Raw genomic sequence first — 71459 nt, 5'->3', positions numbered from 1 at the left:
TTACTGCAACTTGCGTCGTGATTTTGCACTTTTGCAGTCAATTCTTTTTTGAGCAATGATTTTTATGGCGTTGAGCTATCCAATAGGTGGGCTAATATGTACTGCATGCGCACTAATTTACGATTATACAAGGTTGCAGATGCTCAGTAATTCTGCTTTTGTGAACAACTGCATGATCCTTTTCAGGCACTGATACTGGAAGTGCTGCTGCAACATCTTCCAGCAATGATCCTGGAATTGCATTTCCTACGGTCTCAAACAGTACTTTACAGCACACACCCGGTGACGTCTTGTCGACCGTTGATACCAGTGCGATTATGATGCAGACTCCGTCCAGTTCTGTTCAGTCTTTTACAAGTATGTGCTGTTTCTGAAAGCTTCATTTCTGATTAGTTGTCTTTTTTTTCTTGCATTGCATGCTGCGCTTACACTACGTTTCATGTTTCTTAAGATTATAGCACGGTCTGCATTATTTGATAACTAATGAGTTTATTGACAGGTGATGCAGCATTCTGCAAATAATCATCGAGAAACACCTAGCAGATTTTGATAGATACTGGATTGGTTGGCATTCGGTAACCACGCCAGAAGCATGTTTTGGCTGCAACAAAATCTTGTTTTCAAAAGGTTAATGTAGATTTGTTGACACCTCAAGTGCTCGCTTCCAACTCAAAATACGGTATACCACAATATCTACTGCCAGTGCACGTATTTACGATTATACGACATTATGTTCCGCCCAGGACCGTAACCTCGTCAGTTTGGTCCCCATTGCAACAGTGCAACACATCCAATAATTGTCCAGTAAAGACTCGTGCAACGCTTCTATTGTTTCTTCATTGCTCAGAGGTGATCCTTTTCAGGCACTGATACTGGAAGTGCTGCTGCAACATCTTCCAGCAATGATCCTGGAATTGCACTTCCTACAGTCTCAAGTAGTAGTTCACAGCACACACCCGGTGACGTCTTGTCGACCGTTTATACCAGTGCGATTATGATGCAGACACCGTCCAGTTCTATTCAGTCTTTTACAAGTATGTGCTGTTTCTGAAACATTCATTTCTGATTAGTTGTTTTTTTCTTGCATTGCATAATGCACTATGTTTATTAATTTTTTAATAAAAACGTTGAAATAGTGATGTTTTCTACGTTGTAGCTTATATTCGATTCTCGTTGTGTTTATTAACAGATGATGCAGGATCAATTAAATTTCCACCGAAGATGATGAAACGTGGCAGGCCAAAAGGAGCTGGATTGACAGTCATTGGGTTACCACGCAAGAGACAAAAAAGAGCGGACCAATTCCATTCAGACTGAAGTCGTCTTTTCAGAAAGAAGCAGGTTTGTTGCATTTATGTTTGTGTGACTTCATTTTTGTTATAGCCTACGTTAGTTTAAAAAACTACACTTTGACTTCTGTGGGCCTGCCTAGCCGATAGGCTACGTCAAAGCGTACGTAGCCTACATCAAACAAAGTCACCCATGGTCATATTTTTCAGCAATACTCAGTTGGTTTGTCGATTCTGAGGTAGTAGAAGAGGTCTTGCGTCCATTCAGCGATCGACTGATCGAAGAAAATGAAATTGAAACATTGCCCGAAAGAATTCCAATGAAGTGTTTAGATGAAAACATTGCCATTGCTTCTGTGCGAAGACATTTTTCTTTTGACGGTTGGAAGTTGATGGAGAACCTACTGACCACTTTGCGAAATAAAGGCCGCTGGTTGTGCACCTCCTGTTTTTTAGATCTTGATGCAGGCGACAGCATCATGTGCGACTCGTGTCTGGATTGGCACCATCTGAGATGTCTTGGTAGAACAATGCCGCCAAAAACGAAGTCTTGGTTCTGCAGGAAATGCAACCTTATGGAGAAGTGACATTGAATGTTCAGGTGATACTGCAATCTCGGTTTGTCAATCAAACCAAGGATATGTAAACCGTGACCTACGAAAAGACTTATTGGCCTTGACGCGTTATGCTTGAAACTTGTAACATTTGATAAAAATCGTTTCTTCAATGGTCCTCACATAAAACGCTAACGATGTGTTCTTGAATGACTAATGAGTCCAATCCTGGCATTAAAAGTTCTGATTCATTTAGGACATTTAACATTCTTTGGGAGAGCTGGCTGAAAGTCATGGACTAGTACAGGTTTGTAATGTAGTTGCTGCAATATACTACGGTCCAACAAGACCTTCAACAGTTCACCAATATTCAACTATTTTACTGTTTCCAACTTCACACAATTAGTATATGTTGAACTCTTTCATAGCAAATGGTGGTACAGAACTTGAAAATAGCAAGTAAAAGGTAGCTCGAAGCTGCAGTTTTTTTTTTGACTGACTCATCAGGAGCTGTCATCAGAATAAAACAAACCTAAATGTGGTGAAATAGTCTATTTATAGTAGAAGGAAAGAAGAAAAACTGGAGCTTCAAACTATCAGCTACCTTATACTCGCTAAATCCAGATTTGTTGCATGTGTGTAGTATTTACATTTCTTCACTGTAATCTTAGGCTATGGCATAAATGCTTTGATTTCTTATGGCAAAAAATGGGTGATGAAGATCCATAAGTTTATAACAATAAAAAGTCAATTGTTTATTGTTGAAGTGGTTGGCTTCAGTTGAAGATGCCATGAGATCCATTGAAGAGTAGGGGAAGGTCGGGACCCATGATCATGGTGGGAGCCATAATCCACCCCTGTTTTTTTTAATATAAAGTACTCTTTTTGCATTTTTTGACGTCATTATATTTTTTATGCTTGGATAACTTTCCCACAATCCTTTGGTCAAAATTGTACTAAAAATGAAGGTGCAAAGAGGATTTATAGGTTTTGGGTTAAAAAAGTAAATTTTTTTGGCTGAATGTGTTTTAAAATAACTCATTTGTTATGCAAGAAATGTTGATGAACTTTTTAGTAATGGTAGGTGATGTATTTATGATGAGATTAAGCTGAAATTTTTTTAGATAGCAATGTTAGTTTTTTTTCAGCTGTTGTTTCATTTCTGAACGTTCAGGTAGGGAGCCTTGAGTCACCTTGTGTTGGGACCTACAAGCCATAACAAGTGCCTGTGATAGTAGATGTTAAAGTGTCATATGACATCATTTTTTTGTTTTCACACCTTTCCATTAGGATATATCACAATTCTGACTTTTGTTTCGTTTGCAAATATTAATTATGCTATTTCACGTGAAAATTCTGACAACTCATCCCAAGGAATCATTTGAAAATTCTCCATCGCTTATTTCAAAATTTAAAGCTTGGAAGCTGGCTTGAAGATTGATTTGACACATAAATAATACAACTATGTTTTAGAATTGTATTTTTGATATGGCGAAGTGATTTCTTTGCTAAAATACTACATTTTTTGGCTTATCGCAATTGTGGCTTATCGCTCCCCACATGTGGGGTGCGATAAGCCGCTTGGCGCGTGTTTATGTTTTTGAGCGTAAATTAAACATTCGATGAAATAATAACTTGTGCTTTTGCTGTAGAGTAGGTAGCAATACAAGGCATTGCAAAACCAATTTTTAGAGAAAAATATTGAGAAACGTAGAAGATATGCATCTAAAAGAAAAAAGTGGCTCGCAGGTCCCGACCTTCCCCTACGAAGCAAAAGCAGGAACGAAGCTTGTTGTTCAGAAACGAGCATACGGTGCCATGTTAATGTTGATTTTTAACATCCTGTCATTGTAATTCACTAGTGTAATAAGTGTTGATATTCATACTACAATAATAAGCCTTTTCTTTTTTGACAAAGATTCTGAAAAGGTTTCTGCAAAGCACAGTGTTTTCACCAAAGTGGAGGTTAGGCATCATAAAAGAGGAAACGGTTTACTAACTGCAAAAAATGCTATAAACATGTGTAAATGTGTTCTGTTTCATCAACTTTTCATCTCGTTTCTTAAAGACACGCAGTTTTCAGGTGTAAAAGCTTTGTTGATTCAAAGTGACCTAGCCTACTTCACTGACCTCTTTTGTATTTTTTCCATCTAGTTTGCCAAATCCATACGCCTATGTGGTGTTATTGATTGGACCAAGTGACATGTCCAGCGGTAACCAAAGGCAGGGTTTGGGTCACAACCAATGTTTGTTTTGAGACAATTTATTTTTTACCATATTCACGTAGTAGGCTTGGTGGTTTTCAATGTTACGTAGCCTACAGTACCGTATATTATTTCTGTAGGCTACTATCATAAGATGAAAATTTAGTTGATTGTAACTCATCTTAGATGAAGAGAATACGATTGTTGCATCGTTACGGCCAAGGCATTTGCCTCTTGGATGCAACTTACAAGACGTCCAAGTATTCCCTTCCTCTATTTTTTCTTTGCGTCAGAACGAATGTTGGTTACCAAGTTGTTGCTACGTTTATTATCCAAAATGAACAAGCTTCGGACATAGCAGAAGCACTTTCTGTTGTAAAAGGGTGGTCAGAAAACTGGAACCCTTGGTTTTTCAAGACCGATAAATGTGAGGCGGAAATCAAGGCCATCGAAAGCGTTTTTTCAAGTTAGTGAATTGCATTAACATTTTCGTTGCTTGTGTGCTGTCTCCATTGCTCATGCATTTGTGTCGTCACTGTTAAGTTGCTACTGTACTTTACCACTCAGTGCCCACGACTTCTTGTTCCGCAGATTGCTACGTGTTACTCTGTGCCTTTCATCGCGAACAAGCTTGGGAAAGGTGGATGAGGAAAAGTGACAATGGCGTTCGCGATGATAAAGCAATTGTGCTGACATACTGGACGCAATGAAGAAAGCAACTACATAGAACAGACTTGTTTGCAATCAAACCAGGCGGCAATGAGCGATTGGCAAACGCGATACCCCCCTATTCAGGGATAATATGCGTGTCTGTGACCGCAGGGGACCTGGAGCCGAGTTGTTTTGCACGTTGATAGCACCATGCAGTTGCAAGCAAAGTGGGGCGTGTTGTCACAGGGGCGTGTTGTCACAGCACGATTTCCATGTGATAACCTAAGCGTATAACCACGAGTTTTCAATGGAAGGCATAGTTTTCAGTTCTCTTTCGTACAAGCAGTGAAGGTTAATAAATTTGTCACCACAGCAGAAATTATGAGGAGTACCATTGAATTTTGGGCAAAATCAGGTTTTATAACTAAACTAAAAAATGGTCTGGCAAACTAAGGTATGATCATAACTGATCAGAAAAGGTACCATTCGTTAGCTTTAAGCCTGCTCTTTTCATCATACCAAACAGATAAGACATGCAAGTAGAGATGTACACATGGTTGTTGAAACCACCTGATTTCATACCACGGGGCGTGTTGTCACAGCTGTGACTACACGCCCCGTGGTGTGCATTTTTAATATTAAGAAACATAAAAAATTATTTATGCTTATACAACGAGGTAATATGCGTATTTGTTAAAATACAACGCTTTTTTAGGTAATAAAAATTAATATTAGATAATGATACACACATATATTCGATAGTGACAAATAATTCTCAAGATGACATTTTTATTGTTTTTGACAATGGGCATAAAATTTTTACCAATATGTTGAAATTAAATTTTTTTGCATTTCGTATATTTTTTTATTCGTTCAGCCTGTATTAAAACCATTTTTTGTTGGTTTCTGTCATATTTTAGTCATAAAGCATGTGCAGAAATTTTGTGACAACACGCCCCATGCTCTGTGACAACACGCCCCGGGGTGGGGCGTGTTGTCACAGCCCATTCACTTGCATTAAACATGCATTTATGTAAAAACGAAATAATCCAGAAAAACTTTAGCTGTAGCAAAAAGAAGTCGAATGATACCTCTCTCAATTGCACTATCTAGCATCTCGATACTATTGGTACAGAACGAGATATATGCTGATTTGTAAAAATTGTGACAACACGCCCCACTTTGCCCTAATAGGCTACTGAGCTCACATTTTGAACAATTCTGTGATCTTCACTCCAAGGTTTTTTTCAGTTTCTAACACGACCACAAATCGCAGCGCATATGCGTGCTTAGTGTTAAGTAACAGCCTTGTGGAAAGTGTTGTGGATTGAATTTGCTAGTTAAAATATATTGATTCCGGTACCCAAAGCCTCAAATGAATTCACGAATATCGCAATTGTTAACAATGGCATATAAATTAGGATGTTAGTGCACACAAAGTAGGGAAAGTATTGCTTGAAAAGTTGATTCCTGGGACAAAAATTGAACACTGTAGGCTATGTCGAGCAGAAACTGGTTTAGTGTTTTAAGGTGGTCAAAAATGTAAGCATGCGTCTATTTGCATCCAACAAATAACGAAACTCTAAACTTCTCAGTTTGGTCGGGAAACAAAAAGGGTTGCGAGGACAAATGGCAGGTCTCATCTAGGCAAGGAGAGGAGGGACACATGGGTGATGATCTGGCCTAACAATTACTGTGCTGTGCTCAAAATATGTACAGTTTTTGTTTAACATGTGCGGTATTCACTTTTTGTAAATAGTCAATGCACTATGGTACTTCCACTATTATAGTGGAAGTACCATAGTGCATTGGTTATTTAAGAGTCTGGCTTACCTTTATCTGGGTAGACGATAGCTTGTGCTTTCCAGCAATGGTTCAATTGTTAAAATCGAAGCAGAAACAAGCAACTTACAACTAATTTAATAAAGACATATAATGATCGCAGACCGGGGAGACTTGTATACTTGCTTCGATTCGGAAATGCAATGAGTCATCGGGCGCTATTTGCTTGTGTTTGAAGCCCGGTTGCTCGCTTTGTGAAAAAGCTATCAACCTCAACTTTTACTTGTCAATAGACAGAGATATGTTCTTTAGATTAGCGTTTATTAAATGCTGGTATCTTTAAAAGGTATTTTTGGAATAAATGGTTAAAATCGGTCAAGTTCAACTCTTTACCTAAGAAATATTTTTAACTTTTAGAGTCTGGCTTACCTTTATCTGGGTAGACGATAGCTTGTGCTTTCCAGCAACGGTTCAATTGTTAAAATCGAAGCAGAAACAAGCAACTTACAACTAATTTAATAAAGACATATAATGATTGCAGACCGGGGAGACTTGTATACTTGCTTCGATTCGGAAATGCAACGAGTCATCGGGCGCTATTTGCTTGTGTTTGAAGCCCGGTTGCTCGCTTTGTGAAAAAGCTATCAACCTCAACTTTTGCTTGTAAATAGACAGAGATATGTTCTTTAGATTAGCGTTTATTAAATGCTGGTATCTCTAAATGTATTTTTGGGATAAATGGTTAAAATCGGTCAAGTTTAACTCTTTACCTAGGAAATATTTTTAACTTTTAGAGTCTGGCTGACCTTCATTTGGATAAACGATAGCTTGTGCTTTCCAGCAATGGTTCAATTGTAAAAATCGAAGCAGAAACGACAGAGATATGTTCTTGATTAAATGCTGGTATCTTTAGAAGTATTCTTCGGATAAATAGTTAAACTTGGTCAAGTTTAACTCTCGGCAGCCGTGGCCGAGTGGTTAGCGCGTTGGGCTCGCAGTCGAGAGCCTGCATGTTCGACTCCAGCCACCCGCACTTGCTGTTGTTTCTCTGGGCAAGAAACTTAACGATAATTGCCTCTACCTAGTGATCGATTTCAAGTAATGGGTAGTACCAAATTTAAGTCATAAGTAAAGTAGACAACCGGAAAACAGACATTGCCGTCGGCTGCAGCGTGGGTCAGGTGTATGTCGGAAGGCGTACACCGATGCATAGCGCTCAAGTCCGCTTTCCCGCAATGCAGGATAAAGATAAACAAACAAACTTTCTAAGTAAAGGCGGACACCTGCATGCTTTTTTTTGTCATAGTTGACTGATTTCACCCCACTTTTACACCATTTTTTGGTGGATTCCTCCTCTGTGACGTCATCGCCTTTTTAACCAGGTTGGCGACTTGTATACCAGCTCCAGATCACGCATGAGCGCATATTGATGTCAAACGTAATGCTTGAGTGGTGCTTGTAAGAATAGCCTCTGAGCAAGGATGCCAGAGCTTGGTTTTTCCACCTAGATCTGGGTTTTTTTGACCACATCTGGGTTTTAAGTTTTTTTTTTTCAAATTTAGGTGAATCTAGGTTTTTTTTGTTTTTAACTTTGTACAGAGCTTGCACGGTATTAAGGCACTGGGGTCCTCGGTAAATGGTCCACACTGCAACACAAAAATGATTTTAAGGTAATGTTTTTTGCATCAATTACTGTAGTCAGTGAGGTACAGCTGGTATACAGTAGTCTAGCGAGTTGTTGTGAGCAGGTTTTAATTGATACATATATTTGTCATCATTTATTACGCTTCTCAGGGGTATTGGTATTAGGCTGCCTAAGCTATACCGGTAAGACTCAAATACGACTGTTAGTGTAGATCTAATGTTATAAACTTAACTGAACTCTTCTACAGTAACGGTATTCTTACAAAAACGAGTGATAAAAATAAAAAACCCAAAACGAAGCAAAAATTGTGGTATGGACAATCATTCGAAAAGGACTGGCTAAAAGTTCCTGAATTCAAAGATTGGTAGCAAATGAAAGAAGATGCTTCCAATAAAAACAACAGTTATTGTAAATATTGCAAAGCTATACTGAAAAATGCTAATAAATCAATGTTGTTAGCTCACAGCAAGACTGAAAAACACAAACAAAACTACAGTGCTGCTAAGTCTCATGTGAAAATCAATACGGTATATACCTTTTTAACACAAAATTTAGCCACCCAGTCAGATCAAATTGCTAAAGCAGAAGCATTGCTTGCAGGTTATTTTTCTGAGCATCATGTACCATTCACTCACATTAATCATCTTGTTGATGTTTATAGGAAAGCATTTCCTGATAGTGCGATTGCAAAAAATAGATATGAAATAATGAAACGCAAGTGGTGCTAAAAGCACATCAGGCTTTTTTAACCGCTTTACTACATATTTTCTGGACCTGGGTTTTTTTTACCTCATCTGGGTTTTTTTCAGCACACAATCTAAGTTTATTGGAAATCTGTCGCTGGCATCCCTGCCTCTGAGGCTATTTTTACAATATGTTGTAAGAATAGCCACAGCCAAAAAGAAAAGACTATGATGTAATCGACATTGAAAAAGTAGAGAATAGCGCTATCGAATAGCGATTTGAAACCGATACTTGCCACCCTGTTCTTAAGTATAATATAGGTACGGTACCATGCCGTACCGTACCAGATCACAAATTCAGGGATATCTAGAGAAGGGGATATGAAGGCTCGCAGCGATTGCCTTATTCTCGTGACACTACCAGGGCGGTATAGTTTGTAGTGCTGTAAACATGTGGTTCTTTTTAAAATCGTAGAAAGTTTTGTAGTGCAGCTGGTACAATGAGCTACAGTAAACAGTTAGCAAATGTTACGTATTAGTTACGTATTAGCATATTTAAAGAATACTTGTTTACAAAGACAGTTGAAAAGTTACCAGTAAATTTTTTTTTTTAACAAAGCCTTTGCAGTAGTAGGCTAGATGTAAAGCAAGTATATGGGTCGTTGAATTAACAAGCAATCATGAGCATGCTGTGAATATCCAGGCCTCATGCTAATAGCGCAATGCAAGTTATCATAAGATTTATTAAACTACTATCGGTGCCAATTGTCATTTTACGATAAACACAGATTATTTACGATAAACAAAAGCCCTTCTATTGTCAGACGTAATAAAAGCCTTCGTATCCCCTTCTTTAGATATCCCTGCACAAATTGTATGTACAATGTACGTAGGCTACTATGGTAGTTAGTACCATATATAGGCTATATACCAGCAGAGGTGGGCACCCGCTACTTTCAAAGTAGCGCGCTACCCGCTACCGCTACTTGGACCAAAATAGCGCGCGCTACCGGTACCCGCTACCAATTTACAAAAGTAGCACGCTACTCGAACCAAAGTAGCGCGCGCTACCGCTACTTCTTCCGCTACTTTTGTCTGAAATGACACTGAGTTAAGAAACACTCTTCAAGTCCCTAGTGACGTAAAGATGACCTTGAAAACAAATGTTATCATTGGTTTACAATGTCATTTTAACGTCGTTATAAAAGGAAACACATTCTAAAGGAAATTTATTGTTACGCATCTTTCAAAAACACGAGCATTTCAAAATGAGAGTCACTTAGTCCTGCCCGCTTTGGCTTAAGCACATCTTCTCCAACAGAGAAAAGTCTCTCCACCACAGCACTGGAAGGAATGGGGGTGTTGTATTTAATGAACAGATGTTTTATCTCGGTATTCGAAAAGCTCAAGGACTTGCTCCTGTCCGAAAAAAAGGCGTCCACAATTGCTGTTTCCTTCTGCACCGACGTTTCACGGGATGGCGGCAACACACCAAAAAATTCATCTTTGGAGTCGTAACTGGTGTTGGTGTCACTCTTCTCAGTATCAACCTGGCTTGATGTCTCCCGCAACAGTCGAATTACATCTGTCTTGACTTTTTCTTGCAGTGCGTCAGCATCATCGTGGAAACGTAGTGCAGAAATTGTAGCCACGACGTCTTGAAAGAGGGATGAAGACATGATGCTATAACGCATTTCATGTCGTTGAAGCACTTGTTGAATCGTTTTTTCACCCCTTGAAGGACTTTTACTCTCAACTCCTCACAGTTCACAAGATCACTGATCTCGGTCAACTACTTCGCTCAAATTGTAATGGCTGGAACTTGGAAGCAAGACTCCGTTATACGCCTTGGACTCGCCCCTGGAGAATGTCTAAAGCCTGGAAGATAGGCTTCATCACACGAAGATATTCGCCGAAGAAGTTGACGTCAGCTAGAAATAAATGAGCTGTTTAGAAATAAGACAAATTATGTTGTAACTTCAAAGTTGTAAGCAAACCAAATAACACAAAATTGCTGTGTAATGATTTCTTTTAACAAAAACTATCGTGTAAGAAAATTTTATCAGCAACAAATATCTTAGCTAACCATTTGTCAACAGTTTTACTTTAACCAATACGATAAAACCTTATTTTTGGACATCTTAGCATAAGTGATGACTGATGAGGCAATGCTCACTGCATGTAGTTTATATTCTATAAACCATATACAACTTTACTTTGTCTATTATTAAAATTAAAATGAACATTATCGATTTCATACCTTGATCGGAATGATCGCAGCTCCACACCAGAAAACGAGATTCCCAAAAGATCGAAACTTTGCAACCAAACCGATCATATAAGATTATAGGCTATATCAGGGCTACTCAACTGGCGGTCCGAATCCGGACCTTCTGGGTATTGAAGGTGGAGCTCGGGCTTCTGGAAGAATAATTTCATTGCCACATTTTAGGGCCTCTTTAAACAAATTTCCATTAGGAAAAAGCAATTTTTTGTGATTATCCAAAGAGCTGGGGGCTTCGCTCCCAGACCCCCCAACGCTTTGCCCTCTTCTCTGATGTATGATCCACACAGCTACACTACAAAGAAACACAATACATTTTTTATTTTTTTATTTCTTTGTTTGTGTCAGACAAAATCCAAGTGGTGTTACATACTACCTGAAAAGTGTTTCGGTGCTCCTAGGCTACTGGCTGTTTAACTTTCGTGGTTGCATATGAAATATTCACCGGACCGCAAAGATATTCAACTTGTCAAAATGGACCTTTGCTAACATTAGTTGAGTAGCCCTGGGCTATATAATATAACTGCTTGACCACGCCAGTGTTGCGAAAAAAACGAGTATTTTTTTTACTTTAAATTAAAAAGTAGCGGGAGTGTGACTGAAAAAAAGTAGCGCCTCTCCCGCTACCGCTACTTTGGAAAAAAATAGCGCCGCTACTCCAACTAAAAAGTAGCGCCGCTATCGCTACTTTTACTAAAATAGTAGCGCCGCTACAAAAGTAGCGCGCTATTGCCCACCTCTGTATACTAGTAGGCGGTAGGGTATGCGAAAGGTACGCTATACAGATTACTTCTGGGCTTTTAATAATATTTTTTTTATAAATATGAAGCATATACTTGTATACAGTAGCAGAACCAGGAAGAGCACTTAGTCACGTGCATTCCAAAAACAGAGAAACAACAGTAATTTTTGCAAATATTTTTTCGCTTGCTCAAACCAGAAATATCTAAAGAAGGGGATACGAAGGCTTTTATTACGTCTGACAATAGAAGGGGTTTTGTTTATCGTAAATAATCTGTGTTTATCGTAAAAGGACAATTGGCACCGATAGTAGTTTCATAAATCTTGTTATGATAACTTGCATTGCGTATTAGCATCAGGCCTGGATATTCACAGCATGCTCATGGTTGCTTGTTAATTCAACTACCCATATACTTGCTTTACATCTAGCCTACCGCAAAGGCTTTGTTAAAAAAAACAGCTTAAAGGTAACTTTTCAACTGTCTTTCCAAACAAGTATTCTTTAAATATGCTCTACGTAACATTTGCTAACTGTCTTCTGTAGCTCATTGTACCAGCTGCACTACAAAACTTTCTACAATTTAAAAAAGAACCACATGTTTAAAGCACTACAAACTACCGCCCTGGTAGTGTCATGAGAATAAGACAATCGCTGCGAGCCTTCATATCCCCTTCTCTAGATATCCCTGGCTCAAACATATTTCATCAACCTAACCAGTTGGATGAAGTCGTTGCGCTTTCAGCAGTGGAGTATAAGAGTTTTGGGAATGTCCCTCAATAACTCAGAAAATAATTGTTTTGAACGTTGCCGTAACTGCTACAAGGTTTCTTTGTTGGAAGTTGCTTTACACGTTAGCCTATCGCACCACCTCTTTTTTGGTCATACACGTTAAAACTTAAAAGTGATAGAAATCTTTCTATCATAACTTCAACTTCTACACAAATCTAGTTTAATTTCATGAATTATGTCTAATGCGAAATGTACGCCTGTATGGTAGGCTATGCATTAATAAAAAAGCATAGGTTACTGCGCCACAAAATATAATACTTAAAAAAGCCTTCAAAGCAAGATGAATGTATCAAGGTTGCCCCATACCTCATTCCAATGGGTTTGCTTTTTCAGGATTTCCACTTTTCACATTTTCGCTTAAAATCTTTGTCTTGATTAAACTCTCTTGTCCGCCAAAAACTGTTTTTTTTTTTTAATCTGCTGCTGTACTACTCGTATACCATATGTATTAACATTTGGGAATATTCAAAATCTATTTTTGACACTTAACCAATTTGAGATAACGTTTACGCTGTGGCTTTTTGTCTTTGATTAGTTGTAGATCATAACTCAAACTAATTTAATCATTTTTTTATAACTTAACGAGCCACATAATGCAAGTTTTCATTTATGTATTTTTAAGGGCAATTTGAAATTTGCATTTGTGAGGTATACAAAGTTTTGAAAATTATTAAAGGTACCGGTATACGGTACCATGAGAAAAAAGGTTGAAGAGCACTGTTCTAGTCTATCAATGTCCTCTAGATGTTTAGTATGTCAAACTGTTTATATTTGGAGGAAAATTTTGTCTTGTTTTCAATACATTCATTGTTTTGCAAGATGTTCAAAATTTTAAGTTTGGCTCAGCTGTGCCCCAGTCAAAGAGACTAATCCTTTATCTATATATTGATGTTATGTTTCCCTTGTTATATATTGTTTAATAGGGATATAATTTTCTTTCATTGGATTAAAGCTATTTAGTAATGTAATCTTAGTAACATTGAAATCTGTGTTAACCACCACGAAGCTCTAGCACAGAGATGGTGTATCACTTCAGAGATGGTGTACAATGTACAAGTCTCCACCCTGGTCTAAAATAAAATAACATTATACATTGAAATCGACCAAATATATGGGGTGAAACTAATTTATCTATGCTTTACTGTTCACACACTTCACCCTATATGTCTTGGTCGATTCCTGAAGTATTGACTCCTGAATTTTTGATGTATATTCCCATCATAGAATTTATGACTGTGGCGGAGACTTGCATAGCAGCATACCTGCTTCCAAACTTCTTATTGAATGTAGGATATATGATGTCAAAGTTTATTTTTTGTGGTTTGCAGGTATGATAAGTTGTTTGTTTAATACATAAACATGAGAACAGTCATTAAACTATTGTGTTGTCTAGTCTTCTGCAGCTATTTTATAACCACAGAAGGTCAGTGGAGCTTCTCACCAGAAGAGACCGAAGTTTTTGACTTAGTCGATGAAACAAAACAAAATTTTTATGAGTTTCTTGGTATAACTCAGGTAGGTCTACGTAACACCTGATTTCAAAAGCTTGTATTTTCATTTCTCTCAGTTTCTTCTAAATTTCAATCTAGGGCATATATTTGTTAAAATTGGCAATTACGCTGGCTGAATAACCAAGTGGTGTGAACATCTGCATGACATTCAAAAAGGTGGTTTAACAATGCTCCAGAGCATGTAACTATGTCTTGACAAGACATTTAATGGCATACCAAAATGTGAATAGCTGGCTTGATGACTATATATATAATAGGCTCAATTGCTCATTTGCTGCACTTCCAGTTTTCTGTACTATTGCATCTGTGATTGCAGTGTGGTGTTGTAATGTATAGGCTATTGTTGCAAGGGGTGCAAAAAACATGATTATTGCAATAAATTAGTTGATTCACTTGGACAGGGGTCGATCTTAACTTTTTTTTCACTAGCCCACCGGACTAGTTGCTCCTCGTTTTCACTAGCCGGCACGATTTTTCACTAGTCCGACCAGTTTACTGACTTCTCATTTGTCTGATGATGTATTAAGATAAGTGTTTTGGCTTAACTGAAACTAACTAAAGTAAATGCTTTCAGATTTCAGTATGCACAAGAGAGCAACAATACGCACAAAAACACCTTCTCGTACTACAGACGCAAACAATGCAATTTTAAGACATAAAAAATAAATGTGGCATGCGGTGTGTGCTTAATATTTATTTATGTTGTAATATTACATTGTGTGCATTTGTAGTACGAGATGACACGACACTCCAGAGTGATACAATACATAATATTCGTTCACTGTCAAAAGGAGTGGACTATTGGATGGATTGCGTTCGGTTAGGCCTCTACCGTCAGCGTCAGACCTGTCTGGCTTGTTGGGTCAGCATAACTCTTTAGGTCACGAAGGCACACGAGCTCTTCAACTACGACAAGGTAGCAATCCAAAAAAGAGGGAAAAAAAAACGAAATAAAAGTCAAATAAAATATTGTTTGTAAAAATGTTCAAGCTTGGGGACGTATTAATATTACACAATTACACAGTGACAACAAGCTCTTCTTTGCCGGCCAATATTTTCACTGGCCAACCGAACTGGGTCTGCTACTATTCGGTGAGTCCGATTCGGTGAGTCCGATTCGGTGAGTCTGGTTCGGTGAGTTTCTAACCTCTAACCCCTAACCCCAAACCCCTAACCCTAAAACGGCAATGATAATTAGGCTACGGTACCCGATAATTTAAAAAAAAAATTGAAAAAATCCCCCGTTAAGGGATCGGACTCACCGAATCGGACTCACCGAATCGGACTCACCGAATCGGACTCACCGAAACGGGCCATTCCGAACCGAACTAGTACTGCAACATTTCTACTAGTCCGCGCAAATGTTCACTAGCCATTGGCTAGCGGACTAGCGTTAAGATCGAACCCTGTTGGAGTATGCTATGTCCACAGTGCATATAGGAATACAAAGATTACAAATTATACAAAGATTAGACTGAGTTTTGATGGTGTTTTACAATGATCATTAATTGAATGCAGTGGCTACGATTACCATATATATATAGGAGCCATTTCTTGGTTGTTGAAGTGACAACTTAGTAACAGAAAATGATGAGTTACGTATGAGACTGCTAACTTTAACTTGTCATTTTCTGTGTCAACTTAAATGGCTTGTCCAATTGTCCATGTCTGTCTGTGTGCAAGATTTCATAGGATCATCGTTCGACATTGCATAGAAGCGCTTTTTAACTCAATTCAAATTTGAAGCAGCTCTTTGGATGATGATGCTTTTGTATTACCTTTAGCAGTTTTGCTACATTTTTTTAATTGATTTTCATACTGTCACAATAAACACCAACTAGAATCTTCATAATTTCATTCTACATTTTCTGAATGAGCATTTTTTGTTTATGCCCTTTCAATCGTACCGGTAAGTAATGAAAGTGCTATTGTCTAAGAATTGGAGAATTTTTTCAGATAAATTCCTCTTAAGAGGATATGGCCCATATTTGCTGAACGAAATTGCATGCGATCTTCGCCACATGCTGTAATTGTTTGCTGTGGATCACTCAGTCAAATTTTGTTTGTGTATTGATAGCCTAATAATAATAATCTGGGGTTTTTTTCGTTGAGACTTTTCGGTCATTTGTCCGAAATGTCTTGAAAAATTCGGTAATTTTTTCTGATGAAAATATTTCCTTTCAAGTGGCTGATACAAACCAAAATTGGCACTTCCTGACTAGCTACAATATTAAGTTTCGCTGAGAAACGTTTTTTTCGGACATTTTGTCCGAATTGACTATATATTTTTTCGGACATTTTGACCAAAATGACTATATTTTTTTCAGACATTTTGCTAAAAAATCGGTCAATGACCAAAAAAAAACCCAGGATAATAATCATGCTTTCATTTTCGCCCATTGCGATAATATACAGTACACTGCGATCACAGCTGCGATGCAACAGACACAGGAAGCAGCAAAGTGACATATAGTCTTCGGGTCAGCTGCTCCCCTTAGTTTGGCTTGCCATAAAGTGTCTTTGCCGAGACACAGCCGCGTGCTCTGGAGCGGTGTCGAATCCACGTCCTTTCGAACGTCGCGCCTATTTATTTATTAGATTAGGGTAGTTTAAGGAAATTGTATATATAGGCCTATTGTACATTTGTACTGTTCATGACAGTGGCGGCTGGTGATCATTTGTAATGGAAGAGCAAACCTATGCCATGCAAAATTTTATGTTTTTGTCTAATTAATTTAATCATCTGTCCAACCTCTTAGTATTTAGTATATAGTATATATCCATTCTATTATTCAATAATTAGACTAGAAGAAATTTAAAACATTTTACTGTGCTTGGTCCAGCTAAGAACCATTGTAATCTTTCAACAAGTCAACCTAATTTCAGTCCCCAAGAAATAATGAAATCGCAAGAAAGTTTTTTAAAGCTCCTAATAATCTCCAATGATGTTCATTGTTCAACCAAATTAAATGCAAAAAAAAAAGTAAATGCAATATTCTAACAAATGTGATTTCAATAAAAACCACACATTTTTAAATAGTAAAAGATTCAAAATGTTGTTAGAGTAAGCTAATTATTTAATATATATATATTATATGATAACTAGAATAATATTTAAACTGCTTTCCTTTACTGAAACAATTGATGGGCTGCAGTCCTTATGGACTAACTGCCACTGGATAACGAGTAGGTTTGGTGGCTGTACTAATTAATGATACTGATTTATAAAAAATAATTTTATCAATGTGTATTGTGTATTTTATTTGACGTTGTGGTTTTATGATTTTACCTTAAAATTATATTCCAATACCTTAATACCATTCTGAGAGCTTCCAGCTTATATCAATAGTAAAATAAAACTTTGTCAAATAATGCTGTAAAATAGTGTAAAATGATTACCAGTATTTAAAATGTTTGGGGGGGGATTGCCTCGGTGCTTCAGATCATACCACGTTCAAGTGATACAACTATAATAGTCTCTACCCAAGCTAAAAAAATTATTTTTTTGCTATATTATCTGTATAGCTGCTTACTTTCTGCTAAACTAAATAATTGAACAGTTCAACTCCTCTAGGATACTTAGATATGTCACTAACGTTGACTTCATCCCTTTGGTAAACTTGTGCAATTAACTGAGATGAAAAGTTTAGACCTATTATATTGCTTCAAGTATATCTTCCTGTAGGCTGCTTCTCCTGTGTTTTATTGAAGATTATTATGTTTCTAGGATGCATCTTCGGCTGAGGTCAGACGATCTTATCGAAAACTGTCTTTAGTCATGCACCCTGACAAAAATAAAACAGAAGGTGCAGAAGAAAACTTTCGAGTACTAGCCGCCATTTATGAGGTTAGGAATTAATTTGGTTACGAAAATGATTGAAGTTTATGATAACATTAGATGATGTACTGATGTTGTTACTACTACAGTACTAGTATTAACTTTTTACTTGTGTATTTTGAAAACTATTGTGTATCGACTACACCTAGAGAATGAACAATTTGCTTTTTTTCTACTTTCAACCGATAGAATGTAGTTTATCACCTTAGTTTTATTGTGTGATATTTTACATATTTACTTGATGTTTTTCAGTTTATAGTTTGCACTGTTTTGTTTTTGAAGTCCACACAATGACTATTGATAATGCTTTTTTTTCTACATGTAGGTTTTGAAAAACAAAGATAAACGTGAAATTTACAACCAAGTTCTTGTTGATGGTCTCCCGGCAGCATATCGCTATGTACCAAGGTAAACCTTGTTTTAAGTATAGAAATTGTTACAATGTTTTCGACATATGAAACACCAATATTCTTTTAAATAAAAAGAAAAATAAAGAAAGATATAATACCAAGATATGAAGAAGAGGCTTCTTGTTAAAGTTGGCAACTCAGTCCGTTTTTGCATTAACACAAAGTCTTTAGATGTTGCATCATAAAATGGACTGCTTTGCTGGCTGGGTAAAATCAAAGGGCCATTTATCGATAGGATGTAATTGTGTCAATTTTGATTTTATTAGATGCTAATGAATTATTACCATCCAAACAAGCCTACTACTGTAATAAAATGTTATGATAACAATATTTGCTCAACAGACTCAGTTCTTTTACGTTGTTGACATAGATCCAAAATCCATGTAATAATGACACTTTCTCAGCACATTTGCAGTTTGGAAAAGAGTTTGACTTTGAGTTAATAAAACTACAGCATTGCCATTGGATGAGGTTGTTTTCCTTCCAGGGACTATTTAACAGTCAAATTTTTGTGATTCTTCTGGTGACTATAACTTAGGTACCACCACCAAAAAATGTTGAAACTGAACTAACAGCCATCTGTATCTGCTCGAGCCTGATATGAAAGTAGTTCAACACCAGAAATGCTTTCAACATTGCACTTTCAATCACCATCCCAATGATTTCTTGTTCAGGCAATTACGGAAGATGGGAATGCTAGAAGCTTCCATTATAATTGCATTCATCGCCACACTTGGGCACTATCTATTCATGTGGGGCATGTACGCAGAAAAAAGATTAACATTGGTGAGATGAACCAACATGCTGTCTTGTGTAATTGTGAATACATTTCTAGCTTGCTGCTGCTGTTAGAAGTTTATGTGAAATGATTGGTTCACATGTGTGGTATAGTTTTGAGTTTTTATTTTAGGATGAAAATATGCAACGAATTCAGAAAAGAATGAAGAAGTTAAAAAAGAAAGGAATCGATGAGGCTGCACTTCAAGATAACGAGGAATTCTCGTGAGTCTTAATCATGTCTTCAACAGATACCGTTAGCATCAGTTAAATATAATCAAGTTAAATTGAAGTACTGTATATGTATTTGTTGCGTTGGTCTGGACTCAGGCTAAATCAGGCCTATGCGTTCAGATGATATTTGCAAGAAAAACGTACCAATGAATTTAAGTTCATGAATATGATCTACCGTTTTTAAATTTTCCCTAAAGCATTGAAGTTGTGTGAAGTGTACCGTTGGAATGTAGCTAACTATTTTCCTGGTAAAAACCTCACAGAAAAATATTGCTCCGGAAAAAAATCTTTGCTAACTGTTCCTCCAGTAAAAAGTTGAAACTATTTGGTAGAGAGAGGGATATTTACCCCGGAATATTTACCAGAGTGGACTTTTTTCTGGGAGATTTTTACCGTTCCGTTGCAGTCTGTGCCCTATCGTATCCGTTTTAACAATATATGTTTCCGCTATGCAGCGATACCACATGATCCTTTGTTTTCCCAGCATTCCCAAACCAACCTTCCATGATGTATTGCCATTGTTGTTAGCTCGAAAGAGTTATGCATTTGTTTTATGGGTACCCGCTCACATCAAGCATGTTCGTGAAGAAAACAAACGGCGCTTGGAAGAGGAAGAAATTGCCAAAAGGTATATAGTGCAACTGTGCAAGTCATTTTTTACTATCTGTTTAAAAATGGCTGATTTAAAGGGAAGTTTCAAGAACTCTATCGATTCCAAGGCACTTTATACTTAACAAAGGTATATATCTGCTTATTTCTTTACTTTTCAACATACATTTTATCAAAAGCGACACTTCGTGCAAACTGATTGGAAGATACACTATTGGTCAAACTATATCTCATTAAAGTTTAAACTGTCTATCACTCTAAAATTTATTGTCTCTTGGGATGATTTAGTCGTTGTTGGGGTGACTTTCAGTCTCACTGTCGCTACGGTACAGCTATGCATTAATCAAATGTAAAATGCTAGTTAAGTGAGAAAGAAAATATCTTGCAATTAAATTACTTTTGCTATGCTGTAAACGTATGGTGTGATTCAACACACAAAAGATTTTCTGTTTCTTGCATTTCATTTTCTTATTCCCAACAGAACTTGAAATAAAAAGTTTTAACGAAATTTCTCTGCTCCAACTGATTTTTGTCAAACAAATTACTGCCAAAGACTTCTTATTGACTAAACAGTTTTGATGGTTTTACGTTGTCAAAACACATAAAGCACACTAAATACAAAAGCACTAAGACGATTATTTCTAATTCACAGTGGCTCATTGTAGCGGTGCGACTTTGTGGTACGTTTTCACTGATTGCTGCTGAAGTGATAACCTGTTGTTGCAGGGAAAAGGAAGAAGTTGAGAGACAATACCAGGAAGATCTTGCTCGAAGAAACGAACAAAAGAGATTGAAACAAGAGAGGAACCGACAAAAGCGAGAAGAAATGGAGAAAGCCAAGAAAATGGTGACTGCAAGTTTGCGCATGACGTAAATTTTCAAAGTATTTCTAATGAAGGGCGAGCTTCAAACTTAACGAATCTTTCTGGTAACGATCTATTTCTTTTTTTTAGACTTCAGAGGCAGGTCCGCTTCCTCCATCAGTTTTTGAAGATACGAGTGCCATTGAGGAACTCGAAGCCATGTATGATGAGATGACTGATGAGGACTTTGTTAAAAAGGTGAAAGTCTTACAAAGAGCTACATTTTATACGCTATCTAGTATCTAACCAATGACTGGTTTTGTATTTTGCTATGTAGTTCTTACTAACTCAAAATCTCTTCGTACTTTGGCTATCCTTTGTGTGTGTGTCTCTCTCTCTCTCTCCATTTTGCTTCAAAGAAGCCCGGTCTTCATCCTGAAGCATCAGGGTCGACCGGTTGTATGTAGTGACTCTTACATTTCTCTCTATTGTCGGCATCTTCAATTTTCAAGTATCTTTTTGTCATGTCATCCATGGCTTCATCTTACACAGTGTCTTCCCATGTTTTCTTTGGTCTTCCTTTCGTGTTTTGTAAAAATTTGCCTTCTCTTCTATTTCATATGTTTAAAGATTTCCTTCACGATTCATTTGAACTTGAGTAGTTGTTTGGAAAGGGCTGTGGCAACAAAAGAAATGTGCTAGTGATTGCATGACAGATTCGATGTAGAATTGAGCAATCAAGACTGACGTCACTGTTGTTTAGCAATGACAATGTACGGATGCATTGCTTGTTGTTTCAATGTTCAAGTGGCGCTTCTAATTATTCTATGTGCTTTAAAAATTGCGCAATAGCACACTTGCCACGAAGTATGGGCAGAGACTGTATGCTTGCTTGAAGTAAATGCGAATGTCTGTTTTTAAACTTAAGTTTTTCATATTTTGTTGATTGTTTTCAACGGATGTAATGTCAGCTTGCGAGCCGAGTGGTGTTCTGGTTCGAAAGGTCGCCCGTTAGATACCGCTTGAGAGCCTGTGACTGTGTCTTTGGCAAGTCACTTAAAGACATGTCTTAAGGTGGGTAAGAAGATTGGTTTCCTTGCCTTCCCGTCATAATAATGTAAATCTTCAACCACAGGGTGTAAGCTTGGAAAAGACGAAGAAAAAACAGATTTAATTTTTATTGCTAATATTGCGTGTTTTTCTTAGTCCATGATTTTGTATTTAAAAATTACTTTTCAATCGATCTAGAAACCTAAAAAGAATGAATGGACCGAAGATGACCAGTCCCAACTGGTCAAGCTCATGGCCAAGTATCCTGGCGGAACGGCTGAGCGGTGGTCCAAGATAGCAAAAGAGATGGGACGAAACATGAGCGAGGTCGCCACCAGAGCCCGAACGTCCATGACCGATGTTGGTCAGTATTTTCAGTGTTATCACTGTGAAGCGCAAAACTTGCCAACTTTTACGTCAAATTCACATTATCAATCACACATTCGTTCGTGGTTTATCTTCACTAGTTTGATACCCGTCTGTAGACGTTGAATCAATTTAAAAAAGGACTCATTTGCTAGTTGGATAAGTGTTTGTCTTGCTCCAACAATCACATGTGCATGAAGTAGCTCATTGAACAATTAGCAATTCTTCGCTATACTAACAATGTCATAGTGAATTTCTCGGTCTGTTCATTCATGTGTATACGTGACAACTTTGTCTATTGCAAAGCCGATTTCGGTTCCACGCTGGCAGAATTTGACTGTCATGACAGCTACTTACTATTTATACACTTTGCGTATCATTGGTACTGTGATGTAAATAATAGAACTGTTCCCTCTGGCAAGCGCATAATTACCAGTTAAAATTAATAAATTACATTTTCTTTGCTGTTGGTAGGGAAGTTTCTTTGCATAAACGAACTTTACAGTACAATCCTCTGGCGGGTATTGCTCACTTTTACAATAACACTGGTTGCATTTTCCATTCAGCATATTTTGTGTTTTAGGGAGCAAAGCAAAATACTCTGCCGTGACACCACTGTCCAATAAAGTCATCACGAAAAACCGCAATGCTGCTAAAATCCCCGATGACATCATATCGACTTCATTAGAGAATGGTGACGTAGATGAAAAAGCTGAAAAAGAAAACAAGCAATTTCCTGGTAAGAACAATGTACAGCTTAAATGTTTGCTGATGTCACGAAAACCAATACATCATTGCTAGCCAATTATATTTGGTGTTCAAGCATATCTTTTCTCCCACTTGGAAATCAGTCTATTCCCACGTCGATTCAACGTTCAATGCTAAAATGGATCGACTTGCTGTTAAATTAGAATTCCATTTTTGAAGTCTGAGTGAGCGTAAATGAAAAGATAAATATAAAAAGTTGAAACCTGCTTGGTAGGCTGTACCAATTTTGGGCAAATATCCAGATCTTTACATTTAAGTTGGTCAAAAGTTGTAGTTGGGCTCATTATTTATGAAAATGGCAAAAAAGTTGAAACAGTTGTCGTTTTGATGACTCCTGGAGAAGCGTTTCCATGGAAACGACCCAAAAAATAAAAAAATACTGTATCTTGAAAGCTGTATGCCCACAGATAGAAAAGAAGATCAACAGTGCTGAAATTTGGTTCATTCGAAGGATGATGGGAATTAGCTGGATGGATAAGATCAAGTGATCTTATCCATCCAAAAGCGGAATTGAACACTCGGCAATGATGGGGCAACTACCTTGTCAGAGGCACCGGGGGCGTCCACGTTGGAAAATCTTCAATAATCTTTCAAAATGGACAAACCAAAATTTTGAAAACCTAATTAGAACTATAGACAATCGATCGTTGTGGAGACTCACGGTAGCCGACGCCTTATTCAGACATGGCCGATGATGATAATCTTGAAAAACTTTGGATCTGCCTTCAAAAAGCCTTGTTCAACACTCAGGAAAATTGTCTAAGAATATTTTCCTACAAGATCTGCAAGTGAAATACTTTGAGTCAAGAGAGACATCTGCTGCAGAACAAGTTTATTACTATGCCTGAAGTAACGCAAGAGTGGCTTAACCACACTCCACAGCTTGCTTTTCACACAGGGGCACAGAGTCACTAAACATGATAGAGACTAAGCTTTCTGACAAGTACCAAAGGTAATTGTAAAGTTTCTTGAAATAAGCAGTAATTTGCTGCTTTCCAAAGCATGGCGAACTGAGTTGTTACTTAATTTTACATTGCATAGAAGACGGGGGTCTGTTTGAGCATTTTTATACAGCTTTGTGCATTTGCTGGGTCTGTGCAAGTAAACCACTATGAAAAGTGCCAGTAGTCGAATGTTCTCCAAAGTATCAGGGCTTACGAGATTTTGTTGTTCGAAATAAGTTGAAAAAATGACAATCTTGATGGTGTAAATAACCTTTGCCATCTACCTCGCATGTGATATTCCACCTGGAACTATATATGCATAGTGAATGTTCGATTGCGCAACTCCACCTAGAAAAATCACTGCTAAGCTTATGAACTTCTTATAGTCTTTTCACAAATGCAGGGAGATGGTGTTTGCACTGAGAAAGCTTAGACAAAAATGTGACATAGATTGATATACAGTATACCTGTCAAAAATCATGGTAGGCTAACGAACTACTCGCATTCAACCAACGCCGCCTTGAAGTAGAAGGCCATTTCATGAAAAAAATGCAAAGTTTGTGACGTCATCACGGGTAGTTCAGAATGTCAGCGAGACCAACGATTAAACACATTGAAATCATCTGTCTTAATATACTTCCAGTGTGTCTGAAACATATCAAAGATCTTATCATCAGCTAATACTGTATCTCCATATACATACACTACAGACTGGTATACAGCTCAGCAACACAGGTTCAAAATGTGGTGCCGACAAGTAAAGAGAAGTATATTTTGTCCCAGATACTGTTGGAATTGTACCACACTTCCATTTTGAAGTCCAATCTTAAAAGCAGTTGTATAGAGCAAAATGCTATGATTTTCTAAGCTAGACTTTGAAATTTTACCATTTCAAAAGTGTTCAGCTTGGCTTCGTGTTTAGCAGTAGTCGCTTTGCCATTTAACCCTGTTATGCACAAGATTATGTCTTCCTTGGGATGCACAAGTGAGTGCAGAATTGCAGCACTTTCTCTTTTGCAAGTCATTTCTGACACTGATGGCTCCAACTCTGATGATTCAGTGGCTACATGAAGAATTTCAGTTAAAGCCCGATGTCTGACTTGATACTTATCAGTCACCAAGTATACATGAGAACTAAGCATAACTTTTCTTTGAAGTATGATTTGAAGAAGTTGAAGATTGCTCAACGTATAAATTATTTTTTTCGTCACAACTTTCATCGTCAGCTTCACTGTCTGTACTAGCAATTGTAGTGTCTTGAGATTGTTTTTGTGTTTCACTTCCAATGCTTTGAGGCCTCTTGATGCTTTGTAATCGTTTTAACATGATTTTGCTGGTTTTTTATCAATAGCTCCAACAGTTGGTGAGCTCTTGCTAAAACAACTAAAAAAATTAATAACTCAAAAAACAACATAAAATAGCAAGTAAAATGTATTAAATGCATATTATATAAATAACATAACATAAAATATATTAAACGCTTCTACGGGAGGTGTCAAACGACAATTGATTCAACTTTTTTTGCCATTTTCATAATTAATGAGCCAACTACAACTTTTGACTCACTTATGTAAAGATTTGAGGCATTTGCCCAAAATTTGTACAGCCTACTGCTTGGGCTCCAACTCACTATCTGAACAGTTAGTTTGTAGTCAATTTTCTTGGGTTGGTAGTGGGTTGGCAAGGCTTTTTTAGGCGAAAGGTTTGGAGTAGGATCTTAGGAAAGTCCATCTACTTTTGATACCCCAAAGATTTCATCCTGGAACTAAGGCATTTTTTAAACTTTCTAACAATTATCAGCTTATCTGCCACATGACGATATTGCACGTGATTATTGATTACGGATTATATTTATTTCTTAGTCTCCTACAAGCAGGGCCTCCGAGAGAAGTCAGCACTGGTCGGGAAACAATACGAAAAATGGGCCCCATAATATTTTGTAGCAAATATACAACTAATTTGTATCTTGCGTTGCATGTTCGTGTTAAGCTGAAATTAGCCTACTTTCCTCAGCATGAAAAGAACTTCCTTCAATGTAAAAATCATCAATAATAATCACTGGATTACACTTGCAGCAAAAATGCCATTGAGGCGAACTATTTTGTCTAGAAAGCTTTGTAAACACACAATAGGCCTACAGGCAACGAAAATAGTTCAACCAAGCATTTAATTCAGGAGTGTCCAAACTTTTTCCCACGCGAGCCAGATTTGATAATAAGTGTTCGCGGGCCAACAGCCACAATAATTTTTCTGAAAACTGCAAGTTGAATTTATATGATTTTTGTGTGTCTGCAGGCCAAAAATAACACATTGTACAACAACAGGCGCGAGCCATACTAAAACGTCTCGTGGGCCGGAGTTGGCCCGCGGGCCGAACTTTGGACATCCCTGATTTGATTCAACCCTTTCTGGACTTTTTGCAATGCAAAGTTACAGATCACAGCATCAAATGATAAAATTTTGCGACGTCTGAATTGATGCACAACATGTATAGTTAGGCTTTTCAATCGGTTTTGAGTCATAGGCCTACTGGAGCGCAAACAATTCTTTACAAATTTCAGTAATTGCTAAAACCACGTTCTCAAAGCGCAACCGTTGGAGGTAGCTACCGGAACACAAAAAAAATCATAACAAAACTTTGAAAAAAACCTTTCGAAAGTTGCAATCAATGATTCCTTGTGTAGAGATTATGGGGTGGTTCCTTCTGGTTTGCAGCTGAAGTTTGCTGTGTGGCTTTCTGTCAAAAGTACCAACTCATCCAAAATGTTTTGAAAAATGTCGTTGTTGTAGCCTACAAATGGTTTAAAATTGTCCCACATGCCCGCAACTGCACAACAGACATACGATGAAATTTTCATGGAACTTCAAACTCATCGACGATATGGTTGAGTTTGTTGATACATTTGTCAATTCCAACAACTATCGAATCCTTTGCAATGTACGGTAGAATACATTTCCTTCGAATGATTCGGCTAGTTAAGTGGAGTTATAAAAGCGTTCTGTCCTCCGGAAAAGAAAATCATTTTCTTTTAAATTTATAATTGCCACTGCAACTTTAGCTTGCGAGTAGTAGCCTACTCTTACTTAGATTACATCTTCCTTTAATTTCATTAAATTCATCAGTGAATCTTGTTTATGACCGTAATCCACATAATGCAAAGCAGTCACAAATTTAAAACTGCTAGTTGTAGGCTACTTTAGCATTGACTCAGCTTCCGATCAAGCTCTTGTTGGTTCCAACTTGATGCATTTAAGAAACGTCTTTAGAGCTTCAATTTCAAAAGGGTAATGTAAAGCATTGGGTTTGACTGCACCACGCCTTGATTACCCTCTCGAAGTCAATTTTCTTTGCAAGATGATAGGACATCTTTCTTTATATTTTTCAGAATTTTTCCTCTGACTGGGCTATAACTTTAAAGATGCCGCAAGCTTACAGATAATCAATTACTCCAAAATGATAAGACATTTGAACAACGCTGTCTGTAGGCAACATTATGAATTCCAACTAGATTTAGCCTAAGCAACAACATCCATAAACAAAAAACTCAAATAAAGAAAAAACTCACTACCTTCCAAAATCACATCATGAGAAGCATGACCAAGAAAAGGCTACTTGACCACACGAAAACAAAAGATCTTTTAACTATGACAAAATTACATCCAATTGCAGCAATAATAAAATCAAAAGTTTTAAAACTGTTCGGCCACACTAAAAGATCACAATTCGGAATCAGCAAAGTTTACACAGAAGGAAAAGTAGAAGGAAAAAGAAAACGTAGCAGACAACCAAAACGATGGCAAGACAACATCCAATCATTGACCGGACTCAACTTGGCGACACTAGGCGAGCTGGCTCAAAATCGCCCATCTTGGAAGCAAATAACTCATGTTGATGCAATCTGCTGCAGGCCGAGATGATGACTGATGATAATGATGATCCATAAACAAAAAATATACACTATACTGGATTTACTTTCTTTAATCGTGCTTGGACTGATACCTTTAACTTTCCCAGATAACTTATGTTGGATACAACATCCTATGCCTGGCCATTGGCCAACGCAGATTTTGAAGTTAAGGTTTAGTTGTCAAGCAAAAATAGTAGCTAAAACAGCACCAGTTTTCAAGTTGAAACTATCAATACAATCGAAACCGTTCATTGATACAGAAATCATTTCAGCTTCAGATTTTACGTCTTGAAGCTGTTTAACATCGCCTACTTTAACACGAAAATGATTTGTTCTTGATGAGAAGCATCGAGAGTGATATTTACAATGAATGAGAAATACTTGGAACTACGTACTTCATTTAAGAATTTGTTGATTATTTAGTTGGTACATTTTTACTTTAGTAGTAAAAATGGGCCCCCCTCAAAAGTGCAAAAACAAAAAACTACTCGTTTTTCCTTTACAATGTTTTGCTAGAGGGGAAACTGGCCCGACTTCCCCCCCTCTCGGAGCCACTGCCTACAAGTAAGCACTTGTGAACTGAGCAAGCGACAATTGAGCAAGTGATGACTGAGCTAGCAACATTTGAGCAAGTGGCTGAAGTTGGTAAATGATGAATCTGAGCAAGCCATAAATTGGCATGTCGCAAGTCAGCAAATTCAGTTTAGCAAGCGATGACCAAGCTCGTGCGACGTGAGCACGTAAATCTCATGTGCTGACTTCGCAGTGGCTGAAATGTACTTGCTAAGTTGAAGCACTTGCTGAGTTGTCGCATGCCGAGTGGTCCGACCACCTTGGTTTTTATTATGTTTGTCTTATAACCTTGCAATTGGTATGCCTTGGTGAAGTGCTGAAATCATTATGTCTGTGTCAGACATAGTACTGCATACCTGCACAGTGCACACAACAGCATTATGACCGTTAGGTTGCACTCATTCAGTCGTGTACTTAAATCAAGTTACAAATCAACGTCAGTACTGGACAGATTGCTCATCTTCGGAGGAAATTTCCTTTTAGTATTGGTTGGTTCATCAGAAATGGTTCCGACGTTGTTCTATTATGGAAGTTCACTCAAATATTAAGTTTTTAAATTTCGCTTTGGATTTTGAGTTGTATTATTAGTTAGTCATTTATAAGCATCAATAGTGGGTGGAGTGTTACTAAGAATATCACCGCAATTGTTTATGGGTGGGTCTAGTTGTATGATTTTCAGAATGCTTGGATTTTTCTTTTATGCTAGTAGTACGCAATCACAGATCCGTAATAGTGATGGCCGAAATATTGTTCTGGTTACAACAATATAGTTTTAGTGCATGTTGTCTTTTGAAAAGTAGAGTTAGGTAGACTGTTTTGTGTGCGTGTCATTCTTCTTATAATCTTTGTCATTTCACTCAACGTCGTGTACTCATGTTTTCTTTTAATTAATGTGAAAATAGCTTTAGCAAATTTGAAATAAATGCAATTGTTCCAGCTGTATGCGCTGTCTCTCCTCCAGAAGATAGATTTTGATTTTCCCCTCCATGATTTGACTTTAGAACTCAGCACACGTGTCAACTATTTTTTGATAAACCGATTGTCGATTGCACACATCAGGTAGGACACATTAAGTGTCATCGTCGTCAAGTTGGACAGGAGAAAAGCTTTTCACACAATGATGACCTGCTACATTGGCATCCCAATGAAAATTTTAGTGGTGTGAAGCACCAGGTGATGGTTATGTCGAAGTAACATGCTTCGGATTGTAGTTCTTGTCGTTGTGTTATTGCTTTGTGCGTGGCAGTGTGAAGGTGGTTTTCTGGGTTCGTAGCGTTTGATTGGTTGGTATCCGCTATCTTCTTACAAACCATTCACTTGTTTTGAGGCAACTTTCTTGTTACGATTCAATCGACAACTCGCGCCATGTTGGTCGGCAGCAGCACGTTTTGTTTCGCAGTCTTGAAACAGAATGTTTTGAAAATCCAATCCCTCTCAGCTAGCTTTTTGACCTCCGTGAAGTCATTGCGTGGTAAGTTTTTATGACTTTATATGTCAAAACACGAAGCATACGTTTTCGATTCGATTCTTGAAAAACTCAATCGCATTAATGAATGCGTCGTTTATCATAGACACTAACTTAACAAATAATATCTCACTAACGTAAATCTACTTGAAGGAAGACTTACACTACTAGATAATTTATTACTATGTTAAGAATAGCAACCATTTCGTTATTTCGATATAATCAGCAGCAGTGTGCAACCATACTCGAAAAAATTCTAAAGCAGCGATTAAAATCAAGAAAGCCATTTATACGCACTGCACACGACCTTGCGGTAGCCTCTGGTGGACAGTGGACACCCTAGTAAACAGTGGTGCCATGAGGAGCGATGCAAACAATGGTCAAGCAACACATCTCCACTTCGTCGATCTTTCAGATCTCCGTCTGAAAACCAGTTTGGTCATGGCCTCTCTAGACTTGCCTCTTCAAGGCGTCACCGTTTGCTCACTGGTGTTGAACGATGCAGACATGTTGCGTTGAGGCTTGGCAGAGAGTGCTGCGTGTAGTGAAATGCAGACGGCAGCCCACATAATCAAGGATTGCCCGCTGTGCAGACATATTCGCGGTATGAAAGGCAAAAAGCAATGTGGGCTTAGGAATATCTCTATTTGTTGTTAAGTTCTGTGTACGAGTCTAATCTAGAATTAGCCTCAGATTTGTTGGTTTCAAAGACGTACGGTGCGGCTGATAAAAAAAAAATTGGATAAACTCTTTTATATATTAAATTTTCTAAGAAGTTAAGTATGGCCGTGTGAAAAGCAAGGCAATGTGGTTTATGCTTAAACAACAAAGGCCTGCATTGAAGTTTCAGCCGCGAAAAACGAACTTTTCCCTCTGGGAACAATGTACCAGCTTTGTTTGCGAAGGATTGATTAATAGTTATAATTTTTTATGCATCGTCCATTTAAGATCATTGTCTACGTGGGCTTCTTGTGCGCAATTTCTTTTCACTATTCTGGTTTCCTATTAGATCCTGCCGACGAAGCGCCTTCCAAGTTGCGACGTAAGCAGGACTTGAGAAACATCAAACGATCTTTGCAATCCTCTGCATCCAAAACAGTTGAAGGTAATGATGGAGACCTCGGTTGATATGATCATGTTTGCTTTTGCTTGCTCCCAGCTAGTGAGTTAGTCCCTTTTTACATTAAGTTACCGTTTGCAGACGTTGAATTAATGTAATAAGGGACTAATTTGTTGGCTGAGCTAAAAAGCCACAAACAATATACGCGACGTATTCTTCCTTAAGTTAAGCTCTAATAAAAAATCATGTCAACAAAAACTTGGCTACGATGGGGAGACGTTAATTGAAGAACTATTCAAGTCACATATTTAGATTAACTATTAAACTATTTGTATAACTCAGGGATACCTAAACTAGTACTTTAGGTATCCCTGGTATAACTATATTTAAAACTATTTGTAAATATGTAAAATATATTGTTATAATGCTCAACCCTGTTGTATTGTTGTGTCTTGCCTGTCTTTGGTACAAGAAAGCCAACTCTCTCCCGAAACTATAATATTTGGATTAGGTTTGGCCTGAAACTGTGTTGTGCAATTGTGAGCACATGCCTTTTATGTTAATCTTAAAAACACTTCAGATAGCAGCTGTCAGTGATTTGCTGCAACTTCGAAAAACTGCAATGTTTTATTTCTCGTAAATTGTATTTCGTTAACTTGATTTCAGAATACATGAAATCTAATTTTACTGCAGACAGGACACCACTGTTTCGACCTTGAGGTCTCCTCAATGCGGTAAATCGTACGCTACGCAGGAACGCCTTATTACTATACCAGTAACGCAGCGTGGTGATTTTTCCATTTGTGGTACGCAAGGAACCACATTTGTGTACTTTCCCCATTTTGCCAATTTTTACCTCAAACTACTTTGCAAACAATTTTTTTACAACTATTTCAGAAGAAAGCGATAAAGGTGCTGACAAAGCTCCATCTGGTGGCGCTGAAGGAGAAGCCTCAGACAAAGACAAATGGGAGCAGAATCAACAGAAGTTATTCGAAATGGCGCTCTCTCAATTCCCAAAATCCTCCGTCGAGCGTTGGGAGAAAATAGCGAAATGCGTCCCTGGAAAGACGAAGGTAATCACGTGACTAACGCGGTGGTTTTAGCATTTGTTATTTTTGTACCTAAAATTTTTAAGCGTTTTACCGAAGTCTTTTACTGTGACCACCTTTAGAACTATTGCAATTTCGGGCTGCATAGTCTAAGTGATGGCTTTTTTCTGTTACCCAAAGAAGCGGACCTGAGAAAACTAACATTGAGTGCTTCCCAACTGGTAAAAGTTGCCTCTGACTCTTGTCTTCTGACGACATTTAAACGACGTAAAAAGGTCACGTTAGCTGACAGGGCTATCTCAGATAGCCAGAGTTGCAATTTTTACATCATTTCAACGATTAGCAATCTAAAAATGGCAACTTATGCTGTCTGGGATGTTACAATTATGAGAACATAGACCATGTATGTTTTACAAGTACACGATCTGAACCAAAACTGACAACTTTTGTTTATAAAATAAAGTTTTTTTTTTATTTGCAGGAAGAATGCATTGCGAGATATCGGTTTCTTGCTGACAAAATCCAACAGCGCAAGAAGCATCGCACTTGACGAGGAATTGCATGTTTTGCGTTTAACGGTATTGCTAGTGCAATGGTTGGGTATTGGGTATTAACATATTTAGTAAGAAAAATTACTGGATAAAAAAGCCAATAGAGAGTCTGTCGATTTGGCTTTGGACTAGAAAAACTAATGTACTGTTTTGTGTTCTTATACATCTCCTGCCGTCTTTTTCTACTTCCTTGAAATGTGCCATTATTACACATAAACATCTCAAACTTTATTCTAAAATTTTTGCTCGCTAGTTGCTAAATCTCCTATCTTAACTCGTTCTGTTTCCTCTCTCTACATCATGAAAATGTTTCTATGTTGCTTTGATGAATATATCGTCTGCAATTTCTTGTGCCATACGCGACAGCTGCTACCTGATGTGTACGCAATGGTGTGCCCTCGGGGAGTGAAAACGGTGGTGCCACGCTTTTTCATATGGAAATACTTTTACGCCAAATATGGGCGTTATAGCACGTTCTCCGGGTCGACAATGCATAATATACCATGCTACTGTTGTATGTTAAATTGTTGAGTTGTCAGGAAATGTGTTGTTGACAATGGGGATTTTTTAATATTCCCATTTTTTGTTTAAAAAAATCTGTTTTTACACTGCTTTTTCACCTTAACCTCTATGTAGGGGTAGGGTATAGTAATCCGTCCAACAACACATATTTGACTGATTTATCTTTTATTTTATCCTCGGTTTGCATTTTCATCATGAGCCTTTGAAAGGTTTGTTTTCTTGTGACAAATAGTTATAAAATTTGCCTTTTTTAATATTGATTTGTCTGAAAACTGTGTTACCGGCCAAAAGTTTATGAAAATGACCAACTCGTGCGACTAATTAAAGCTACTTTATTGGGTGTGTTGTCACTCAACAGATATGATAACCAACACTTTTTAATATAGTGCCTTTTGTACAGCCCTTTTCTGACCTCTGCCAGAACGTACTTTTTTGTGCTGCAGAAAGCATAACAATCTACAGCACAATCTTGTCAAGGCCAAGTTAAAGGACTAATTCGAGCCTTAAGTCAGTTCATTTTTACGTTGAATCAACGTTGGAAGACGTTAAATCAATGTATAAAGGACTGATTTGCAGGTTGGATATTTCAAGTAACTGTTTCTTTATTATGGAATTAGACGAGATTTTTTTCTAACATGTTCAGTTGTTCACTGTTTATACATCAGATGGTTCAATGGAATGAAAAGTTTCTTGTATTGCAGTCATAACCAGAACATTCGATTTTGGGAACAAAAGGCGTTTAGGTTGCTTTAGATACTTTCGATTATTATTATTGTTGGAATTTTTTGAGATAAAGAATTTTATTACTTTGTTTCTAAAAGAAAAGAACAATTGATTTTACCAGAAAGCTTATAATGCAAGAATAGCCTCAATAGTGTTGCCAGATAAGGAATTCGACCTTAATTTGAAAAAAGTGTAAAGCTGTTGAAAACAAAAACTTGTATATTGGAAATTTTTTTAGTCTTGGGAAAAGATCAAAACCCTAAACTTTTTCTTAACTCTAGCTCTTACCTTAACCCTTCCTAGCTTCAATCCTAACTCTGGCAACACCTCATTGTGTAAAAATAGCCACTTCCTTTTTTTTTAGTCGTTTAAGTTTCAAACCATTCTAAACATGTATTTTACCTCTTCGTAAACTTTTTTAGGAATCTTTGCAAATTTGTTTCGTAATCACAACTTCGGAAAAGTCATGTAGTCTATTCTTCCTTGTTGTCTCGTTTGGTCTTGTTAAAACTGCATATGCACAAAAAAAATACAGTAAATTATGTTTGTTTGGTTGGTACTAAATTAATAATAGGTGGTAGTTAGCATTAAGGTTTCGTGAAATTCTGGTAGAGGATGCAATCAGTCTCACTTGCTGCATGTCGATTCAGAATAACAAAAGTCGAGTGATTGAAATACAACTGCCACTACCGTTGCTGATCGCCTTCTGTCGTTTCATGAGTGATTAATAGATCCAAAGGGTGTAGCTTGAGATTCTAGCAGTAAAACTAAAGACAGCTTAAGCTAACAAACTATGCCCATATATCGTTCTGTTCGTAGCGAGGCTAGTCTGAACCAAGAATGAGCCGCATGTGGCCATTTTCAACTTTTTTGTTGCCCTTGCTCTTCCAGGTATTTTCCCCAAAATAAGTCATGGGAGGCTTTATGTTGAAGTTACACTGCATAAGTTTTTTGGTTACGTGATGTTGCATATCTGCTAAATTACTTGCAATGACTAGTAAAAGATGAATCAGTATTTATTTGCTGTGCATCCTCTCCCAGTAAGCTCTACATTTTTGTAACCGGCCCTGGTGATAAAACGGTTACCAACTCGTGATCTCACTATCATAAAATCACTTTCTAACGAAGATCTAAACTCCAAAAATCACTTTCTACAATTTCAAAGTTAACTCTTTATATGACTGTAAATGTTTTTTAAAGCTAGGTTAAAACCACCTGTGTTTCAATAACCAAGACGTCATCTTGCAAGCCTCATTCAGTCTTCCGTATTTGATCAAACGCAAGGTCCAACCTAGTAGTAGACTAGCACAGTTAGGATGTGATATACAGTATAAGATACAATGGCCTCTGCTTTACAAATTCGCCAAGTCAAGAGTGGGCTATTTTTTCACTAACGGCTTTGAACCTATGCGTGGTAAAAATTACGAAATTGTTTCATCATTGTCGAGCTTCCTCCAAAATTAACCAATCTCGTAATTGACAAATCGACTGTTTGTAAATGGCAAACTTTAATTCCGTTTTCGCGTCACCTAGGCCAGGGTTACTCAACTAATCTTAACAAAGATCCAGTTTGACAAGTTGAATATTTTTAGCGGTCCGGTGAATAAGTTATTTCACACGCAACCACAAAAGTTAAACTATCTGTACCAAACCACTTTTTTGGGTAAAATGTAACTCGAATTGGATTTCTGAGAAAGTTTAGGGGAGTCGAAGCCCCCCAGCAACTAGGATAATCACAGTAAAAATTGCTTCCTCCCAGTACAAATCTGTTCAAAGAAACCCTGAAACGTGGCAATGAAGTTATTCTTCCAAAAGCTCAAGGTCCACCATCAACACCCAGAAGGTCCGGATGCGGTCCGCCAGCTGGGTAGCCCTGTCCTAGGCTATTAAATTTTAGATCGCTCACGAAGATTAGCATTGATATCAAAGAAATTGTTGGAAAAATACCACATAGTCCCAGCTTACATCGAAACGAATATGACCAAAGATTGTGTGCCGTAGTCGATAGGCCAGAAAATGGGTTTAAAAATCATTTTGATCTTGAGATAAAAGCAAGTTATCCAAGTCGTATTTGGTGCTATATAGGCCACATAACAAAAGGCAGTCTACAAAGTTTCTTTGCAATAAAACTACAGTAGCCTATTAAACACATAGGCTACGAAAAGCAAAGTGTATTTCTGCTTGAAACCAGAATATAAGCGTAGTTTATTTTCACCTTAATTTTGTAAAAAATATTTGGCTTGTGTGTAAGGCGTTTTGTTGTTGCGGTTTTTGATCATGTTTCTTAGGCCAAATCCTCGCGTAGTCGGATGCCATCGGGCAAAAACATATGTGAAAATGCCATTCAAACACAACAAACGCTTTTCCTTTTATTGTAAAAATAGAAACTAGAAAGTCATGAAAAGCAGCCAATTGTGATATACTGTTCCACTTTGCCAAATGAGAATTAGACTATCTTTTTCTCGTTTTGAAACTAGGTAGCAATATCAGATTTCATTTTATAGACAACACAGACTGGTTGCAAAAGGTGTAGGTAAATTGTAGTAGATCACGATAACCAAACAATAGCAAGCTTAGGCTAATGGAAACTTTTGAGGTTTGTAATAATCAGTGTCGGATTATGGGTGTTATAGGCCAGTGCCGGTCTTTGGGGTGTGCGAACCGTGCGATCGCACAGGGCCCGCAAATTAGGGGGCCCGCAATCTACTCAGAAAATGCAGTAATTTTTGTCATTTCCAATGGAAAATGCAACAAATGAATTAAACGAAGGAATTAGCAACAAGAAAACATAGAAAAACAACCTATTTCGTCCCCTGAACATTTCGTACCCTGAAAAGATCGAAAAAAAAACAACTTTTAGCCGAAATCGTTGATAGGAGTTGCCGCAAACATTTCAAAATTTCTCTCGATCTTTTCAGGGGACGAAGTAGGTCAAAATTCGATTTTGTTGACAGCGGACAAACTTGTCCAGCCTGAGCAGCTATCTCGGCAGACAAATTAAGTCTCACGGCGGACTCACGAGATTTAACTTCGATCGTCATGCTTAATCACTTTATGTTGATAATTTTTCACTCTGAAAGGCCTTCATCAGACCAGACCATTGAAGAGTCAAACCGCCCTGTAGCTGCCCAATACATAACATAACTGATTAACTTCCACAGAACGAGGTCGTGTGGTTTCTTGCGTCACAATGTTCTGGGCAGGAGTAGGAAAACTTCTGCACTAACGTTACTGTTTTCTGCTGTGCAAAGTTTCACTAGGCTTTTATCTTCAGGTTTATTTTTGCGTTTCATGTGAGCGAAAGTGATGGAGAGCAAGTACTGTAGGTTCATCGCATTCATTCTCACTTATAAAATTTTTCCTGGGCCTTTTTTTTCTTACTGTAATACCAAAACTTAGCCTACTCGTATAATTTAATTTTGTAACCAACCTTGCTTTATCAGTATTACTCGGAGATCAAAGCCAGACATTGTGATATTACACTTGAACTAAATTGCGCTGATTAGTGTAGAAGTATGCTAGGTAGGCTACTCCCATCCATTCTTAGCGAAGAATTCACCGTTATAATGCTGATTCCATGTCATCAAACGTTGAAGCAACCTAAAAATCTAAAGCTTTTCTGCTTAAATGGGAAGCTAAGGGATAGAGTAACTTATTAACATTTTCTAGATGCGCCCTAGAATGTGCTGGAAATTATATTCTCTCAACAATTGTTCGTGCAATGCAATCACATCAGGGTTAAAAATGTTTAAGGATTCAACCTATTTTGTACCAGGGCTAGGGTACAAAATCGAGGTGCGAATTGTTCAGGGGACGAAATAGGTTGCATCCAGACTCAACAAAGAGACATAGCTTTATTTCCGAAAAATGCCAAAGAAAACATGATCTTATCCTTTTGCTATGCCACCAGACAGCACCATTTTACAGTAATATTCATACCCAAATTTTTGTTGAACATGCTCTCAAAATGCCCCAAATTCAAAGTAATTTTTCAAAATTTTCTGGAGGAGGCCCCCCAGACCCTCCGCCGTTAAGTGTAGCCTTCGGCAAACACACCGCCAGTCAAACTACCCCCCTTTCGGCTTCGCTCGCCGACAGTCAAACTATCCCCCTTTCAAAATACCTAGCTACGTTACTGAATTGGATCATTGTCATTGGGGCCCGCAAAGTATATTCTGCACAGGGCCCGAAATACCCTAAGACCGGCACTGTATAGGCCATAAGCTTAAATTACTTGTGTGCCTGCTTTTTGTGCGTAAAAACTTCTAAGACCTACTTTGGGTCGGAATGGTAGGCTATTGAACTTATTTCAAGTAAATCTCCATCAAGCTTTTCGGCCGCAATTATGAATACTGAATTGCCACAGGTTTGGTAATTGGTTCAAATTCCGTTCCGCAGTTTCAACCTCTTTGCAAGACAAGGCACTGTTCTCTTGAACAAACAGTAGCCTACATGACACTGACTGTTATCTCTAGTGGATTTGAACAAGCAGTTAGTTTTCCCAAAGCATTAATTATTAGTAGCCCACAATAGGGCAGGTTATGGGCAACTGTAGATGCTGCAGCGATATAAGTCATTAAAGCAGTATGCTACAAAGAGTCAAAGATTACTAGGCCTACATGAATTACAAGTCACTTGCATACATAAAAACTACAGCCTATGCAAATTTCAAGACAGTGACCTTTCTCGATTTTGCAGTTGTACAGTCGTGAATAATATTGTCAAATATCTAACCTATTTTTCATGAGTAACTTTTTTATTAATGGTGTGCCGAATTTTCATGGGCCTCAACGTTCTGCGTTATGGATAATCTGGCACTGTTTTTATTGCACTATATAAGCCTGCTGCTTTAAATTTTACATAACCTTTAGCAAATAAAAGTTGTTAAAGGTTGATTGCAATACAAGACGTCGATCCACCCCGGTGACCCGATTGAACGTAAATGTAAAAAGAATAATTCTCCAGCCTATAATAGGCTATGATAAAAGCGTTACAAGTTCACAGTTGGTTATAATTCAATAACATGGAAGAATGCAAGGACTATTGCAGAGTAGCCAAAATTGCAGAAGTCATGATTTGGTTGGAATCATAAATATTCACAATGCACAAAGCTTTAATCACGTCTTCTGTTGATTTGAAACTTGAAAGCAACTTTGCCAAATTTTAGGATATCGATTTTTCGGCATTGTAAAGGTTCTGTGAATTTGGCATTAATCTCTGATATCTTCAAAAAATTTGGTTGAATTTGTATGTTTCTAGACATTGCTTCAATGTAGCAGGCATGCAATTTGTGCCAACTCAATCGTAGGTCGATAATAGCCACCTTGGAATGAAGATTGACTTCGTCCGGACTAAACCTACAGCACTAGCAATGACTCGAACAGCTTCCAGGTGCACATTGATCAGACCTGGAATTCTATGGCAAAAAAATGCCAACAGCAGAAATGAAGGTTTGCTTCATAAAATGGATCACTGCATCACGAGTTTTGAAAGATTTTAAACGATTCTCAGATTTCCTCATTTTATGAAGCATTTTGGTCAATTGTGTTGTCAGGCGCTTGTGACAAGTGAAAGGTGGTCTCAATTAGATTTAACAAAAATTAAAATCATTCCAAGTCCATCGGAAATGCAGTACAAAACAAATCCCGTTAATTGCATTGACTATTTCTTTTTAAGCAGTAACTGTAACATGTGAATATAATTAGTGTTCTCAAAACAGATTAACAGCGATTGAGAGCTTATAATCCTCAATGTAATAAAAAAAAACGTAATAACTCGGATTATACGATCCTCCGACCTGTGCATTACCGGAGTCTTTTTGTAATTTCATAGATATTTTTCATCATTAGCCTGCTATGCGTCATTTGGAAATTAGTAAATTAGAACTATTAATAATTTTTTAAGCAAAGCATCCGTTGCATATTATGTTTGTTATGTGAAACCGCTTACCTTGTTTGTTTAGCTTAATATTTCCCTTTTGAGAAAATGAATGCTACCCAAAAGAAATAATCATCTGACAACGCCTTTCCACATGATGGCCCATCAGTCTTTGACTTTGCTGGCAAAATTTATTATGTTTGCGTTAGTTCAACGTTCGTAAACATTAAATCAATGTAAAAAAGGCAGGTTTGGGAGCTAAGAAAGCGCACAAGTCATAGACTACTGTAGACAAGAATTAGTTAGTGGAATAGGCTACTCGACTTTGTGTGGTAGAAAAAATAAAGGTTGTAATTAAGCGATTTGCCGTATAATCGAAACCAAGCACAATCATAATTACGTTGTTTGATAGATAAAGTGAAACTGTTCAAAAAATACTTTACGAAAAGCTGTAGGTCTATGATATTTTTTCAATAATAACTTCTGTTTTGTAGCTTTACACACATTATTTGTTCTTCTGGCTGAAGAAATTACTCTTCAAAAAAGGTTAATAGCTGCTTTCGTGATTTGAATTTCCTACGAATTTAATAAGCAGCAAGCAAGTCAACTAGAAGCAACTATGAGAGCTGCTGGAAGAAGTAGTCTAAGCTTGCAGGGTTCCAGGTACAGTGTTGGTGTGGGTCTATTGATTCTGCATGATTTTATTTTTTTTGATAGACCTTTGGTAAAAAGTTTACTTTGTCGTACCACAAAGGTATAAAAATAAGTGATCCAACACAGGCGCGGATCTAGGAGTTTTTTTTGGGGGGACCAGAAAATTTGAAAATAAATTGAAAAGTAAGAAAAAACAGATATGAACAACCAGTGGCGTAGCCAGGAATTTGGGGGGTTTGACGGCCGGCGGGCGAAGCCCGACAGCGTGTTCGCCAAAGGCGACACCCAGCGGCGGGGGGTCTAGTGGGCCTCCCCCAGAAAATTTTGAAAAATTACTTTGAATTTGGTGCATTCTGAGAGCATTTTCAACAAAAATATGGGTATAGATATTCCTGTAAAATGGTGCTGTCCGGTGGCATTGCAAAAGAATAAGATCATGTTTTTTTCGGCATTTTTTCGGTAATAAAGCTAAGTCTCTATGTATTCTTGTTGCTAATTCCTGGCTGAGATGTTTGAATGTTTGGTATTGGCAAAACTCGCTCTTTTAATGCAGTTTTGCTTAAACTTAGGCAAACTTTGTTTTAAAGACATGGAGACTGAAAGCATCATTTTCAATATCGTGACGTCACACGCGTGCCAAAGGGGGGTTGCAAGTCCGCTGTATGACTAATATCAGCTGTTTAGAAGCATATCAAACCATTCAACAATTTCTCACAAAATTTCGGGGGGGGGGGGGGGGCGGGCCCCTTGGCTCCCCCCATAAATCCGCGCCTGATCCAACAGGATTAAGAGCATTTATTCAGGATTCAGAGGCACCTAGTGAATAGATTAATTTACAGACAACAAGAGGAAACTTCACTCTTTCAATGTTGGTAACCGGCCGTGTTTCAGTGGTTCAAAGCTTCTACAAGGATACGAAACTGCCAAGAATATTCTATCAGAAGCTTTGTCAGTCTGTGGGTAAAGATTGAAACCAACATTAAGTACAACGAGTGCTAATAGTACGTTTTTGTTGTGTTTCAGATCGACTTACACGAATGGGTCCCTTCGTGGAAATCCTGTTCTGGGAGGCATGTATCGTGCTCGTAGAACATCCCAACAGAGCAACTTGGCAAAAGTACCTGAGCTTCTTATTCAACCCTTGCTTCCCGCTTTGTCGCAGTCCAGGAGATCAATCAATTCAATCAGGAAACAATCTTGTGATCTGTCATATCTTAGAGCGGTGAGTTCTCAGCTTTTTTATCCTTAATTTTTCTCCAGCGTGCTCCAAACGATGATGACTTTACCACCCAAACATTCTAGCTAGGCTACTACCTTTTTTCGTCACGGACACCTTATTGACTAAAAAGAAAACGACATAATATGAATATCGGACGAGCTGACGACGGCATGATGGCGTAGAAAGAATGCGTTTTGCAACCAGCGTTAACACTCGGAGCTTATTTCAACTAGATGTCTATCCGGAACTTTTGATTTTGTATCCGGAAAGTTTATTGCAGATTACGCAAATATCACAACTGCTACAAGTGTTTCAAAATTTTTAAGGCATGAAATCTATTAACTTTTGAATGTAATTTTGACCAGCCAGAGGATTAAACCATAAAGAAATAAAACATAGTAACTTTAGCGGGTTCTCTATGGTTCAACAAAGCAAACTCTCTACCAAAGCTTTACCAGAGGATTAACATGGCTAATATACCGCATTCAGTTAAAATCTATATAATAATCTATTATAACGTCCGCGTTTTGTTGCTTCTACCTTTTTCTAGTCCTCTGCTATGTTTGTCATATTGGCCTATTGTTTTTTGGTTGTGATGGTCAGATATAAAACAAACTGAACTGAACTGATCTAGTTGATTAGTGCTCCAGAAGCTAAGCTGTTTCGTTACAAATTTAAGCGCTAGTTAATATAGATTAAGTTAACGTAATTGTAGCTCCGAGGGAATTGAATGTGGAAAGACCTTGTTATAATAAATGCACGTCTGCTAAGAAAATTAGCAAGACACTTGCAAAACAAAGCAGGCTTGTTTGTATTTGATCAAAGCACCCTACAGCTTACACTTTTTCATTGATAATGTTTCGCTTTTTGTGACACAATGCGTCTTTGCAAGCACCACCCTTATCGATGAGCCCAGAAATGTTGCACACTATTAGACAATTAAAGAAACACAGTTGAAAGTGGTGTGTGGATAACGCCTTACAAACACCACAAAAAGGACTTACTCGTTTACCTTTTCAAAAATCGATACTTGTACAATTTTTATAACGAAGATTGTCATGCTGCAGTTTGATGTAGTTGTGTGAGTGACAAAAACAAAAGTCCTCTTGAAAAATTTTTGCTCAAAAAGCGTTATGAAAACGTTTTCAAGAGCTGAAACTTTGTACTTAAAACTCTATTGTGTAGTGTCAATACCGGAACAAAAAAATAAGTGAGACAAATATACCGTGAAGTTTGAAACCTCCATTGGGTTTTGAGACAAGAACCTTTTTTTCCTCAAGAAATCTTCGTGTAGTGACGTTTTATCTACACAAACTTCGTGAACATTTTTGCCACATTATTTTCCATTCAAGGACGGTGGTGAAGATAAGTGGCTAAAACGTAAAACTGATCAAGCAAAGCATTGTTGACCGCACTGCATTCCACTCATGCATTTAAGTTGTTCACATTGAAAGGCTAAAAGACCAATTTTCGGTGACTAATGATGCTCTGACAAACTCATTTCAAAATAAAAACCAGTTGAATTTTAATAAGCACAGTTGTGTTGACAGAACACAATTTGTAAAACACTAAAGCACTTCAGTTTTAGTAGCATCATAAACGTCTTCAAATTTGTACTGCAGGATAAATTTATCAGAGAACCGAAGATAGCAGTAGCCTACTACGGTAGAGTATGGTAGCCTACGCCTTATCAAATAGGTGGCATGGTCGCTAGTCGCTACGCACGTGATCGCATTTTGTTGAATGTAGTTTATTGTAAAATAAATTTTATGACCGATTATTTTCACAAAAAGTACAACTTTATTGAAATCGATAATGTAAATTTAGCGAAAACCAAAATGTTTTTTGAGGTGGTGTTTAAGTTTTTTTTTGCTTGCAATATGTCACGTTTTAGTTAAACTATTTTTAAATTTTGTTGAGATATCTAACGTTTTTACAGAGTTCAAGCCAGTTGAAGAGATGATATTTCAGTGATTTAAATATTGTTGGTCGTTGAGATGAGATAGTGATTGAGTAAAGCCGTTTTGCGTATGTTTTAGATTTGTCATCTCTGGCTTTTGTTACATAAATTATTCAATAGATGGCATTTCAGAAGCAGTCACAAAAACTATTAGCTACTTAGCTAAGTGGGTTCCTTATTTCTAGCTTGGTAATTAGACTAATTGAAAGAATGTTAAATGGCCTACAATTTTCACTGAGCGGTATTGAAAACATTTATTCTGTTCAAAGCAAACTTGTAACGTAAATTCAGATTTAAATCAGCAAATAAACTTATGTTTTTCTGGGACTTTCTTAAAGTGTAATAATTAATCATTTTTGTGATGTAATATCAACAGACTCTTGAAACTGAAGTAGCCCAGTAGGTAGTTACAGAGGAAGGCAGTGAGCTTTAAACCCCTTCATTAACTGTTGCGCGCTCTGAGTCACGACAATAGCATAAATAATAACACTGTTTGTTCTTACCATTGTTTCAATTATTTTGACGTAACTTGAGTCTCAAAACAGGGCTTTGGAATTCCCAGCCCACTTTGGCAAGCTTGTGAAGCAGATAACCTAAAACTACGTAACCTATAAAACTACTAAAAAGTTTAAAAAAGATCAATGTAGCGTGAATTGACATGACTAGGGCCATTTTTATTTTGACCTAAAAAAAATTTTTTTAACTTTATTTTTATCAAATTTTGACTTTATTTTGACCTAACGAAATTGCTTATTTGTAGAGGCCACAGTTCTTCCTTGAATTGATACCAGTTACCCAAACATAATACTTTGTCGATTTCAGAGCCAAACGTGTTCAATAAAAGGGGCTTGTTCAATAAAAGTTTGCCTTGATTGCGATGCTTGTTGTCGCTCCAATCCAGCTTGATGGCGTTTACTTTTTCTGTGGCTTTCAACAGAATACTTTTTATTGCACTTCACTATAAACTAGCAAAAATTACATCTTAAATCACCCCCGGGAGTTACCATAATTTTATCAGGAAAATCTCGACAAATCTGTCTAACTTTTGCTGAAGACGATTTAGCTTGCTTAGGCATTTTTGTATAACAGAATGTCAGTAATCTATTTCCAAAATCCAAACTGTTGATCTTCGAAAAGACCACGTTGGTGAAGAGGAAGTGTTTCATAAAAATTATTTAAATACGTAACAATGAATAAACAATGGACAATTTGCGATAAAATTCACTTCTGATCTAAGTGGGCATTCCTGCTTTTATGGGTTACTATGGTTTAATTGTGTTTCAGTTCCTGATTTGCAATGCTTCTTCAAAGATTTTGACAAAAACTACTCTCGAGGAACACAAAAAGTTTGTCAAATGAGATAATTTGACAAATTTTGACTATATTCAAAATTTTGACTTTAAATTGACCTATAAACTTCTTAAAAACAGTCCCCTACGTGCTGAAAACAACTTTATTCTTTGATTCGTGGACAGACGAGCTCCTTAAATTTTTTTGACTTTATTGACTTTTGCGAGCCCTAGACATGACCTTAGCAAGCATGACTCAACGGGATTACGGTACGTCAAACACAGAGAGTTTGAAAAAATGGAAACAATCAGCGACGCGTGAAACTTTGTTCTAACTTTTCGTTACTTGTTTTCTTTTTTGGTAATCCCATAGGAATAGCTGATGATTTGTCTCAACTACAGGGTGGTCCACAAAAATGTGACACATTTCGTTTGTTCATAATTTCTACAAATCTCTACAAATTTGGGTCTATACTGGAAATTTCAAAATATGTTTAAAAAGAAACTATGGATAAGTGAAGCCTTCTTCTTTAAAACTGACATCTAAGAGCGAGAGAGACGAGGTAGCGATTAGCGAGTAAGTAGACAAGTTGTGTTTTGGACTCATTCGAAGGCAAAATATTTTGAACGAGGCAGACAACAATTGTTTCATGACGGAAGAAAAAACAAAATCCGGAAAATTTGGTGACTTTGCTACAAAAAATACAATTACTTTTTTTTTAACTAACAGACTGTAAAGCAGATGAAGGGGAGAAAGTTGTTTGTCAAGCACACCGACAAGGTGTTTATAAGATAGTTTAGCTAAAAAGCTCTATTCCAATGTTGAAAGTTTTGGTATCGTTTAAATAACCATATAACCAATCACAATATCTGATCTATTAAAAAGGACTGGGAGAAGATTATATACTGTACTTGTTTTAGCACGAAGTTAGGCAAACAATTGATTGACTTTTACAAGTAGGCTGGCATTAGTTAAACTCTGTAATTTATTTTTTGTTGTCAGTTTTTAGCGAGATAAATACATTTTACGGCTGTGCACAATTTGAAAACAGCGAATCAAGAGGAAATATACTGTAGATATGCAGTTTTGAAATCAACTGTTTAGATGGTTCAATCCAGCTATATGAAGATGGTAAATTAGCATTTAAATATAGGCTACGTATGTTTTGTTTTCCGTCACAATTTTACAGATTTATAGTAGATTTATAGTAACACACTAACCGCAATAAGCTCATACATTTTCTAGAACGTGAAAAATCATAACACATTAACTTTTTTCATAAGTTTGAAATCTTTCAATATTCGCGATTTAAATTTTGCAGTTTTGAAAATGTTTAAAGAAAATGAAGGGGTGTACCAGCAAACATCTATAGGATTGGCCCATGATACCAGAGAAGGATCCACAAAGGATACAAACTGATATGAATGAATCAACAAGTGAATAAAAAAATAACAGTTAACCTCTCAAGTACATGTAGCTCCACACAGAGTGAAATTTCCATGCCTTTTAATACAACAATACAATACAACAATCACTCAAGTTTCAAATCATCATCTCAACCAACACTTCAAGACAACTTTTCACTTTCACTTTACTACGCTGAAGAGATCGGAAGATCGAAGCACTGGCCTTTGTCCGTAGTTACTTTTCATAATGTCTTCTTAGACATTCTTTTTGGGTCAATACTGTCTTTGTAGACATTACTTTTAAAGAAATAAAAAAGAGTCAAAAGGCATGGAAATTTCACTCTGTGTGGAGCTACATGTACTTGAGAGGTTAACTGTTATTTTTTTATTCACTTGTTGAAAATGTTTGTTTGTTTTTTAATACAAAAAAGAAACAAAATGTTTGTGAAACCAACCTTATATAAAACTGGTTGTTTATTTGTTTATTTTAAAGATGCACTTCTGGGTTTACTACAGTAAGCTATAAGTTTAATTTTTTTTTAAACTTTATTAAATGCATTTTTGCAATGTTTTATTTTGATAATGTTTTGTAAAATTTATTTTGGAAGCAAGAAAAGGTTTTCTCCTGTTTCCAGGGATACTATTGTTTGTGAAGACACAGTCTGGTTTGTTAGTCTTGTTTGCGATCCAAAAAGTACCAATTAGATTTAAGTGCTTTGATTTATTTTAAGTGATGCATTGCTCGATCAATTGGTGAACCGCATTCGTTGGCGAATGAAGAGAACGATAAAAAACCTATTTTAGTCTGCAGCTACATCTTGATTGGCAAAAGATAACAAGATAGAACAAAAATAAATAGATTAACATCAATTTTTGAATATAGTTTTGCTCTCAGGCTAAGAACATATGTAAACATAAACTTTAATTTAACTTGAACAATTGCAGTAGCCTATACCCTTTGATCAGTATAATATTATCTTTATTCCTCATAAGATGGTCGATAGGTTTATCTACTATACGTTTGATATGGCAGGTTATAACTTGATTATATTTTTCGATCTGATTTTTACAGCAGTTACGCGCCACTGTAGCATTTTTGTTATTTTTTAGGCGGTTGGTTTGTCTTCATCATCAACTTAATGTCATTGCTTCAATTTGTTTAAAGATTAGAATTCATTGTTTACCATAAACCGAAAAGCGATTGCCCTATTTCCATCTTAAATCTAAACAATTGGTAATCTCAATTATTTAAAATTGTGTTTACTAATGCCGTTCACCTTCATCAGAAGAGAATCTGAAAAAACAAACCATTCGGACTTTTTGAGACAACCAAAAAAATTTCTACATAATTATGTACTGTACTGCATGCAAAATGTCAATAAACAGACTTGTTTTGGTGACGCAAAGCAATCATAAAATATTGATAAGTGTTGTAATGTGACTGAATATAGTACTTAGAATGTAACTGAATGCAATATTAATGTTGCAGCAGTCTACATCAGGAGACAGATACCAAAGTAAGACAACCAATGTCAATTTTGCGGGATTTCAACATCACCGTCCGTCACCTTCATCCGGCAATGGCCGAAAAGCAACACAAAGGTAAATTTAGAAATGTTTTAGCTCTGCAGTGTCAAAAATGTTTTATTGCGATTCGGGCAAGGTTGTGTTAGTATCCATTAGTTATCATATCATGAAGCAGGAAAATCTAAAGAGTATTTAGACTTTGGATACCCTGTCCTAAAGCGTTGCGCCTTGTGCACAGTAGTTACCTTGCTTGGGTCGTTTTTTGCGTACCGGTAGTGTATGGCTTAACAGCGTTTTTGTCCGGCTAGATAAATCTTTTAGTTTGCTCTCGACTTTATAAACTAATAAACAGCAAAATCAAGCGACGCGCTGGTTCGACTTTCCAGGTGTGCGCATGGCCACCTAAAGATACGGCCTGATTTGTCACATTTTGCAGAAATTTCCAGATTTTTTTAACTTTTTGTAAATGTTTAAATAATTTTTTCTAAAAATTATATTTTTACCCATTCTGTACTGTTTTTCCCAGATGACACAATAGGTTTTAACATCCTCAGATGTTAAAAAACAGAGAAAATTTGATTTTGCAGATTTTAGTCAGACTGTTAATTTTTCAATAACAGTCTGATTTTGCGTTTTTCAAGTTACTTTTTTCTCATTTTCTACTGCTTCCCCAAGGCAAAAAAACGATTTTATATCATTGGGAGACAGCAAATTGTAAAAAAATCTCAAAAAATGTCAGTCAAACACTAGCAGTAGCTGTATTCAAAATATGCAAAATGTGACAAATCAGGCCGCATCTCCAGGTGGCCATGGTGTGCGCATGCGTGTTTCACATGTTTCTACCTTTCTTTATTGTATGCAAGCCACATTTCACTGCATATCTTCAGGAATGCTAGAATCATCATCGACATCATCCGTTCAGTCGATTTCGATTCTCGGTTACTCTATAAATCATGTCCCTCCACAGCTCTCGATTCTTCATAACTTCCTTCACCTTTTCCATGGCCATCCTGCTGTCGTTCGTTACACTGGAATAGGTTAATTTAATTGTTATCTAGTTGACTAAGAAATGTGTTCACTTCGGAATATCACATTATTTTCTCAGGGGCACATAAAAACTTCTACGCTTACTGTATGTCCACTGCTGGAAATACTTGTGTCCACATATGCAGCTTATTTCCCTCGTGAGATAAGTTGAATGTAATTGAATCGAAAAAACAAAATGAGCGGGAAAATTTTGAAAAACGGAAAAAATTTAAATTTTTTTTTCGTTTTTGGCACGTGACCAAGTGCTCCCCTTGATCCGCTATTGCTTTCACGGTATTCTTCTTTACATAAGAGGAAGAAGAAAATAGAACTTTGTGGCAAGCAGCTAAATGTAGAATCTGGCCCGCTTCTTGTATCGTTGTCTTGAAAAGTTCATGACATCACACGAGTAAGCTTTCTGAAGCTGACGATATTTGTTATGCAATAACAATGAAATATCAAACCCATTAAGAATCTTAATGCTCCTTTTCCTGTACAAAAAGATTATTAGGCTATCAAATTGTACTTATTTCGATGTAGTTGTTAATTTATTGTTATCTTGTGCTACTTTGACTATGAGTCCATGACGTTGTATCAACCATGTGCGTCAAACCATTTTTTAATTTATTTGAAAGTTCAACAACATGTCAGAACAACCACTGATGTTGCAAAGTCTTTTTGTTTCACTTATTAAGTCTGAGTTTAGTTTCGAATTGTTTTCAATTTTCATGAGAATATGATGTTATTCTCCGTTGCATTCGGTTTGTTCTAAACTATGTGATCGCATGCTGCGGGTTCTGTTATCTTTTAACAAAATAATGATATTATCTTAATTTTAATAAACAAACAGGTGGAGGAGCGACTTCTGTAATTACAAGAGTATTGATTTAAGAAATCAACATTTAACTTTTCTCGCGGTAGTTCTGTATTGAAACACATTATAACTTATGTAATATGTCACACTCACCAGTGATCTAGTTCTCAACTGTTAGTTTAAGATATGGTGGGTTGGTTTTTGAATTTTTATCCTCGGACTGACAAAGCCTTAGAATAGAGGCTCTTGTCGTAGGGCCGGTTACCGAGATTGACAGAGTGAAGTTTTCCGATTGTGGAAGTGTTGTTGCAGGGAAATAAATCCATTCACTAGGTACTGCTGAATGGAGAGCATTTCTGAAATGCGTTGCACAAGTGCACAGTCCGAGAGTCGAACCAGCGCCGCGTGATCTTGAGCCAGGCGCGTATCCACTGAGCTAATGGGGTGGACGCGCAGTACACAAATAAAAAGGCAAAAATAATTGGATTAAAAAACATCATGCAGTTTTTACAGCAGTAGGCTATCACTGCTTTATTCAAGATATCTAATACATATTCATATATATGAAGCAACTTTGTTTTTCAGGAGAGGGCTTTCTAGACTTTCGACAAAACATAGAATATCCCTTCATCGTCAGTCAAAACTAAGTCATTTGCTAAACTTTGTGCAAAATATATTGGAAGAAAATCCCCGTGTCCGACCCAATATCTGTTCAGTCATAACTGGACTTTTTGTGACAGTGCTTGGTTTAGTTTTCTTTGCGGTTCCTTTGTTTCAAGTATGCATCCCATCGTGGCTAAGTGTGGTGCTTGTTTGCACAGGAGCAGTCGTGATGATAGCTGGTATTATTGGATCATTAGCTTACGTTTACAAAAACACAGACTACACTAAGAAAATTTCTGAAACGAAAATGTCATCTAAGGAAGGCATAAAGCATAAAACAATACCATCAAAAGATGGGTTGGTTTTTGATCGTGAAAAAACTAAAATTGGTAATTTGCTGACAAATAGTGGTCAAGAAAAATTGTTGAACAGACAGCAAGTTGCTGATTGTTCTCTACCAACCTGCAAATCTCAAAAAGTTTGCTGTCATGGCCACACCAGAGCAAATGGAATACTTTTGAATGCATCAGGTTATCTTCAAGCACAATCTTTGTTTCCAAAGACTGTCTCACCAGATTGTTCAGACTGTCCGAAGCACAAAGACGCAAAACTTGTCAACAAACACAATTTTTTTATCGATCACGACGCAAAAGCATTTCCAGTGAGGTCAAGCGTTCCACCAATCTTTTTAGATTTAAAAAGAAACGGCTATTATTCATCAGAACCAAATTTACTTGGTGACAAAAATTTTCCCATCAATTGGCAAAAGACTGATGATCAAAACGTTGAAGCAAGAAATGAAGTCGCAAAGAATGAAGACGGCACAGTGGAAGGCCTGCATTCAAGAGAACAGTCTGCGGTTGACAGCGAGACCCCAAGACAAGTTTTTTCTGACACTCCTGCTGTGAATGGTTCTCCAAAAGCCATTGATCAACCTGTTCAGTTTTTACCAACCGTTCACGAAAAAACTATGCATTCTGCCCAAATTTTAGCTGCAAAGGAATTGTTTGATGTGTACCACGATCCCCTGCTCCATAGCGCCATCACGCACTTGACATATAGATGTCATTTTGAATTTTGTCCAAACGGAGGATATTCATAGAAGAACATTCAATACTTGGCTTTTATGAGACTTTGCACTTATTTACATTTGTTGGCATAAAGTGTTTTCACGATCTAATCCGTGTTTTGTAGTTGTGGAAATGTAAGCTGTTTTCAACTGATTTCAAATGTAACTTCAAGCAAATTGATCTTCTGTTGTATGCGCAACCACGAAAAAGAGCAGATAGCCTAGTCAGCAACAAATTTGTTCCAAATTCATTGATCCATGGCCACCTGGAGATGTGGCCTGATTTGTCACATTTTGCAGATTTTGATTACAGCTACTGCTAGTGCTTGACTGACATTTTTTGAGATGTTTTTACTTTTTGCGGTTTCCTAATGACATAAAACTTTTTTGTTGCCTTGGGGAAGCAGTAGCAAATGAGAAAAAGTAAGTTGAAAAACACAAAATCAGACTGTTATTGAAAATTAACAGTCTGACAAAAATCTTCGAAATCAAATTTTCTTTGTTTTTCAACATGTGAGGATGTTAAAAGCTATTGTGTCATCTGGGGAAAAGAATAAAGAAAGTGTAAAAATCTAAATTTTAGAAAAATTTATTTAAACGTTCGCCCAAAGTTAGAAAAACCTGGAAATTTCTGCAAAATGTGACAAATCAGACCGTATCTTTAGGTGGCCATGATTGATCTAAGTAAAGAACCATTTTTAGCGAACCTGTATTTTCACACACAACATATGTGTTGACTAAGCTTGGTATATCTTAGGATGACAGATAGGCTAGTTTAATGCTTATCACTTGCTGCTCAATTAGGTTACGACAGATAGTTTTAACATGAAAATTCATGATTTCTGTCGTTGTGTTTTTGTTTTTCATCTATCCAATTGCAAGACAGAAATACTGTTGCAATTTTGAAATAGATGAAGATTATGGATGCAACCATAGGAATTTAGTCATGAAGATTGCGAGAATTTTTGAACCTTGAACAATGAACAGTTAGCTGTTTCAGTTTTGTTTTTAAAACCACGTCAACGCTTCAACGCTAGCTCACCACTTGTAGAATGTTTCAAAATAATCTTGTAATTGGCGACCCATCCATGCGTTGCGTCAAAAATTTCAAATATAACCTTCCTTTTGCAGCAGCCTATTTTATTGCATTTTCCTCTCATATGTCATTGAATTTTATACCCTAATGTTTTTGTTTCCATTCTCTTAATCAAATAATCATATAGCAATTTTACATTTTTAATCATAAACTATTAATGTTGATGTTTATTGAAATGTTGATTAATGTCTACAGTCTCTACAGCAGGCCTGCACAACTCAAAATCAGGGATGGAGGAACCACGTGGGCCTCGTGGGCCTGGGCCTACCTACTTTATTTTCTGGGTGGGCCTGGCCCACTCACTTTTGAAAGCCAAATTTCTTTGAAAAGGTAGCGAAAACGGCAAATCAGAGAGAGAGTTCCAAAAAAAGGTCTTCACTCATTTAATACACACTAGTTTGATTATCTTTGATAGCTCAATGATGAAATCCAATCTTTAAACTTTTCTGTTGAGCCCATTATTGATGGGCAACAGGTGTGGGTGTGGTTGCGTGTGATTGGTGGAGCAATCTATCAATCAATATAATTATTCTCTATGCTCTCTATGGTTAGAACAGTGATATCATTACATATGCACGTACTGTATAATCCTGCATATTATTACTCCCAGGTGGTATCATAACTGTATGTGTATATCGCCACATTTTGTACAGCGCTATAGAGCAATTCAACAATTTTGTAAATTTTTTGACCAAGTTCGGCCCAAAAATGGAAAATTTTGCCTGTTGGCACGAAAGGCAATTATGAAAACGCAATGTGTAAACCAGAGGTCGGCAACCTTTTTCTAACAGCGGGCCAAAGCCAAACTTTACATGGTCTTGGCGGGCCGGAGCGTATTAATACCAGTTTTGATAGATTCAGAGGCATGATTTCAAAGCGTTGACGTAGCCTGATGCTTTCAGAATATCGGCTAGCAATATCCTTGATGGGAATCAGCTGAACAAATTCTTAAACATCAAAATCTTTGTTTACTGCACGCACAAATACTGCCAGCTCAGCTGTAGGCTTAGGCTATCAGTAGTGTCTGTGCTCTCATCTATCGCCATTGCGAAGAACTGTAGATATACAATAACTTTTTGCTAGATGTTACGTTCTCCGATATCTCTTCTTTTCGTCGAGTTACGGTTCTTGTTGAAAGACTTAGGCCTGTATCTGAAAAGTAGTTTTTTTTCTCTGGGCATATGTTTTCAATAACATCCATCTTACACCTTTTCCCAAACTCTCCATCACTATACGATTTCTTATCTTTTTCTATTGATTGTGCTACCTTGTAGCTAGCAAAAGAATTTTCTGATTCATTGGTTTTCCTTCCTTTGTAACAGAGAAATTTGCTATTTTAAAGCTATTTTTTAGTAGATTAACTTTGCCGTTTCTTGGAAGGCCGTAGGTTGCCGACTCCTGGTGTAAACGATTTCAAATAATAAAAATGCAGCAATGATATGGGGGTCTGGGGGGCGAAGCCCCCCAGAGGTTGGATTGACTTTGACTGCTGCGCCTCTGGGCCCACCTACTTTTAAAATGGTTCCTCCATCCCTGCTCAAAATGGTACAAGAAAAACTACATTTTACGAACCGCATACAAACGTTGTAACGTTTTTATAAAGTGACTATCGAATAACAGATATTATTTAGATAGGAAAAAAATAAACCAATCTTCCTAAAGGTAACCCCTATCTCATTGTTTTATTTGAAAGAGCAAATTCGTAACCTACTTAGTTTAAATCGAATTTAAAACCAAAAAGAGTTATGCCTAAATCGAAAAGGCGGCATGAAAAAACTTTACGCCCATTGTGCCTTTGGACCGTAGGTCGTGCAGGTCTGCTTTACAGTGTACTGTTACATAGCGCGCTGCATAATTATGCTACTGCACGTCAAACTAACAATTTTTTGAAAATCTTTTGTTCTGTTATTATTTCATTGAAATTTTTGTAAGCTGATATTATCAATTTGGGTTGTTTTTGTTTTACGACAGTTTATTCTGTTTTTGTCAAAGTAATTTTGTCAACTTCATACAGCTTCGTAAGGCTAACACTTCCATTTTCCTGCTGCAAGATTTTCAATATATTTGGTAGGTCTTTTAGGCTATCATTCCATTGAGAAATAACTATTAAAAGCAGAACTCAAGGTAGGCTACCGGTACGCATTGTGTATTTGTGATGGTATCAACAGTACGTAGCCTGCAAAGAAGAAAGTGAAGAAATACGAAAGAGGGGGAAAAACTCAAAGAAATTACAGCATAAGTTGCAATCAAAACGTTTGAATACTTTAAGTAAACATTATGCAAGACTTAAATTGAGCTTTGTCAGCTGCTGGAGTCACTCATTTTTTAAACTGAAATTTTTCAATCATTGGAAGTTTAACACTCTCTTCAAACTTTACTGGAACACAAATGTCAGCTTACTGGGTCGTAAATTTACTTTGAAATGTAAAAATTAACAACGTATTACCATTTTATACTTAATGAAAAGAAAACAATGAAAATACGGTGATAGAAAAAGGAGAAAGACAAAATTAAGAAAATAAAGTGAACGAGAGAGGGCGAGAAGAAAGAAAATAGAGACACAGTAGATTGACATGGCATTCCTTCATGAACAAATTAAAACAAAATTTTCATGTGAGATTGGAGGTTTTTGAAATACGATTTATTGTAAATTTTGGAAAAACGTTTAAGACAATTCAAATAAATATGAAAAAAGAGAGTGCTATTCTAACTGCAACCACTCGTTAAGCTTTGAGGTTGGTTAGAAACATGAGGTACAAAATTTTAGACATTCAGACCGAGCGTTATGGCATCATATTGATCTTTGCTGATCATAATTTTTTTTTTAATAAAAGATGTATTAAACCGCCCATTCTTTCTGGAGGAGCAATGATGTTATTCTTCATGGTGCTTGGAGCAAAGGTAGTGAAGTCTGTCTGCATCTCGTCGCCGATGATATAGAAAGCGGTGATGTTGATCGTGAATCTCTACAAACAAAAAGAAAACTTTAAAAAGTCTAGCCTACTGATCATGATTATGTGCCCGATCTGGTACAGACGTTGGCGATCATGGTCTTCCAAACTTCTCTGTCATTTGCCATTCGTATAAAATCGTTCGTTTTGACAGTTGTGTTTGTGGCCCATTGATTCAAGCTATTTAAATACCGTAAGTTAATCTTTGTCGACCTCTGCTTCTTTTTCCCTGTATCATCTCCAATAGTGCTAATTTTTCCAAATTTCTATGTCATTGAATATGACCTACAAATTGTATCTGGCGCCATCTAACTGTTGTTATTAATCTCCTTTCTGCATTTGCCAATTTCATAACTTCGTCATTAGGCTACTCTTCTTTTCAGTCCAAGATATCTTCAACATCCTCCTAGCCTACTGTATTTCAAAAATAGCCTAATTTCTATATAAAAACAAAGAAATGTTTAATTTGACATTCGTTTTCAACAGTAGCAGATTTGAAGGTTTGTACTATAGTTCAATGTAGCTACTTGAGGGAGAGCATTTTTCAGCTATGTTGGCGGTTCGAAACAAAAGTATTTTAAAACTTCTTTATAATTCCTTTCGAGGCAAAATTTCTCACCTTGTGTTCGTTTCAAAATATTTTTTTGGTGAAAAAATTCAAGTCGTGAAGGTGAATTATGTTCTTAGAGATTATTGCAGTTTTCATAGAAAACGTAATGACGTCACCTACTGTTTTGATTACTTTTCAAGCGTGGCGTTATAGATGTCTCAAAGGGAGATTACCGCCCAAACCTCCAAACCTCGTTTAGGTTTTGCTGTAGGCCACTGTTTCTGTGCATCTTTGGTATTTTCATGACATTGTACAGTCAACCTATTTTTTCACGTAAGCGTAGCCTACCTAGTGTTTGAAAAAAATTGAGGATTTAAAATACGGTATTTTTGAAATGGTAATAAAAATTCTTTCGTAATTTCAAAATATTTCGTTACGACGTAAAAATTATTAGTCTTGATTTCGTTTTGATTCGTTTCGAAAAATATTCATTTGTGAAAGGTTTCGTTTCGACCAACCATGTAAATTTTATTTTGAGCTGAAAAGTAACACCGAACTTAAAAGAACACTTCACTTTCCCTATCCTTGATGCTTATGGCAATTTTTTCGGTCTGCTAAATCAAAAATGAAACGTTTGTTTAATTTAGCTTATCAAGGCTCGCTTCTCATCGTGTTCTTGTAACTCATGCTACTAGTTTCCAAAGCATTTTGCCTTGGATCATCGTCTGTGTGTGATTCTATGGGACCGAGCGAGGTAGGCCACTATCCTTTTAGCCTACCACCTCATGATGACAATGAATGTTTCTCAGACTACACCAAGAGGCCACTAAAAAGCAGTCAATGATCAGTATTTTCACCCAAGGCACACAGACCTTTCTTGTCCATTTGGTGGACGTGTAATGGTATATTCATTGATGATATGGTCTGCGGCTTATTCTTTAAGGTCACATTCGTCGGAAGAAGATGTCCCTTATTTATTGGTTATTATCTACTACATAAAACATCTATCTACATACATGCAAAGTAGCATTGTCCGAGCTTCAGTCTAAAAAGCATTCTTAGTCCTAGGCTGGGTGTTCGTCCAATCAGCGACATGAGTAGAACAACTGACATTACATATTACGTTTAGCTGATAATAATGATTGCAATATAGCAGATTTAGTGAACAAATATACGAAATATCTGAGACACGTTACCTGATGGTTTGAACTGTCCACAATAGACGGAAACTTGACTTTCTTTGAGTGCATGATATCCTGGCGCAATACTTGACTTCACCAAACCAGAATCATTGTCGCAAGTCAACACAGTAGTAGCCTACAATCACGTTCTGATTCTGATATTAGTAGGGTAACATAACTTTCTTTTACAGGCAAAGTATCGGTTAAGTGCAGCCTTAAGTTGAGACTACACCTACCGTACACAGTTAAAAGCGTACTTGTTACTAACTGTGGTGTGATAGCGAACATCAGCGCTTGATTTATATATCGTAGAACTTTAATTGAAGTACTATCAACACCTTTTATATTTTTTTTACTGGTAAAGGTTTTAGTTTGACATAACCGTATAAAGGCATTAATTTCCTCCTTCAAGTGTTATCACAGCCATCTTCAAACCGTTGCAGCTGTCCAAGCTGTCCTATTTAATTAACCAGCTAAACCTTGGCTGTGTGTATACTTAAAATATCGTAAAAACAGAGTGAAACAGTTCACCAGGCATTGGATAAATAGTCTTTTCTGTCTTGTCTTATATTATTTCAACGTTTCTTGACGTTGGCCCTAAAGAGATAAATTTACGCTGCCGGATAGTAGCTTAGTTTTTAGGCATCACTGCGTTATCAATTAAACTGAGCGGTTTTTAACTCTGATTCTTGCAACTTTATTCATTTCGTCAGTATGGTTTTGTGTTGTGCCATCGTTGCTGAACAGGTTGTGTTTTACCTGTTTCAGCCACTTGATAAAGTCAGTCGTGCTGACTGACGAAACGTCGGTAAGAAAAGCTCGGTATCATATTTTACGTCAGGAGGTAACTTAGTAGCCTATAGTCACCAGAAGAGCGCAAGTCACTTTATTTAAAATAACGTGTTTGACGTTTAGATTTTCGGATCAAAAAAGTTTTCTTTTCACAGCTTCTAGTAAAATTGTCAGAACTCTTGATTTCGATATAACACTATACCTGCTGTAAAAACAATGCCATCAGACATTAAAGTGTATGGGTTTTGATAACTTTTACTCAGAATTTACTCAGAGAAGTTACCAAATATAGGCTACTGTTGCAGTAAATAATGCAATTAATACCAACAATACAAGTATTGAGGCCTACTGTAGCCTACATAGACATTATCGTACAGTTTGAAAATGATATGGGAACTATACCGAAGTTCACAAGTGTTGAAGGTTTACACGTGAACAGAGTAAGCATGGTTGTGATGGTTTGCCTCTGTAGAAGGGTGAGCGATAGAGTTTTGTTCAAAAGACGGATCGGTTGCGTCTGTATATAATTCGCTTGTCTCATAGTCGCTGATAAAAGACTTCTTCTTCGAGTTAAACACAGGTCTGGAGAAACGGCGTTTTTTGACATTTTTTCTGCAAACCACACCCAAAGTGACAATGCACAAAGAGAAGGCGACACCAAAAAGAACAAGCTCCAGGATAAATAGCTTTCTTATAGAAGTCTTGTAATCCTGCAACAAAACTATAACCTTTCAGCACACAAAACACTTTTACCGTTGAAATATGCTTGAACGTTTGGAATATCGTAACCACAATAATGTTTGGAAATCCAAATGAGTGATATTCTGTTGAGTGTAGCCTACGGTACGATAGTTGCAAAGTTGAATATCAGTTAAAAAGCAAGCAGGAGTTCATTCCAAAGTGTGTTTGAGATTAAAGTTTATTTATTTAATCTGATGATGATTGGTTAGCAATAGCATAAATAATTAAAATGCCTATTTTTTGTTAAATAAAGCGTTCAGGACTTGGTTACCGGTAGGTACTTAACACACAATGTTTAAACTAAAATGTTTAACAATTTACCTCTGTAGCTTCTTTAATCATGTTTCGCACATCTGCTTCATCGATACAACTGGCAAGCACATCTTCACCATAACTAGCCATGTTCATCTCAATGAAATCCAACAGCTCATTAAATTGAGCAGGTTCCTTCACTTCGTCCGTCACCAGGTCAAGAATGGTCGATGAAGGCGCTGGTGTGGATTCTCCAGGATATGCTGTGTATTCTTCAGTTGCTGATGTTGAGATGTTGCTTGCATTATTGCTGAATGTTTTTTCCCCATGTTTGAATAACGGCACCTGGCTTCAATCAATATATATAAATAATTACAATTAAAGACTGAAAAATAATAAAATTGTGGAAAGCAACCTCAGAAGCCGCTGTACCGTCGGAAACGAGGAGACCACTTAAATTTTTGCTGTTGTTTATTGATGGCTAACATGTAGGTTTACAGTAGTAAAATACTAAACACAAAAAATGTTTGTGGAACTAAATTACTAAAGTATGAAGGAAAATTCACCTAAAAACCGTTTTTCTAAAAAAATCTAAAAACCATAGCCGTAGGAGATGGGGGGGGGGCTGTCGCTCCGCCGCTGAAAAAAAACGTCGCGAATTTGGGCAAAAATGTCCAGTTGTATGGGCAAATCAATCTTACCATGATGTTTCGACGTCTCACTAGTTTATGGACTTTACATATTTGTTATAATTTATGAGATGCATTGATACTGCAATGAATGTAAAATGCGTTATCATCGATTTTGGAAACAATTGCATGTGGTATTGCAATTTGGGCAAAATGATAAATTTCAATTCCACAACCACAAAAAGTAGCCTAACTGTAAAAGAGCACAGTTGCTAAACAAAAGTAAGCTTATCATTGATTTTCGATAGATTGCTATAGATTGATCGATTGAATCTTTATCCTTAGACTGGAAAAGCTTCTTGCAGAGCTTAATACTGGCAGTTTCGCATACTTGTAGAGGCTTTGAACCACTGACGCAGGCCCGGGGACGCAGGAGCTAACCATGTCAAATGTAAGTAAGTTTATTCCAAAATAAACGTGCAATTAAAACATTTGTAGTATCCACGAATTTCCCCAACTGCGCATTTACGCATTAGGAATATTTCCTTAAACCAGGGGTCGGCAAACTTTCTGTACTACTGGGCCAAATCTACAAACTTCCGGTAACGTGCGGGCCGCATAAATTTCAACCTATAAACAATCGCCACATTATCCTTAAAATCATGGCGCACCTGCAACTCCTATTCTTGTGTCCATTGCACAATGAGACGTGTTTGTTGTCGTTTCATATTTATTATCAAACACGTATTAAAACGCAATGCATTGTTTTTATTTACTTATCATTTATCAATGTGAAGGATGATGTTGTTTCTGTGTCATGGCCAAGGTGTATCAACTGGCAACTTTGTTGATGATATTTGCAATACGTCATTCAAATGACGATCTGACAGGCGAGTGCGAAGCTTATTCTTTGCGTAATTCACTTTTGAAAAAAGCTGCTCACAGCAATATGTGCTTCCAAACATGCACATTACACGTTTTGCATTGTCATACAGATGAGGATAGGTGGATTTATGTTCATATTCTTTATAAAAGTTGGCAATTGGAACTGAATCGTGGAAAATTACTGCATAAATCAGTTTCGCTTCTGTTTCGTCATAATTGCACATAATCAATGAGTGCTTTCGCTTGCGTCATTCCTCGACAGTGGGGTACATAATTTTGAGTAACGTCAGACCATAATTTTGAGAGATTTTGTAGCGTACTTCGGAGTTACCGAGTAATGTCGGGACACACGATAAAGAGCTTTTTGTTATGATATAAAATAAATTCATGCGTAGATAATGATGAAACTTTAGTTTATGCATTAAAAGTAAGATCGTTCGAGGGCCGCAAAAAGTTTGTCTGCGGGCCGCATTTGGCCCGCGGGCCGCAGTTTGCCGACCCCTGCCTTAAACCGTGAAATCCTTGCTCCCAATCACGATTTTCGTCGGTATGTTTAAAGTTGTTGGAGTTTTCAACTGAAATTAATATTTTGTAAAGTAGACGCAAGTAGCTAGAAGTGATTACCACCAAAAAATATATGTAAAACGTAAAACAAACCCGCCTCCCCCCAAAAAATGTTTTACACTCCTGCGGCTATGTAAAAACGTCTCATGATTTTTAACATTGGCAGATAAGCTACCGCTTTACATGACATTGAAATGCAATGTATTGCCATAGATTTTTGTGAGCATATTGCTTTGGGAGTCTTAAACCACCACGGAGAAAAGAGAAACGTGATTTTTTCTACATCTAATCTAAAAAGACTTAAACTCCCAAACACAGCCAGGATGAGGGTAATAGAATACAAATATGGATAATGAAATAAAAGACTGCAAACTTTTTAGAAAATATACAAACCCTTTAATCTCAGTAGGCTACAAAACGTCTTAGCATGTTACAGGTAACATGGACATTGGTGAGTCACAAAATTTACTGCATAAAATTCAATAAATGAATGTTTTTGGTTGAATATTGGAAGTTGTGTTAAAATGATCGATCTCCGGTTATCCCTATAGCATTAATTTGCTTCGAGGGACGCCATATTAGTTGTGGTATGTGTGAAGAAGTCGTGTGTAGGGTTTTATATTTAAAGTGATCCTCGTACTCATCCAGGCTATTGAAACAACTTCAATATTTGAATAAGTAGACTAGATCAATTTTACATTTCGTATTATTTACACATGTTTCTCCAATCTCTCTTGCAGATAGATCTCTGTGTCAAAAACTCTTTCAGATTTTGTCGGGTGAAGGTGATAACTTTTTGAGGCAGAACTAAGTCACTATTAGGCTGGCTCAAAAATTTTTTTTGTTTTAAATCTTTCGTCAGTTTGTAATATTGTTCTTTTTGGTAAATGTATCTCCTATACCAAATTTCACAAAAAAATGTTAACGTTTGACCCTGGTTCACCTGGTTTGAATTTTTTCAAACTATCGAATTTTCGCTTATCCCTGAAACTGCTCACTCGCTATTTTCTAATGCACTCTAGCATCTTAATGGACACAATAAGAGGCAGTAACACAAACTTGCAGCAAGCAAAGTGGTTTAATTAGCAACTCCATGAAGACTGACACGTGTATTTTACTCTCGAAATATCGAATTCTATCACGTTTCAAACATGATTTTTTTTTGTTCACCGTTCACCGTAGTAAATATCTACTGCTTTCAGTTTCTTGAATCATTTGATGATGTTTATCGATTATCACAGGCCAACAAAAAATTTTTTTATATAAAAGCAGGACATGTGAGAGTCATTTTAAGGTATTTCGAGGCCCCTGATTCTGAAAATGCACTCAGTTTTTTTCGAATTGGCTCTAGTTTTTGAGTTAGCCAAGATTCCAGCCAGTGGCGCGGGAACTATTTTTCTCTAGGGGGGGCTGAAGATGCCGTAGTGTTGTCAGCTTCTGGGGGGCTTCGCCCCCCAGACCCCCCTTATATGGGTCAACATTTAAAAGTGGTAGTAGCCTATAAGCATTCGGTCCCCTCCGGTGTAAGAGACGACGCCAAAACACATACATTGTAAATTATGACAAATGAAAAACGGCAACAACAAAGCAACTGTTCAGAAAATTCAAATGAAAACGTATAAATTAGAAAGTGATTTGAAAACGATAGTTTGTGGAAGTGAGTTCTCACACGCTTCCGAAGATTGCTTTTCGCTCAGGTGTTTTCTCTATGAACTGTGTCATGAGTTCTTTGACATCGACAGTGTCCAAAATGTTTTGGTGGACATGCATCAACGCAAGATGAGTAGCCTAAGTCTTTTTTGTGTGATTGAGCTTCTCAACCACGTTTTCAAGCGTCTTAGAGCAGAAAAAGAACGTTCTGATGATGCAGCTGAAGCAGGGAGGCGAAGGCAGAGCTCCACGAATTTTCGCAATTCTTTGAAAAGATCTAGTGTTTGAGGATTTAGTCAGGCCCGGATTTTGGGGGGGGGGGGCAGAGGATGCAGGTGCCCCGGGCCCCCCTTTTGAAGGAGGCCCTCCGACGTGGAAAAAATGTGATTTTGTGTTATTTTTTTCTTTTAGCCTTTGATGTTTCTACAGAATTCTGTGCAGTGCAGGATTAATGCTACTGTAGACGTAGTAGTTTTTCGCCGGGGGCCCCCCGATGTAAAAGTGCTCTGGGCCACCCATCATCTAAATCCGGCCCTGGATTTAGTTGTGATAGTATCTCAGCAACCTTTTGAACGGAGTTTGCGGTTTTTCCACTTACAACTTCGCTGTTTTTTTTGTTTGTTTTATTATCTTTATCGACAATGTCCAGTAGATGTCCTGCATTGCAGCAAAGCGGACTTGAGCGTTATGCATCGGTGTACGCCTTCCGACGTACACCTGACCCACGCTGCAGCCGACTGCAATGTCTGTTTTCGGTTGTCTACTCTACTTATGACTTAAATTTGGTACTACCCATTACTCGAAATCGATCACTGGGTAGAGGCAATTATCGTAAAGTTTCTTGCCCAGAGAAACAACAGCAAGTGCAGGTGGCTGGAGTCGAACATGCAGGCTCTCGACTGCGAGCCCAACGCGCTAACCACTCGGCCACTGCGCTGAACAAGGAAAGTTCCGTTTTTAGGCGATCTTTTCTGATGGCATCGGATAAGCTGTTCTCAGTAGCCTATCAGATCTTTCCTCACCATTTGCACAGCTCAGAAGGGCCTTCTATCTGTTGGCTGCTGTAAGCAGATCCGCCTGGTCGAATCTTCGATCAAGCTCAGCTTGAACCAAATCAAGGGCTTCAATGTAGCCTATTACCGTTTCCACGCTCTTTCTCCCGCAGACGACAAACCATCGGATTCTAGTGTGTTTCGAAACCTTGCTGGAGTTTTGCCCACTCGGGGATCCTTTGGCGTTTTTAGGTTATCGGCAAACGCAAAGACGTTCGCTGCATCCATAAGTTTGGAAATCGATTCATCTTTTCTGAAATTTTTGATCCGTTCGCGGAGAATGGTGATGGATTCCAAAACTGAAGAAGCAGAAATTATCTTCTTGTTTTGGAGCTGTCTTGCGACGGCTTCTGCAGGCTGATAAACTTCACCACTGCAGGTAATCGCAATTTTAAGCCGCATCGTGCGTACTTGTTTTACAAAGCCGAATATTTTTGCACGTGCGTCTCCTCGCATTGCACTATCTTCTGTCATGTCGGTCAGTCATTGCGACAGGGTAGGGTAGCACTTAACAACACGAGCGAAGCAAAAGCACGAAAGCACCAACGAGTAGGACGAAAACCCAGCAAATTGCAGGCAACTTCATCGGAACCAAAAAGCGACATGAATGAAGATTTACGCATAGACGATTCAAGAATTACAACTGTAACACTTTGAACGAAGTTTAAGGCATCGGCAATAAGCCTCGCTTCCTTTACAACGTCTTGCAAAATCAAATCGGGAGCATGATTACTGCAGTGAATGTATACCGATCATAGCATCTTTTTACATATAAACTAGATGGGCACTTGCCCACCTAGTCCTTTTGCTTGCCCCCCTAGCCCTTTCTTTGCCCCTCTAGTTTGAAACTAGGTGGGCAACTTTTAAGACTTAATTTTTGTTTAAATTAGATCCAAGTTAAAGAATGAACAGCTAAATTCAGTCGTTTTCAACCTTTTTTTGGCTGTTACCCTAATCTCCGCCCTTAAGTGAGCCAATTACCCCCAAGATTCAATTTTCAAAAACAAAAGTGTTTATTGCTACGTATTTCAAAGGGCTAACTATGACAATCAAAATGCAATAGCCTACAATGCTGAATAGCCTACAAGATGACCATGCGTGGTAAACATTCAATGGGAAGTTTGGACCTGGACTTCAGCCGCCAGCTTTGTGATCCTGCACTTTGTGGTACTGAGGGCGATTCTTGTGTCGTTTTCGACATCCAGGCGATTGCGCTTCTTTGTCTTCATTCCCAAGACAGTTGAAAACCTTTGTTCACAGCGATACGTTGTTGAAAAAGATCTCAGAATATTTAGTGCAGTGTCGCTATAATGTTGATGCGTCCTGGAGTCTGCCAAACCAGAAGGGTTCCAATCCAAGCCTTTCCCCTTGAAATCAAATTTCAACGCTTCGTTCATTCGATATTGATAAATTCTTCTTTCGCCGGAAAGTCGTCATCATCCACCTGGCTGTCAACACATGTGAAGGGCTCAGCGCAACATTGGAGACTAATTCGGAAAGTAGCCTAGTTGGCCAATGTCCATCTTCTTGGCTTGCTGGCCTAAGTGGTCAGCTATGTTCTCCTTTAACGCCGCTGTCAACTCAAGTCCATAGCCTTCGAAGTAGGCTACATGTCAAGCGTCTGAAACTGCACTACTGTGCCTCTTCCAACTTGGTTGTTCCACAATTTAACCTTCGCGATAAATGCAGCGACGGCTACTTTGGTGTCGATCACAGTTACATTCTTGCCTTGAATTAAAAGATTGTCTTTGTTCAATTCACCAAAGATATCAGCCAGGTAGCACAGCTGGGAAATCCACTGTTGGTTAGGGAAATATTCAGCCAAGTTGGACTTCTTTTCTATCAGAAAAATATGGACAACCTCACGAAGTTCGACCAGGCGGGTTATCACTTTGCAACGAGACAGCCATTGTAGCCTACTTCTGTATGGTACAGTAATGCTTAGTATCTTTCTCCCATTTTCTTGCACAGTTCCATGAAAAGACGGCTGTTCAATTCCTTCGCTTTTATAAAGTTCACAACCTTCACTTGCTTCATTGTTTCTACATCAGGTCTCGTTACCCCCAAAAATAGGCAAATTACCCCTCAGGGATAATTTACCCCCAGGTTTGGGAACCACTGATTTAGAACATGAGCCCACCTTTGACCTTAGGCCTATAGCCTACTTATAATATCCTTAATGTTCCATTCAAGCAGATTAATTATCAATTTGTGTTGTGAGTAGCTCAAATTTTGTCTGAGATTCTAAATGTCTGAATTAGGCTACCGAAATTTGTTTCCTGATTTTCATCAAAATAAAATACCAGCTCTTTAGTTTAGAAGCAGTTTATTAGCAGCAGTGGCCGAGTGGTTAGCGCGTTGGGCTCGCAGTCGAGAGCCTGCATGTTCGACTCCAGCCACCCGCACTTGCTGTTGTTTCTCTGGGCAAGAAACTTTACGATAACTGCCTCTACCCAGTGATCGATTTCGAGTAATGGGTAGTACCAAATTTAAGTCATAAGTAGAGTAGACAACCGGAAACAGACATTGCCGTCGGCTGCAGCGTGGGCCAGGTGTATGTCAAAAGGCGTACACCGATGCATAGCGCTCAAGCCCGCTTTCCCGCAATGCAGGATAAAGATAAACAAACAACAAACAACAACAAGAATCATCTAATTCTGCAAAGATTCAACTCATTATAATATCTTAGCAATTGTGCTTCATATACGCTATTATCATAGTTGTTTCTTTGTACTTTAGTACAAGAGACCTCTGCAACTAAATGTTGCTAGATTAAATTTCATTACATTATTATTTACAAAATATTGTGAGCGGGGATGAATATAGAAATCAATTATGGGCCTCAAAAGTTTAGTCTAGTTATAATATCCCTTTTCACCTACAATTTGCCTGAGAAATCTACATTTTTAAGCTTAAATGTTTTACGCTCGGGAAACAAAATGCCCTTTTTCCCATCATTTACGTGCGAAAAGTGCCCTTTTTAACATAACTCTCGCGCTAAAAGTGCTCTTTTTTGAAAATTTGCCCACCTAGTCCCAATTTGTGAAAAGATGCTATGATACCGATCCAGGGCATAATGCTTTAAGTTTGGCCCGCACTCACTTCTAGCAACCAGACATACTGTATTTGCTGCACCGTCAAGACAGTAGCCTTGAAGGCGTTCAATCGGCAAATTCAGCAGGGAAAACAAATCGGTAAGACACGAAAACAACGTTTCCGATTTCGAATCAGGAGCATTATAAAACCCAAGAAAAACGTTTTGCAACACGATTACTGAAAATATGTTATGTAACTGAAATTGTCAGAATTTTCTAGGGGGGGCTGAAGCAATTATCAAAATTTCCAGGGGGGGCTGAAATAGCTCTGGGGGGGCTGCAGCCCCTTGAGCACCCCTACTTCCCGCGCCCTTGATTCCAGCTACCACTTTTGATAACTAAATCTTTAACTACTACAGTAGGTGGTAGAAATGGTGGTAGAAAAGCTTGACCTTGTTCCAAAACATTAGGCTACTGAAGGTATTGAGGTTACTCTCAGTCATGCCGGTTTTCCTATTTGTTTCAAGCAAATCACCACTTGAAACAAGAGAGGGCAAACAAAAAACAGAAATAGAAACGTCCACGCAATGACTGCCTTGCACACTCCATGTAAACATGATGTTCCAACTTCCTTCGAAAATGCTCACCGTACAGAAGTATCAATTTTCATGGTGATTCCACGGCTCTCTTTATGCCATGGCACTCTGAACTTCTTAGCCTTGAGCCCAGAAACGGGTTTGAGTGCAATGTTTGCATACTTTAGGAGGAACCCAGAACTTATCTTGATCACCCAGCTTCATGTCAAAGTACATAATAATGCTTGTTTTTATATAGCGCTGTATCTATCGCAGAATGCGTTACTCCTCTGCGTTGCCTCATGCAATAAAATACATCTGGGTTGTTTGTACAGCATCCTACTTGTCAAAGGCATATTTTATTAGCCTATATGCCATTTATTTAGCCTATAGACCAGAAAAAAACTTCTTGCAGCAAAGACTTGGCATTAGCAAAGGCTTAGAACAAAATTTCATTTGTACAGTATCCATTTCAGTAGGCCTACCTTTTCAATATAAAGCTGCATTCATAAATGCATGACTTTCTGGATAATTTTCTTGTGATGTCGGCCTACTGATTCACAACTGTTTTCATTAAATATTTATGTCTCCCTTACGTTAAACACAGTTCATTTCAACCTTTGCTTGCGTTTTGAACTTTTGTGCAATCATAATTATTAAGTGCAATATGAACCAATTATTGAACTAGACAAGTGCAATTATGACATCATAATGGTAAACAGGGCTGAAAATAAGTACTTTGCTAATTGAAAGCTTTTGAGTAACGATTTCAAAAATATTTTCATTGTCGAATATCTCGAAAACTATAGCCAATCCGAAAAAACTAAGTGCATTTTCGGAATCAGGTGCCCTGAAATACTCTAAAATGACTCTCATCTTTTGTGTCAAAAAATTTTGTTGGTCTATAATCTCTATATGTTATAGATTCACTGACTGCGAAAAGGCTGTAAAATCAACTAAAATGACACTAAAAGCATGCACTATTAGTGATTCTCAGACTTGGAGTAGGGTGAAGGTGTTCCACGTGGAAGTTAACAGATGAAGTGACGTCAAAATCATGTGGTCAAATTTTGAGAAATCCCCTCTTCAGATACTGCTCAACCACTTTGAAATTTACTAATTTTTCAGAAAAATTCAGAATTTCTCCTTGGGTGAACCAGGGTCAAAGGTCAAAACCCAAAAAAATTTTTGATTTGCAAATATCAGTGAACAAAATGGAACATTATTGCAAACTGACAAAATTTTTAAAAAATATCAAGGAAAATGAGCCACCCTAGTCACTATTCTCTTTGCAAGTGAATTAGATAGCTATTTTAATTAGACAAAGAGCTTAACAAGTTCTTTGATCTTTTTACACTCATCTTCGGAAAAAGCTCCCTCACAGCATCTCGTCGTTGGCCCATCGTTGGACCACCGAAACTGTTCTGTGGCCCCGATGTTGAGGCATAAAGTATTTGACTAACAAGCCAATGTCGGTTTAATGTCGGTAAAAATTAACGTCGTGTCATCAATCAATATTTGCACAATATACATTGCGTAAAAAAAATGGTTTAAGCCTATAACTATATTTTACCTTTTTAATGATTATTTGTTCAGATACAAAAATACTTTTAGTTGGTAATTGGTTGGTCCTCGAAGAAAAGCCCGTGGCGACGTTTGCGACCCAGCTAGCCAATGAACAGTTGACGTTATTCGCTGTGCGAGAGACTAACTACCTCTATCGTGATTTCCTTACACAGCTTGTTCAAATGACGGAGTATTTTATTCTACCGTGTCTCACCATCTTGAAAGAGCTTTCTACTTTCCAAAGGCAATATTCTGAGTTTGAAAATTGTCGACATTGCATGCCTCGAATGTTTTGAACAGCTTCACTGTCATGTAAACTTTTAAGCTACAACGCTTGTATTAACCTCAAGATCTACTGTAATATGCTTTCTAACGCTAAAATAATTGCAGTAAAGTAGAGTAGCAAGAAACAGAACCCGAAGTCTTGAACCATATGAATCGCATGCAGCTTAACTAATTCATTTGAACTTTGTCTCTTGTCAGATCAATCTTTTTTCACATTTATTTTGAAAACCGGGATTTCAGGTAGCACAAAGAAATAGCAAAAAAAAAACAGGTTTCGGATTAACGTAAACCCAGATTGAAAATATTACGCTTAAGAGGCCTGAAATTTTCTTACCTGATTTTGTTGATGTTGAAATGATGCGAAAAAGTGTCTGCGTCAAGCGGAGTGGGTTCGATCAAATTTTTCGTGGCGTTATATACAAATGCGTTTGCCATCAACAGACCATTCAACACCGTCATTGCTTTCAACATTTTGTTCACTTTCATTATGCAGGTGGGCCTATTTCATTTACTTTGTACTAATTCTTTACCTTAGTTTTTCCTATTAACAGTAGGCCTACCGCATGTTCACATAGTAATTTTTATAACGCAATTCATAAATAAAAATGTTGCATGCACAAAAATTTAGGCTATTAGGCTACAATTTATAAATTCTGGTCCTATTAAGCTTCAGGCAATAGCTCTCTGCTTTAGGTTATGCAACCTTTCATCCTTAGTAAATTACTTGCTTTACTTACCAATTCCGTACCTTTCAACCAATGTAGGAGCTGCTTCGAGGAGCTACTGAACGGAAACCGTTCTACGCAATTTCAATAAACCATTGAAATGCTATTTAGGCTAACTTAAACAAATAGAGAAAAAGGTAGAGGATACGTTATCCGGGTGTGAGTTCCATATGTTAAACGTCTTCCATTCGTATTACTTCAGAAACTATACAAACTTACTTTTTGTAATTTAAAGCATTCATGATGAACTAAAGCACATTCAATGGATGGCAGTCGGTTTCTAAATGTAGCTTGACCTGCGGTATGATTTCCGGTGCAAGTTAGTTACGGTATCGGTACCGATACAACGTGTTTTAATCAATATTTTCTCGTCAAAAATACAATAAACAATAGGCTAATTGTCAATGGCTTAATAGTTTTAGAAAAGTCACAAAAGACATGTGATAACTTCACAGTTAGACATGAAAGAAGGCTATATAGGCTAGTTTACAGCAGAAAAGTGATCAAATTAGCCTAACAGTTGCAGTCTTGCAGATGTCAAACGAAACAACAATTTTTCAACAAAGCATCAATACAAACAGCATGTCATGTTGTTTGATTTTTTACTCTGGATAACGTTTTTTCAAAAGCTTATTTCACTTTATTTTGTGGTATCAGCGATAAGTTTAAAAGACGTTCTGCAATAGACTACATTTGAAAACCATCGTTTTCTTTTAGAAAGAGCAAAAAGTTTTGCTCAAGAGCATAGTCTGAAAGTAAGACACGTTGCTTGGTCTCGTTGTGTTTTCAAGTCAGCTGTTTATCAACTGCTAGCAGTAGTCTATTGTCCGATTTTTTCAAGTCATTTAACTTGCTCCGTGAAACTAATGAATAAAATAACTTTGCATTTAATTGACGGACTAACCGTGAGTGAGGAAGTCAGAATGGACAATAAATAATAGCCTACTAAATTCTGTTCCTCCGTTTACCACTCCTAAGCCTACCAGTGCCCATTGACAAAACACAACACCTTTAGATAAGATCTTTGTGTGTTTCAACTTTTTTGTATTGACTTATAGCCAAGTGATTCTCAACTTTTTTTGGCCCATTGACCATATTTTTAGAAAAAAATATCCGATGGACCACTTTGCTATGTTGACGCCTTATGAACGCCACTAGTCAAAACTGTATTGCACATAGGACAGAAAACTCAAGGGCGTGTTCCATCTTAGTCCTTAATAAAATAATACTTAGTGAACTAATTAAGAAAACCCTCTTAATTTGCACACTTCAGCTTAACTAGCCTACTTGAATACACATAATTTTAATTTCAAATTTAATTCTAACAAAACATCATGCACAATTGCACATATTGTTTCAATAAAATGCTAATGTCTGGTGATGACTCAGTTGTCAGTTTTGCCTTCTTAGCAACATGAGTTTCTGACATTTTGTTAATTTGAAAGCACAGCAGAATACAATACTTAATTTAGCGTTTGAAAATGTATAACACGTGACATTCACAAAATAACTTATTTAAAATTCTGTGAAACAGCGAATAACTCTACTCTCCCTATAGAAACTTTGTACCATGAAGAAGCGCAATCTTCGTGCACCGACAACACAACAACCATTACAGCAACATATGATTTATTGATTAGGCCTGCCAGCACTTCACTTATGCCTTAAACAGTTCAACAGCCTACTCGTCAACTGGTA

At 37.4% G+C, this 71459-nt stretch overlaps 4 protein-coding genes and 1 long non-coding RNA gene across 6 annotated transcripts in view; 3 read left to right on the top strand and 2 right to left on the bottom strand.

Annotated features, from left to right (window-relative positions):
- LOC145769069 (uncharacterized) overlaps window positions 1–1317 on the top strand; it is a 1535-nt gene extending 218 nt beyond the window's left edge. The window contains exons 2-4 of the mRNA XM_082580666.1: window positions 187–357; window positions 864–986; window positions 1190–1317. Coding sequence (XP_082436792.1) covers window positions 187–357; window positions 864–986; window positions 1190–1317 — 422 coding nt within the window. The remainder of the gene's footprint in view (window positions 1–186; window positions 358–863; window positions 987–1189) is intronic.
- Window positions 1318–13972: 12655 nt separating this feature from the next.
- LOC145768499 (dnaJ homolog subfamily C member 1-like) lies at window positions 13973–34335 on the top strand. 2 transcript variants are annotated; one of them, XM_082580002.1, is made up of 14 exons: window positions 13973–14138; window positions 17862–17981; window positions 18298–18380; window positions 19057–19168; window positions 19293–19384; window positions 19878–20021; window positions 20729–20849; window positions 20956–21063; window positions 22054–22219; window positions 22805–22960; window positions 29742–29885; window positions 30889–30984; window positions 31837–32015; window positions 32473–34335. In XM_082580002.1, the coding sequence occupies exons 1-14, from the start codon at window positions 13983–13985 to the stop codon at window positions 32539–32541; spliced, it is 1746 nt and encodes a 581-aa protein (XP_082436128.1). In that variant the 5' UTR covers window positions 13973–13982; the 3' UTR covers window positions 32542–34335. The 2 variants fall into 2 exon arrangements, with proteins under 2 accessions (XP_082436128.1, XP_082436129.1); XM_082580003.1 differs by lacking the exon at window positions 29742–29885.
- Window positions 34336–45797: 11462 nt separating this feature from the next.
- LOC145768088 (uncharacterized) lies at window positions 45798–51386 on the top strand. The gene is made up of 3 exons (XM_082579554.1): window positions 45798–45918; window positions 47683–47795; window positions 50146–51386. The coding sequence occupies exons 1-3, from the start codon at window positions 45892–45894 to the stop codon at window positions 51263–51265; spliced, it is 1260 nt and encodes a 419-aa protein (XP_082435680.1). The 5' UTR covers window positions 45798–45891; the 3' UTR covers window positions 51266–51386.
- A 3227-nt stretch (window positions 51387–54613) lies between these two features.
- LOC145768112 (uncharacterized) lies at window positions 54614–57154 on the bottom strand. The gene is made up of 2 exons (XR_014288907.1): window positions 57026–57154; window positions 54614–55294 (listed from the first exon to the last, which is right to left on the bottom strand). It is a non-coding gene; the product is annotated as an uncharacterized LOC145768112 (long non-coding RNA).
- A 726-nt stretch (window positions 57155–57880) lies between these two features.
- LOC145769668 (uncharacterized) lies at window positions 57881–69653 on the bottom strand. The gene is made up of 3 exons (XM_082581343.1): window positions 69371–69653; window positions 58865–59144; window positions 57881–58512 (listed from the first exon to the last, which is right to left on the bottom strand). The coding sequence occupies exons 1-3, from the start codon at window positions 69520–69522 to the stop codon at window positions 58228–58230; spliced, it is 717 nt and encodes a 238-aa protein (XP_082437469.1). The 5' UTR covers window positions 69523–69653; the 3' UTR covers window positions 57881–58227.
- Between the last annotated feature and the right edge of the window lie 1806 nt (window positions 69654–71459).

This window comes from Aplidium turbinatum, chromosome 4, assembly GCF_918807975.1.
Source record: "Aplidium turbinatum chromosome 4, kaAplTurb1.1, whole genome shotgun sequence".
Taxonomy (NCBI): Eukaryota; Metazoa; Chordata; class Ascidiacea; order Aplousobranchia; family Polyclinidae; genus Aplidium; species Aplidium turbinatum.
The sequence above is the reverse complement of the archived record's forward strand: the minus strand, read 5'-3'. Positions and strand labels throughout refer to the sequence as shown.

What these genes read in the sequence shown, in the direction of transcription:
- LOC145768499 (XM_082580002.1), top strand. Translation starts at nt 13,983, where the DNA reads ATGAGAACAGTCATTAAACTATTGTGTTGTCTAGTCTTCTGCAGCTAT. An exon ending in AGTTTCTTGGTATAACTCAG is followed by an intron (nt 14,139 to 17,861) that starts GTAGGTCTACGT and finishes TTATGTTTCTAG; the next exon opens with GATGCATCTTCGGCTGAGGT. An exon ending in CTCCGTGAAGTCATTGCGTG is followed by an intron (nt 29,886 to 30,888) that starts GTAAGTTTTTAT and finishes GTTTCCTATTAG; the next exon opens with ATCCTGCCGACGAAGCGCCT.
- LOC145768088 (XM_082579554.1), top strand. Translation starts at nt 45,892, where the DNA reads ATGGTTCAATCCAGCTATATGAAGATG. An exon ending in AATCCAGCTATATGAAGATG is followed by an intron (nt 45,919 to 47,682) that starts GTAAATTAGCAT and finishes TTAATGTTGCAG; the next exon opens with CAGTCTACATCAGGAGACAG. An exon ending in GGCCGAAAAGCAACACAAAG is followed by an intron (nt 47,796 to 50,145) that starts GTAAATTTAGAA and finishes TTTGTTTTTCAG; the next exon opens with GAGAGGGCTTTCTAGACTTT.
- LOC145769668 (XM_082581343.1), bottom strand. Translation starts at nt 69,522, where the DNA reads ATGAAAGTGAACAAAATGTTGAAAGCAATGACGGTGTTGAATGGTCTG. An exon ending in TTCAACATCAACAAAATCAG is followed by an intron (nt 59,145 to 69,370) that starts GTAAGAAAATTT and finishes TATTGATTGAAG; the next exon opens with CCAGGTGCCGTTATTCAAAC. An exon ending in TGATTAAAGAAGCTACAGAG is followed by an intron (nt 58,513 to 58,864) that starts GTAAATTGTTAA and finishes GTTTTGTTGCAG; the next exon opens with GATTACAAGACTTCTATAAG.